Below are 72,089 nucleotides of genomic sequence, written 5' to 3'. Positions count from 1 at the left end.
GTGGGATTCGGCGGCGGAGCGGCGCGGGTGCTCCAGCGGGGGCGCGGCCCGGGTGCGGCCCGGGGCGGGCCGGCCTCGGGCCCCGGCGGGCCTGGCGGTTGGCGCGGTGAAGTGGGGCGCGGCGCGGGCGACGTGGCGCAGCGGGATTGGAGGAGGGAGTCGGCAGAGCTGATGTGTCGCCTCGCCATTGGTCGGGCGACGTGGCGGCTGGGTGGACGCGTCCGACCACCGGGCGGACATGTCTGGTGGCGCGGGGAGGAGTGGATCTAGGGTTCATCCGCGATTTTTGGGGAGGGGATCACATATTTATAGATAGAGGGTGCTAGGAGAGTCCAAATGAGGTGCGGTTTTCGGCCACGCGAACGTGATCGAACGACCGAGATGATGGAGATGTCTTAGGCGGGTTTTGGGCCAAGATGGAGGGGTGTTGGGCTGCAACACACACAAGGCCTTTTCGGTCCCTCGGTTAAACGTTGGAGTATCAAACGAAGTCCAAATGGCACGAAACTTGACAGGCGGTCTACCGGTAGTAAACCAAGGCCGCTTGGCAAGTCTCGGTCCAATCCGGAAATGTTTAACCCCCACACAAGAAAAGAAGGTAGAAATGACCCTCAGAGAAGATAGGAGCGTCGGAATGCAAAACGGACAACGGGGAAAAAGCTCGGATGCAAGAGACGAACACGTATGCAAATGAAATGCACATGATGACATGATATGCAATGCATGACACGCAAGCAATGACAAGGCAACAACAGCGAATAACTGGAAGACACCTGGCACATCGGTCTCGGGGCATTACACAACTTATCCCATCACAAGCTCTCGCGATCAGCGAAGGATATTCCTTCTCCCGGAACAACCCGATCGGACTCGGAATCCCGGTTACAAGACATTTCGACAATGGTAAGACAAGTCCAGCAAGACCTCTCGATGCACCGACCTAGACTGATAGGAGGTGCGCGGTCTCGTTCTCAGGGTACACCGGATGAGTGAAGTGTACAGGTATAAACCAAATACCCCTAGTTGCCTAGGGCCGGGCGGCCCCACATGGTTCTCTAGTTTGGACCGACACTCATGTGGAGCACTAGACCGGGGGTTGATTAAGTCCATGGGGTCCGAAAAGTCCATATGCAAGTTTTTAGTTGTTATTAGGCGAATGGTAAAACCAAGGTTGGGCCTTGCTGGATGAGTTTTATTCAAAGCGAACTGTCAACGGGGTCCCATAACCCCAACCGCGTAAGGAACGCAAAATCAAGGAACATAACACCGGTATGACGGAAACTAGGGTGGCAAGAGTGGAATAAAACACCGAGCAAAAGGCCAAGCCTTCCACCCTTTGCCAAGTATATAGATGCATTAATTAAATAAGAGATATTGTAATATCCCAACATATCCATGTTCCAACATGGAACAACTTGCAAGGCACCTGCAACTAGCAACGCTATAGGAGGGGCTGAGCAAAAGCGGTAACATAGCCAAACAACGGTTTGCTAGGAATGTGGGTTAGAGGCTTGACATGGCAATATGGGAGGCATGATAAACAAGTGGTAGGTAGCGTGACATAGCGATGGAGCGAACAACTAGCAAGCAAAGATAGAAGTGATATCAGGGATAATGATCATCTTGCCTACAAACTTCTCAGGGTTGTCGTAAGGTTGCTCCTCGTAAACGTACTCAATAGGATCCTCGTTCACAAACTCGTCTCCCGGCTCTACCCAAAGCAAGAACACAAGCAACGGAGCAACAATCAATCACGGTGTAATGCACAAGCAACATGATGCAAGACATGGCATGGAATGCAAGATATGATGTGCAATGCATATGGGTACTCTGTAAGGAAAGGATGATCATGGCATCAACTTGGCAAACCAAGCATGCCACTAGAAAGATTGAGTGAGTTCGGTCGAAATCGATATAAAGATCACCGGATATGGGTGCACGGTTTGCAAATGACGAGAAAAACAAGAACAAAGCAAAACACATGGCAGTGAAGTACTTAAAATGCATCATGAAACTATGCTACAGCACTCCAACATAGCAACAAAACCCATGGCAGTGAAGTACAAGTGGAGCTCTACAAATCATGAACACTGAGCTCCTGCTAGAACTCACTAGAACAAGCCTAAAATAGCATGGCAAAAATGCAAATGACAATCAGGTTACAGACTTGGTGAAAATACTAAACATGGCATAACAGCATCAGGTAGCAGTGTTTAGAGCTAGCAAACGACATGCTACAAGAACATATCATGGCAAACAAAGGCATGGAATGCTAGCACTAAAGACAAAGAACAAAACTCCCTTGCTGAACCTTAGCCAAAGATGCACAGAAAAGATGGTAGCATCAATGCAAACATGGAAAGTGATATGAACAATTTCAGACTTAGAAGAAAAACATAGCATGGCAGAAATAGATTCATGATAGCAACTTTGCAGCTCATGCCACTCACCACAAAGCATTTCATGGCATCACAAGGTAACCAACAGTAATAAGATATATTTATGAAGCTAAACATGGCAAGAGCAAGTCCATAGGGTGCATGGGTCACTAGCAAAACACATGGCAAAAATGAACTTCATGTTAACAATCTGTCGGCAACAATATTTAGCAAAAGTAGAACATGGTAATGACAAGCTAAAAGTGCAACTATCCCTAGGTGGTTTTGGTAATTCCTAACAACATATAGCTTATTGAGCTAATGCTATTCCAAGATTAATATTTCAGGAAAAGCTCAATGAATGGCATGGCATGGATGAGGAAAGTGGACCCCTCAAAATACTAAGGACAAAAAGATTGGCTCAAGCTCAAAGCTCAAGACTCTACATTTTATATTTTAGTGATCCAAGATCACATTGAGTCTATAGGAAAACCCAATACTATCAAGGAGGGATGAGGTGTTGCTTGATGAGGTTCTTGCTTCATAGTGCTTAGTGATATGCTCCAAAACCCTCAACTACCTTCCCACATCCACATATGACCTAAACCAAAAGTCAAACTCGGCCCCACCGATTCTTTCTATCCGGCGCCACCGAGTTTAGATGTCATAGCCACTCCCACAAACCCTAGGAAAATCGGTCTCACCGATAGGGATCTCGGTCACACCGAGATGGGGTTGTAATCTCTCTATTTCCCTTCTTAACGTTTCGGTCCTACCGAGATGAGTGATCGGTCCCACCGAGATTGCAATGTAAACTCGTTGTTTCCCTTTTGTAACGTTTCGGTCCCACTGAAATGAGCGATCGGTCCCACCGAGTTTACCTGACCAACTCTCTGGTTAGCTTATTACCAAAATCGGTCCCACCGAGTTTGTGTAATCGGTCACACCGAGATTACGTTATGCCCTAACCCTAACCATATCGGTTCTACCGAGTTGCATCTCAGTCCCACCGAAAATCCTAACGGTCACTAGGTTTGCTAAATCGGTCCGACCGAGTTTCTCAATTCGGTCTCACCGAGATTGGTAAATTGTGTGTAACGGTTAGTTTTTGTGTGGAGGCTATATATATACCCCTCCACCCACTCTTCATTTGTGGAGAGAGCCATCAGAACATACCTACACTTCCAATACACATTTTCTAAGAGAGAACCACCTACTCATGTGTTGAGGCCAAGATATTCCATTCTCACCATATGAATCTTGATCTCTAGCCTTCCCCAAGTTGCTTTCCACTCAAATCTTCTTTCCACCAAATCCATATCCTGTGAGAGAGAGCTGAGTATTGGGGAGACTATCGTTTGAAGCACAAGAGCAAGGGTTCATCATCAACACACCATTTGTTACTTCTTAGAGAGTGGTGTCTCCTAGATTGGCTAGGTGTCACTTGGGAGCCTCCGACAAAGATTGTGGAGTTGAACCAAGGAGTTTGTAAGGGCAAGGAGATCGCCTACTTCGTGAAGATCTACCGCTAGTGAGGCAAGTCCTTCGTGGGCGATGGCCATGATGGGATAGACAAGGTTGCTTCTTCATGGACCCTTCGTGGGTGGAACCCTCCATGGACTCGCGCAACCGTTACCCTTCATGGGTTAAAGTCTCCATCAACGTGGATGTACGATAGCACCACCTATCGGAACCACAACAAAAACATCTGTGTCTCCAATTGCGTTTGAATTATCCAAACCCTTCCCTTTACATTCTTGCAAGTTGCATGCTTTACTTTCCGCTGCTCATAGACTCTTTGCATGCTTGCTTGAATTGTGTTAAGATTGCTTTACTTGTGCTAAGATAGCTAAAATCTGCCAAAGACTAAAATTGGGAAAAGGATAGATTTTTAATTGGTCAAGTAGTCTAATCACCCCCCCTCTAAACATACTTCCGATCCTACAAGTGGTATCAGAGCTTTGGTCTCCATTTGCTTTGATTTCCATAGCTTTTGGTGGTCATAGCATTGGTTTCACAACCTAGGAGAGTATGGCGTCTAGCGAGGGAAATTACCATCGTAGAGGTCCTTACTTTGATGGTACTAATTTTGCTAGTTGGAAGCATAACATGAAAATGCATATTCTTGGACATAACCCCGCCGTTTGGGCTATTGTGTGTGTTGGCTTGCAAGGTAAATTCTTTGATGGGAGAGAACCGAATCGTGAAGCTACCGCGGAAGAGTTGAAGATGCTACAATACAATGCTCAAGCTTGTGATATCCTCTTCAACGGATTGTGCCCCGAAGAATTCAACAAAATCAGCCATCTTGAGAATGCAAAGGAAATTTGGGATACTTTGATTGATATGCATGAAGGTACCGACTCCGTCAAGGAATCCAAGTTGGATGTGCTTCAAAGTCAACTTGACAAGTTCAAAATGAAGGATGGTGAAGGTGTCGCTGAAATGTACTCTAGGCTTGCTCTTATCACAAATGAGATTGCCGGCTTAGGAAGTGAGGAGATGACCGACAAATTCATCGTCAAGAAGATCCTAAGAGCCTTGGATGGAAAATACGATACCATATGCACATTGATCCAAATGATGCCAAATTACAAAGATCTCAAGCCAACGGAAGTCATTGGAAGAATTGTTGCTCATGAGATGTCACTCAAGGATAAGGAGGAGCTCCAGAACAAGTCAAGTGGTGCTTACAAAGCCTCATGTGAAGCCCCCACATCATCAAGTGAGAAACAAACCTTCAATGAAGAATTGATCTTAATGGTGAAGAACTTCAACAAGTTCTACAAGAATAGAAGCAAAGAGAGAAGTTCCAAGTCAAGGTCCTACAATGACAAAAGATCTTCTAGTTGAGAGCGAAACTACAACAATTGTGGAAGACCCGGACACTACTCCAATGAGTGTACGGCTCCCCACAAGAGAAGAGAAGATTCTCCCAAAAGTAAGAAGTAGAAGAGAAGAATCACCATCAAGGGAGAGAAGGAGTAGGGATGATCGATATGAATGAAGACCCTCTCGGAGAAGCAAGGATTCGGAAAGGAAGGACAAGTCATCAAGGAGCTACACAAAATGAAGACATCAAGCTCATGTTGGTGAATGGGTATCCGGCTCCGACTCCGACAATGACTCCGAGAGAAGCTATCACTCTGACTTCGAATATACTCAAGATGAAGGTGTTGCCAGTCTAGCACTTGTGTCAACCAACTCCTACGACATATTTGATTCACCAAACGAAGGAATTAGAAGATGCTTCATGGCCAAAGGTAGAAAGGTATCACACCCCGAGTATGTTGATTTCAGTAGTGACGAAGATGACTTGTTAGGTGATGATGATTTACTTGTTGACAACCATAGTGATGAATACTATGATGAAACGAATGACAATGATAAGGAGAAGATTGAGTCTCTAACTAAATAACTAAACACTCTTAAGTTAGCTCATGGAACTATCTTAGGCGATCATCGAGAACTTTTAAGGACTCATGAGAAATTACGTTTTGAAAAGCTCAACCTTGAGCAAGAGCATGAGTTCTTAAAGGCAATCAATGATGATCTTCGCAAGAAAAGTTCTTCTTACATTGCCAAGCGTTTACTCTTATCCACTTACATGCCTCAAGTCAAGTCTAGTAACAAGAACAAGAAGGATTCTTCTTCTAGTAGTAACAATAATCATGCTAAATCCAATATTGTTGCTTCTAGTAGTTCTCTTGATTCCACTAATGATTCTCTTAGCCAAGTTACACTTGAGCAACAAAATAGCTTATTGAAGGGAATTATAGAGAAAGGTGTTTACAAGAGCCTTGCCGGGAGTAAGAAATTCGAGGAAATTGTACGCAAGTAAGGAAGGCACCGGAAGAATCAAGGTATTGGTTTTGAACGAAAGTTCAATGCCAATGGAGTTGAGTGGGAAGAAAATCAATACCCCAAGACGAAGTTTGTTCCTCAACAAGAGAAGTTTGTTCCTCATAAGTTGAGATCACCGAATGCACCTGTACAGTGATCCCAGAGATCAATGCTCACTGAACACACAGAAGCTGAATAACAAGAGTCTTACATCCATACATACCGTCTTACACAAATTATGACCATTATGGTCAAGTCTTACATTGATAAAGCCTTAAGGGCTGAACATCAAATGAAACACAAGCAGCGGAAATCTTCGTCGATAAGTAGAACCCATGCCATCTGCCTTAACCCTACAGGCATTCTGACTCGGAAACGTCCTAGTTTGCATGTTCGTCTCCAAAGAACTCTTCTTCGAACTCCTGTTCTTCCATGCCTGGCCAATTAAATAACCAGTGGCAAGCTAATGAGTACTTTGAATGTACTCGCAAGCAACCCATGTTTTGGTTCAAGGTACAACAATGCATGATATAGGTAAATTTTTGTGGAAAGCTAGTTTTGAGTGCAATGACATGTTCAACAACTTGTAAGACATGCATTAGGAGAATTCAATTAACCATGAGGATAGGTTACAGATATCAACATAAATAGAGTGGGCATCAACCCAACTCAATCACATCAAGTCCTTTGACTTGACCCAAAGTAGTTCTTCCTGCTTATCCAAACACAGACACTAGTTTGTAAACATGTGGACGTAGTTTAAGCAGCACCGCCCAACTGTCCTTGACCATGGACACGGCTATTCGAATAGTTTTACACTCTGCAGAGGTTGCGCACTTTACCCACAAGATCCGGGGAACTTCTGTGTCATCCACGACCCGCGGTACCTCAAGTACCCAGGGTAAGCACTCGATCACTATCTTTCCCTAGACGACACTAACAAGGAGTCCACTCATTGTTCCGTATCCTCACGATATACATCATACGAGACTCACTCGAGATCGTAACATTTGAGAGGGGACACAACAGTGTATCTGGTGCCCTATGAAAACAGTCATGGCCACCCTACCTGGCATGACCCCGTCCTGAGAGAGCACACCAACAACTCTCCCGTCACTAGTAATGTGGGCTCCAAGCTAGTATCGGCCTAGGTAATCAATGATGCCCTTTCCCATATAAGGGTAGAGTGGTTGCGCATGTAAGGTTGGGACAGTCGACAAATCTTAAATCTAATCCGTTTTCGAAAACAACACACACCCTTGCCTCGGTACACCACTTCGTCATCAAGTGATTACCCATCTCATTATCTCCCTCGGGCATAAGTGGCACCCGACGGGGTTTTCGAAAATTCCTTTTGAAAATACTTTGTCTCCATCACCATGCATATACCCGTCCCTTTTGCGTAGCACTACTTAGCCTCCTATCTACTCCCACCGGCATAACCCTCATAAGAAGGTAGGGTCATGCACAATGCAAGTATCAACAAGGAGGAAATGAAGGCAACCCACCAAAGTGGCTACCATCTCATCATGATTCCGATGCAACAATAATAAAGTGCTATATGAAATGCATAAAAGGGTTTCATAGACATAGTCAAAGGGTTGCTTGCCTGGCTCAACAAAGTCTTCTGGGTCTTCAAAGTCTTCTAGTCCAACTCCTTCATCAGCAACGCAATCTATCATCGCAAAATAATAACGAGAAAATAAGGCAATAATAAAACAGAAAAACCAAAGTGCTTAGAAAAATGTCAACTCATTTTTGTTAAATACTAGGTTGAAAACTAAGAAGGGGAAAATTCCTAGTTTTGGATTTGGAGTAGCAGAATAGGAGAAATGGGTTTTCAAAGGTTTATTTAAATGCTTAAAATCACATTTAAATATTTACAGTGAAGAAAAGGTTGTTGGATTTGAATGAAAGTTGCACCATTAAATAGGTTGCAATACTTTAGGAATTTAGGAATTGGAATTAATTTATTTGGACATATATTTTATCCTGTGGAATATTTGCAAGTTTCCAGAAAAAGAAAAGGAGAAACAGCACTGTGCAACTGGGCCAGAAGGGCCACAGTGCAGCAGTCCTAGATGGGTTTCAGCCCACGCCAGGCTGCCACGTCGAAGGCGTAAAGGCAAAATACGCCTTCAGCCGACGCAGCGAACCGGTACGTGTGCGCGTGCGTTTTAAACCTGACGGGTGGGTCCCACCCGTCAGGGCATGAGGCTGACGGACAGGGCCCACGACCATCATCGTCTACCTCCATCCAGAGGCGACGACGAGCTCGCCGGCGGCGATATAGGGCACGGGACGATGCGTGGGTGGTACCGTTGTGCTCAGGGAGGATCCGCCGTTCGGATGGAGGTGGAGTTGGTCGCCGGGGTGGCCTGGTTCGCCGGCGACGAGGTCTTGCGGCGGAGGAGCTTCGGGTGGTGGTCGTTCCGGTCGACTCTGGCAGCAAACGAGGCGGGGGAGAGAGGGGAAATGATCAATGGGAGGAGGCGGTTTCAGATTGGGGCAGAGGAGGAGCGGGGGAGGCCTGTACCTCGTGAACTCCGGCGAGCCGAAGCGGCGGAGCTCGAGCTCGGGCGGTTATGGAGAGGAACTGGGGGTGCAGGGGGATGTTTTGGTGGTGCAGAGAGCGAGTGGTGAGGAGAGGAGGGCTCGGGAAGGCCTTTAAATAGGCGAACGGCAGGGTGCCGTGGACTCGTGCGCCGGCGGGCTCCTGCTCGTCGCTGCAGGGCTCGGGGGAAGAGGGCGTGGTGTCTGGGGTGTTCCTGGACGTCGACTACGTCGGGAGAGATAGAGAGAGGGAGTGGGGAGAGGTCAGAGGCGCACGCGTGTGAGCCGCGCCATTGGCGCGCTCGGGCGGCCGATGTTTGCTAGCGCGGAGGCGCGGGGAGGAGGAGAGAGGAGGGGGCCGACCGCGTAGCGTGTTGCAGACGCCGAGGCGCATCGGCAGGCGTGCGGGGGAGGCCCGAGGTGGCCGGAGGTGGTTGGAAGGGGGCGGCTACAGTGCGGGAGCGCACTGTAGCGCGCTCCAGAGCGCCCAAATGGCCGGCATGGCCATTCTTTATGCATGGTGAGCGCGTCTTTTGGTGTCTAGCAGGTCTAGGAGTGAGTAAAGAAATGGGGTGGTGCATTGGATGCCATGGATGGCCACTGGAGTGAGGAGGGAGGTGAGGAAGAGGGGTACAGGGGCTGTCCAGAGGGGTAAATGAAGTGGTTTCACCCCTCAATCATTGAGCTGAGGTGCAGCCATTGTTACTGGAGGTAGAGGAGGTCTAGGAGGGGCTGTGGTAAAAAGTTGAGTTCAAGGAGAATAGTTTTAGTGGTCAAAATGGTGATTTTTGAAAAGTGGCAAAAGGTGTTTGATAAAGGTTTTGGCAAGCAAATTATTTCCAATTGCCATGAGACTCCACAAGGTGAAATGACACATATAATTAGGGCCTCTCACCAATTTGGAGCTTATTTGGGCAAAGTTGCCAATGCAACTTTTGTAAACCCTAGAAATGAGCAGAAATAGACTTCTGTAGATCTAGTTGAGCATAACACTTCTCCTTGATGCACTACTTGGTGTAGTGGCCTCATTTGGTCATGTGAACATGCTCACAAAAGTTGGGGTTAAGGGGAGAAAGTTGGTAGTACAAACTTGCTCAAATTAGGTTCTGAACAGAAAGGGTTATGGGGCATTTTGGTGGAGCAAAATGACCTTGATTGAAGTGAGGCTTTGCAAGATCATCACAATATGCATTTGTGACTTGCTGGATTTTTCTTGGATTTTTATGGAAATATTTCCTGTAGAAATATTTCAAATCCTTGAAATGGGTAGAAATGGTTTTGGGAGGTTTTGTCCAATATTTTGAACATGACCATGTGTTGAAACTCTTATATATGGGAAATATATGCCCACTGAGTTCCCCTGATTTTTGTCAAATATTTTTAAAATAATAAAATAATTTTTTCCCTATTAAGGACCATTTCTGGCCTTTAGAAAAAGCTTTTAAATAAAATAGGAAAATAACTTTCAAAATTATATTTTTGGGGTTTATGGGAATCCTATATCTAATAGGTTTCAAATATACCTTTTGAAATATTTTTCATACCCCAAATCAGGTACTTGCAGTGGAAACCTCAATCCAGGGGTTTTTGGAAAACTAATGTTTGAAAATACTATTTGGCCAAATTATTTTTGTAAGAAAATACTATATTGTACTATACATATGGCATGATCATTGGGCGGAAGTTTGGGGCAAGGAGATGAAGTACATAAGGTGGAGTAGTTGACTTTAAAGAGCACTTGAAAAATCACAGAGAGAAAACCAACTCCAAAATAAAAGCCAAATAATGCAAAAGTTTTTGTTGGCCCAACTTTTCTTGCTTTATTAATGCACATGACATGTTACAAAATGCAGGGTGTGACAGACCTACCCCCCTTACAAGAATCTCGTCCCCGAGATTCCTAAACTAGGCTTTAAAGAGATACGGAAACTCGGATCTAAGGTAGTCTTCACGTTCCTAGGTTGCTTCTGCTTCAGTATGGTTGCTCCACTGGACCTTGAAGTACTTGATCATGTGGCTTCGAGTGTGTCGCTCAGCCTCATCCAAAATGCAGATGGGCCTCTCATGGTAAGTCAAATTGGGCTGAAGGTCAATGGCTTGGTGATTGACGTCCTTGTAAAGATCAGGCTTGTCTGGAACTTGGAGACACTTCCGGATTTGTGACACATGGAATACATTGTGCACATTGGATAGTTCAGGTGGCAGTTCCAACAGGTAAGCCACTTCTCCGCGTCGTGCGGTGATCTTGAAGGGGCCAATAAATCTTGGTGTGTGCTTTCCCTTAACGTGGAAACGCTTGGTTCCTTTAAGAGGAGTTACTCGCAGGTATACATGGTCTCCGACTTGGAAGTCTACTTGTCGGCGACGAGTGTCAGCATAGCTCTTCTGTCTCGACTTGGCGGTCTTCAGTTGCTCTCTGACTAGCTGAACTTGCTCTTCTGCTTCACGGAGGATATCGGGCCCAAACACTAGCCCTTCTCTGGTTTCTGACCAATTAAGGGGTGTGCGACACTTGCGTCCATACAACACCTCAAATGGTGTCATCTGGAGGCTTGACTGATAACTGTTGTTGTAGGAGAACTCGGCAAAAGGGAGGAAATCTTCCCACCTAGCTCCATATGCTAAGACACAAGCTCGGAGCATGTCTTCGAGTATCTGATTCACTCGTTCTGTCTGATCTCCGGTCTGTGGGTGGAAAGCAGTGCTGAAGGACAACTTGGTCCCCATGGCCTCTTGGAACTTCTTCCAGAACCTTGAGGTTAACTGGGTTCCTCGATCTGACACAATCTCCTTGGGAACACCATGAAGACTTACGATTCTGTTGATGTATAGAGTCGCTAGCTGGTTGCCATCATAGGTAGTCTTCACAGGAATGAAATGGGCTACTTTAGTCAAATGATCGACTATGACCCAGATGGAGTCATGTCCCTTGTTTGACCTAGGTAGTCCAGTGATGAAATCCATTCCGACTTTATCCCATTTCCACTCGGGAACCTTGAGTGGTTGGAGCAATCCAGCAGGTCGCTGATATTCAGCTTTGACCCTTTGGCATACATCACAATTTGCAACATAGGTGGCAATCTCCCTTTTCATGCCATGCCACCAGAATCTTTCCTTCAGGTCTTGATACATCTTAGTCCCTCCGGGGTGGATGGTATATGGGGTGTCATGAGCTTCTTGCAAGATCAAATTCTTGAGCTCAATCTTATTTGGTACGCAAATGCGATTCCCAAACCACACAATTCCTTGCTCATCCTCTGAAAATCCTGGGGGCTTGCCTGCCTTGATCTTCCTCTTGATGCCTTCAATACTTTCGTGTCCCTTCTGAGCTTCCTTAATATCATCCATCAGGGTAGGCTTGACTTCAAGGTTGGCTAAGAATCCTGGTGCAACCAGTTCCAACCCGAAGCTTTCAAGTTCTTCATACAAGGCGGGTAGCCTTTCCTTAAGCATAGCATTCAAGGAACAAGCCTTCCTGCTTAATGCATCTGCTACCACATTAGCCTTTCCAGGGTGGTATTGAACACTAAGGTCATAATCCTTGATCAACTCTAGCCACCTTCTCTGCCTCATGTTCAATTCCTTCTAAGTGAAAATATACTTCAGACTTTTGTGATCCGTGTATATCTCACACCGCTTCCCTAGGAGGTAATGTCGCCATGTTTTCAGGGCATGAACTACAGCTGCCAACTCAAGGTCATGAGTAGCATAGTTCTCTTCATGAGGCCATAGTTGCCTTGAAATGTAAGCTACGACTCTGCCCTCTTGCATCAGAACACCTCCCAGTCCGGTTCTCGACGCATCACAATATATCACAAATTCCTTGTGTATATCTGGTGTGGCCAGAACTGGGGCGGTGGTCAGTCTCTTCTTCAGCTCCTGGAAGCTCTCTTCACACTTCGTCGTCCATTCAAACTTCTTATCCTTCTTCAAGAGCTGAGTCATGGGTCGGGCAATGCTTGAGAATCCTTCAATGAACTTGCGGAAATATCCCGCGAGTCCGAGGAAGCTTCTGACTTCCTTCACATTGCTTGGGGATTGCCATTTAGTCACCTTCAATCTTAGTGGGATCGACCGACAATCCTTCTTCGGTCAAAACATGACCCAAGAATCCAACTTCACGTAGCCAAAATTCGCACTTGCTGAACTTGGCATACAGTTGGTGCTCTCGAAGCTTGTCTAGGACCATCCTCAAGTGTTGCTCATGCTCTTCTTCCGTCTTCGAGAAGACAAGAATGTCATCAATGAAGACAACGACAAACTTGTCCAAATATTCCATGAAGACCTTATTCATGAGATACATGAAGTAAGCTGGGGCATTTGTCAATCCAAAGGACATGACCATGCACTCATACAGGCCATATCTGGTTACAAATGCCGTCTTCGGAATATCTTGGGGTCTGATTTTCAGCTGGTAGTACCCAGATCTGAGGTCAATCTTGGAGAACACCTTGGCCCCATTGAGTTGATCAAACAGATCTTCAATCTTGAGAAGTGGATACTTGTTCTTGATTGTAACTTCATTGAGGGAGCGGTAGTCAATGCATAAGCGGATGGTACCGTCGTTCTTTGCCACAAACAGAACAGGTGATCCCCAAGGGGAGGCACTAGGGTGGATAAATCCCTTCCTCAACTGCTCTTCTAGTTGCTTCTTCAATTCTGCTAACTCTTCCGATCCCATTCTATAAGGCTTCTTATAGATGGGTCCTGCTCCGGGTATGAGTTCGATGATGAACTCAATGTCTCGGTCAGGAGGCATTCCCGGTAGCTCATCAAGAAAGACATCGGGGTATTCGCATACTACCGGCACTTGCTCCAATCCAACTTCTGACAGAGAGTTGACTTGGTTGGCTTGAGCAGAGGAGGGGTTGGAGGCAAATTTAACTTCGACTCCTTGGTCATTGGTCACAGTGACGGTCCGGTTGGCACAATCTAACAAGCCTTGGTGCTTGATGAGCCAATCCATTCCTAAGATCACATCCAAGCCTTGCGATCTTAAGATGATAAGGTCTGCTTGGAAGTCTACCCCATTAATGACAATCCCAACTCCTTTACATCCTATCTTGGCTCTCATCTCTGCTCCGAGGGTTTGTACCACCATAGGGTTATTCAGGGGTGTAGGGGTCATGCCACTTTTTAATGCAAACTTTTGGGTGACAAATGAATGCGTGGCTCCAGAATCAAACAAGACAGTTGCAGGTGCTGAGTTGACAAGGAACGTACCCAGCACGACGTCCGGGTCTTCCTGGGCTTCTTCTGCAGTGACATGATTCACACGACCCTTGCCGTTGTTGGGAAGGTTACGGGGAGCTTGGTTCCTTGGTGGCATTCCACGGCCTTGTCCTGGGTTCTGCGCATTGGGGCGCGGGGCGTTGGGCTTCTTGTTGGGGCAATACTTGGAGTAGTGTCCTGCCTGACCACATCCGAAGCAAGTGACTTGATTGGGGTTGCTGCTCTTGCCGGCATTGTTATTGGGGTTGTTGTAAGCTGGCCTGGGGTTGGAGTACTGCTGAGGTGGATAGTTGGTGCGGGGTGCAGCAGCTCTTGGCTGCTGATAGGTTGGCTTGACCGGGGCTGGCTGCCACGGGCGAGGCTTCTGGTTGCTAGAGCTACCCTTGCTGATCATCTTGCGCTTACGGGTATCATCCAAAGCATGTCGCTTGTCCTCAAGCATGAGTACCTTGTTCACCAGATCAGGAAAGGTCGGGCAGTCACACACAACAAGCGAGTACTGCAGAGTCTGGTTAAGGCCTTCCATGAAGCGCTCCCTTTTGGCAGCATCAGTGCTGACATCTTCAGGGGCATACCTTGAGAGAACACTAAACTTCTGCATGTACTCCTTGACAGTGCTACTACCTTGCTTCAGGGCTCGGAACTCACGCTTCTTGATGGCTATGATTCCAGAGGGAATGTGGGCCTTGCGGAATTCTGCCTTGAAGTCATTCCAAGTGATGTTTCGCTCAGCATGCATGGCCTTGAATCCATCCCACCAAGCTCTAGCAGTTCCCCGAGATAGTGAGCAGCATATGCCACCTTCTCACAGTCCTCAGTGCATCCAACTAGTTCCAACAGATCCTCAATGGTGCGGACCCAGTCGTCTGCATCCAGGGGTTCAGCAGTCTCGATGAAGGTGGGTGGTGCATGCTTCTTGAACTCCACCAACGTGGAACGTCCATTGCCGTTTCCCACCGCCTGGCGATTGACAGCTTGAGCAATCATCTGGAGGGCTGCAGTGTTGGCTTGGCGTTCCTCTCGGAAGGCTTGGAGAAGCTGAGCCATGTCCATGTTTGGAGGTGGTGGCGGTGGTGGAGCTTGTCCTTGGGTTTGGTCCTGACTGGCTCCTTCTCCGGCTTCTTGCTGCTGGGTAGAGGTACCAGTACGAGTTACAACAGGCATCCTGTTGGAGCGGTCAAGGTCTCATGATTGGGAAAGATGGGGAAAGCAATATAGATGGGACGCCTAGTAAGGGGGTTGGTATGACACTAACTGTTTTCATGCAAGGGCCAAAAGGCCAAACACATTCATTAAAATCCAAATGGGTGATGTAGTCGCTTACAAGTTCCTGAAGGAAAGTACGACGTCCATCAAACACATCAAAAGCAAACACAATACTACATGGTTTCATATGAACCATTACAAGGACTCGACTTCGCATAGGGGTACACGACCTATCCTACCGTAAGGGTTACTAACGGGCATATCCGGGTTGTGAATGATGCCTAAGTGGTGGAATGCTCGGTCGCGTAGTCTGGCTCTTCTGGGTCTTCCTCCTCGTCGTCAGTGACCTGACTTTCCTCTTCACTTGAAGGGGTGGGGGTGGAGGAGCTCAACACGGAGTTGCTTTGCTAGTGGTGCGAAGAGCTTGCGGTATTCCTTTGCACTCATGCGGTGTTGCTGTGGTGGTTCTCCATCCTTTGGGGGTCTTCCGCCTCTGTATGCGATTGCGGGTTGTCCAGGGGGAGCACCTTCCTTCTTGATCCTATCCGTCTTTCCTTGTGCTTGAAGAAGAAGTGCCTTGGTCTCATGAAGTTCCTTTCAGAGTTCCATTGATTCAGAGGCCAAGTGTTGTGCCAAACTATCGGCACAAAGGCTGAAGTAGGTCTGGAATCGGAGTGGAAGTCCTTCTTCTAATGGTGGAGCTGGTGCACTGCTCTCATCCTCACCTTCCTTCCGATAAGGCAAGAAATAGGTTGCCAACTCGTCTGCCATCTCTGGAAGAAGGTCTCAGAGGTGGGTGAGTGCCTTGAGGGTTGCTGTCTCGACGGCAAGAACCAATGTTGCCATTTGGGGTCCCTCGAAGAACCAGCTTGTTGGAGAGTCATTGGCCTTCACGATCACTTCCACATGATACTCCATCTCGGTGTCATTGATCCAATGCTCATGGTAGGCGAAAATGGGGGCTCGGTGAAACTGGCACTCCTTGAGGCTATCCTCGAGAAGCACGGGAAATCCTGTGGTCAGGAAGTCTTCAGGTATGGCAGCCATCTACAAAGGTTGAATGGGAGAGGTCAATAAGGGAAATATATCTTGGGTTGGGTAAGTTTTAGAAAAGAAGAGAAGTTTAGATGGTCTCAAGCTAACTAACGCCCATGCTAACTAAGGCTTCCTACAGTCAGGATGGCTCTGATACCAGCTCTGTGGGGACCCCGACTCATAAGTCGAGATCACCGAATGCACATGTACAGTGATCCCAGAGATCAATGCTCACTGAACACACAGAAGCTGAATAACAAGAGTCTTACATCCATACATACCGTCTTACACAAATTATGACCATTATGGTCAAGTCTTACATTGATAAAGCCTTAAGGGCTGAACATCAAATGAAACACAAGCAGCGGAAATCTTCGTCGATAAGTAGAACCCATGCCATCTGCCTTAACCCTACAGGCATTCTGACTGGGAAACGTCCTAGTTCGCATGTTCGTCTCCAAAGAACTCTTCTTCGAACTCCTGTTCTTCCATGCCTGGCCAATTAAATAACCAGTGGCAAGCCAATGAGTACTTTGAATGTACTTGCAAGCAACCCATGTTTTGGTTCAAGGTACAACAATGCATGACATAGGTAAATTTTTGCGGAAAGCTAGTTTTGAGTGCAATGACATGTTCAACAACTTGTAAGACATGCATCAGGAGAATTCAATTAACCATGAGGATAGGTTACAGATATCAACATAAATAGAGTGGGCATCAACCCAACTCAATCACATCAAGTCCTTTGACTTGACCCAAAGTAGTTCTTCCCACTTATCCAAACACACACACTGGTTTGTAAACATGTGGACGTAGTTTAAGCAGCACCGCCCAACTGTTATTGAACGTGGACACGGCTATTCGAATAGTTTTACACTCTGCAGAGGTTGCACACTTTACCCACAAGATCCGGGGAACTTCCGTGTCATCCACGACCCGCGGTACCTCAAGTACCCGGGGTAAGCACCCGATCACTATCTTTCCCTAGACGACACTAACAAGGAGTCCACTCGTTGTTCCGTATCCTCACGATATACATCATACGAGACTCACTCGAGATCGTAACATCCGAGAGGGGACAGAATGGTGTATCCGGTGCCCTGTGAAAACAGTCATGGCCGCCCTACCTGGCATGACCCCGTCCCGAGAGAGCGCACCAACAACTCTCCCGTCACTAGTAATGTGGGCTCCAAGCTAGTATCGTCCTAGGTAATCAATAATGCCCTTTCCCATATAAGGGTAGAGTGGTTGCACCTGTAAGGTTGGGACAGTCGACAAATCTTAAATCTAATCCGTTTTCGAAAACAACACACACCCTTGCCTCGGTACACCACTTTGTCATCAAGTGGTTACCCATCTCATTATCTCCCTCGGGCATAAGTGGCACCCGACGGGGTTTTCGAAAATTCCTTTTGAAAATACTTTGTCTCCATCACCATGCATATACCCGTCCCTTTTGCGTAGCACTACTTAGCCTCCTATCTACTCCCACTGGGATAACCCTCATAAGAAGGTAGGGTCATGCACAATACAAGTATCAACAAGGAGGAAATGAAGGCAACCCACCAAAGTGGCTACCATCTCATCATGATTCCGATGCAACAATAATAAAGTGCTATATGAAATGCATAAAAAGGGTTTCATAGACATGATTTAAAGGGCTGCTTGCCTGGCTCAACAAAGTCTTCTGGGTCTTCAAAGTCTTCTGGTCCAACTCCTTCGTCAGCAACGCAATCTATCGTCGCAAAATAATAATGAGAAAATAAGGCAATAATAAAACAGAAAAACCAAAGTGCTCAGAAAAATGTCAACTCATTTTTGTTAAATACTAGGTTGAAAACTAAGAAGGGGAAAATTCCTAGTTTTGGATTTGGAGTAGCAGAATAGGAGAAATGGGTTTTCAAAGGTTTATTTAAATGCTTAAAATCATATTTAAATATTTACAGTGAAGAAAAGGTTGTTGGATTTGAATGAAAGTTGCACCATTAAATAGGTTGCAATACTTTACGAATTTAGGAATTGGAATTAATTAATTTGGACATATATTTTATCCTGTGGAATATTTGCAAGTTTCCAGAAAAAAAAAGGAGAAACAGCACTGTGCAACTGGGCCAGAAGGGCCACAGTGCAGCAGTCCCAGATGGGTGTCAGCCCACGCCAGGCTGCCACATCGAAGGCATAAAGGCAAAATACGCCTTCAGCCGACGCAGTGAACCGGTACGCGCGCGCGTGCGTTTTAAACCTGGCGGGTGGGTCCCACCCGTCAGGGCGTGAGGCTGACGGACAGGGCACATGGCCGTCGTCGTCTACCTCCGTCCAGAGGTCACGGCGAGCTCGCCGGCGGCGATATAGGGCACGGGAGGATGCGTGGGTGGTACCATTGTGCTCAGGGAGGATCCGTCGTTCGGATGGAGGTGGAGTTGGTCGTCGGGGTGGCCTGGTTCGCCGGCGAAGAGGTCTTGCGGCGGAGGAGCTTCGGGTGGTGGTCGTTCCGGTCGACTCCGGCTGCAAACGAGGCGTGGGAGAGAGGGGAAATGATCAGTGGGAGGAGACTGTTTCAGATCGGGGCAGAGGAGGAGCGGGGGAGGCCTGTACCTTGCGAACTCCGGCGAGCCAAAGCGGCGGAGCTCGAGCTCGATCTCGAGCTCGGGCGGTTATGGAGAGGAACTGGGGGTGCAGGGGGATGTTTTGGTGGTGCAGAGAGCGAGTGGTGAGGAGAGGAGGGCTCGGGGAGGCCTTTAAATAGGCGAACGGCGGGGTGCCGTGGACTCGTGCACCGGCGGGCTCCTGCTCGTCGCTGCAGGGCTCGAGGGAAGAGGGCGTGGTGTCTGGGGTGTTCCTGGATGTCGACTACGTCGGGAGAGATAGGGAGAGGGAGTGGGGAGAGGTCAGAGGCGCGTGCACTGTAGCGGGCTCCAGAGCACCCAAATGGCCGGCATGGCCATTCTTTATGCATGGTGAGCGCGTCTTTTGGTGTCTAGCAGGTCTAGAAGTGAGTAAAGAAATGGGGTGGTGCATTGGATGCCATGGATGGCCACTGGAGTGAGGAGGGAGGTGAGGAAGAGGGGTACAGGGGCTGTCCAGAGGGGTAAATGAAGTGGTTTCACCCCTCAATCATTGAGCTGAGGTGCAGCCATTGTTACTGGAGGTAGAGGAGGTCAAGGAGGGGCTGTGGTAAAAAGTTGAGTTCAAGGAGAATAGTTTTAGTGGTCAAAATGGTGATTTTTGAAAAGTGGCAGAAGGTGTTTGATAAAGGTTTTGGCAAGCAAATGATTTCCAATTGCCATGAGACTCCACAAGGTGAAATGACACATATAATTAGGGCCTCTCACCAATTTGGAGCTTATTTGGGCAAAGTTGCCAATGCAACTTTTGTAAACCCTAGAAATGAGCAGAAATAGACTTGTGTAGATCTAGTTGAGCATAACACTTCTCCTTGATGCACTACTTGGTGTAGTGGCCTCATTTGGTCATGTGAACATGCTCACAAAAGTTGGGGTTAAGGGGAGAAAGTTGGTAGTACAAACTTGCTCAAATTAGGTTCTGAACAGAAAGGGTTATGGGGCATTTTGGTGGACCAAAATGACCTTGATTGAAGTGAGGCTTTGCAAGATCATCACAATATGCGTTTGTGACTTGCTGGATGTTTCTTGGATTTTTATGGAAATATTTGCTGTAGAAATATTTCCAATCCTTGAAATGGGTAGAAATTGTTTTGGGAGGTTTTGTTCAGTATTTTGAACATGACCATGTGTTGAAACTCTTATATATGGGAAATATATGCCCACTGAGTTTCCCTGATTTTTGTCAAATATTTTTAAAATAATAAAATAATTTTTCCCTATTAAAGACCATTTCTGGCCTTTAGAAAAAGCTTTTAAATAAAATAGGAAAATAACTTTTAAAATTATATTTTTGGGGTTTATGGGAATCCTATATCTAATAGGTTTCAAATATACCTTTTGAAATATTTTTCATACCCCAAATCAGGTACTTGCAGTGGAAACCTCAATCCAGGGGTTTTTGGAAAACTAATTTTTGAAAATACTATTTTGCCAAATTATTTTTGTAAAAAAATACTATATTGTACTATACACATGGCATGATCATTGGGCAGAAGTTTGGGGCAAGGAGATGAAGTACAGAAGGTGGAGTAGTTGACTTTAAAGAGCACTTGAAAAATCACAGAGAGAAAACCAACTCCAAAATAAAAGCCAAATAATGCAAAAGTTTTTGTTGGCCCAACTTTTCTTGCTTTATTAATGCAAATGACATGTTACAAAATGCAGGGTGTGACAATATCCTTGTTTGTTCCTTGTGGGACTAACCCGTGTAGGTATTGAAAGTGCAACTCACTCCAAAGGATAGCTCCAAATGATCTACATTAACATAGAGCATCCACATCTTCAACACCTACATGAAGTCATCATCGACAAAACCCAAGGTTAGTTCATCCCTCTTAGGGGGGATCTCACATCTAGGGGGAGCTTTACTCTAACAATTGAGTTAAAGCAACTCTAATGGTGTGAACACAACAACGCTTTATGTAAAAGTGGTAACCCCACTTGTGCTTAAACGATGAGTATGACCTATGATCAAATGTTCTCATTTCACTCCTAAGTCAATATACTCATATAGAGATGACCTAGTCATCGCCAATTGCTTGATAGATGCTAGAATTGTTTGTGCATGCTTTGCCACATATTTCATTTGTCATTTTATTGTGTGAGCATGTTGGTTGCATAATTTACTCATTCGAGGACATCCACTTGTTGTTTTGATTGATTGATTTCCTTTTCTTTTGGCCAAGTGGATGGACAAGAATGTCTAAGAACCTTCTCTAGCTATCTATGCTTTTCTCGTCACAAACTCTATTCATGCTACATCACAAAAATTAATCAAGTCAGATTCGAACCACTTTGTGTGAGGAGCACTCGGAGTCCCCGATTCGTCATAGACTTAAACTTCCAAAACTTCTTTGTGCGTTTCGGTCTGACCGATTCACCCATTTCGGTCATACCGAGATCACTAAGTCGATCTAGGTTTTCAATCTCGGTGCAACCGATTTGAACTTTTTGGTCACACCGAGTTGCAGCAACTGCTTGCAGTTATGCATCTCGGTGCCACCGAGTTGTTCCACTTGGTCACACCGACAGGGTCGGGCTATATATACCTACGGGCAAAATTTTGGAAATTTTCTCTGAACTCTTTCGCCCGCGCTTAGCCCGCTCTGCCTCCAGGGTCTCCGGATCGTCCTCCTCATCGCCAGTTGCCTCATGCCGCTGGTCTCTACCGCCGTCAACGGGAATCATCCCCACCGTTGCCGCCGTAGCGAGTTCATTGCCGAACTAGGGTATGAACTTGATCACTGTGCTATCCTTATCTGATTCCTAGCACATTGTGTTTGCCATGAATCTTGCCATGATTGAAACTATCTTATCCAGTCAAAACACTCCGTAGTTTAGTCATGAATTGAAAATTTAGGGTTAGGTTTCCGCCGAAACCATCTCGGACCGACCGAGTTGATGAAATCGGTTCCACCGATTTGGCTCAGGCCATTGCACATGTGATTCTCGGTCTGACCGAGAATTGCAAATCAGTGTGACCGAGTTCAGCACTTTGTGAAACCCTAGCAGTCTCGGTGCCACCGAACTGTGACTCGGTCTGACCGAGTTCACTAGTTTAGGTTCCAAAAGCTGCTTCGGTATCACCGAGTTTGCAAATTGGTAGATCCGAAATGCTTTCTGTGGAAAACTAAAACTAAGTTTTTAATTCATTCTTTTGCAAAAAACTCTGTATTTTGTGATGCTCATCCACTCTACCTCATCTATAATCTATTCACAGGGTCAGTTGTCAGAGATTGCAATATATCTGATCAAAGTGACAGCCAGAACAAGTCAGATGAGCAGGTTCACTTGAGTGAGGGCACTAGTCACTCTAGCAGCTCAGATGATGGCAGCAGGAGCACACCAAGCAATCTGCCAAAGGCTGCCACCAGGGACAGAAAGAAGAAAACTTCTGAATCTGAGGATGAAGACTATGTGGCAGTTGAGGATGAGGCCACTTCCAAAAAGAAAGTGGTTAAGAAGGAATATAGCACTGTTGCTGCCACTAAGCCTGGTATGAACACCAAAGTACCTGCAAAGAGAATTCCCATGTCTAAAGCCAGAGCCTCTACTCAATTACCTTTGGAATCTGAACCCAAAGAGGGTGCTACAAAAGGAAAGAAGAGGAAAGAAAGGGTCAAGAAGACCACTGCCAGAGTGCTTGGGAGATCCTCAATCATGAGAGACTCTAAAGAGGAAGAGGAAGAGGATGCTGCACCAGCACCTAAGGCACAGAAACTTATGGGAGATGCCATAAGGTCAGGGGCTGCTTCATCTAAGCCCAAAGAAGCTTCTAAGCCAGCTGCTCCAAAACCCAAAACTGCACCAAAGAGGAGTACCAGGAACATTCCAGCTGCAGAGAAGAACAAGGCCCCAATGCCTGAAGCTGCAATGGAAGAAGAAGATGATTCTGTTGTCTTGAGGAAATTGAAGCCAAAAATTCCAGATCACAATGATGCTCATCTAGTTGTAGAGAACATGAAGATCAGGAAGGACTCAGGTCTAAGGCTATGGAGAGAGTCTGATCCATATGCCACCAGGAGAAGGACTGTTGTGGACTACAGGTTCCATACAAAGGAACAACAGGACTTCTATGAGACCATCTTGCTTGACAAGAAGCCCATAGTGTGTGACATGAGATGGGTCGATTGGACATTCATTAAGGAAAATGAGGATCACTTCCCTGGTGTATATGACAGCTTCAAGGCTTGTGGAGTTGATGAGTTTGTGGCTCAAAAGCTCACAAAATGGAATGATGAGCTCATCATGCAGTTCTACTCCACAACTCACTTCTACCCAGATGGAAGGATTGTCTGGATGTCTGAAGGCATTAGGTACCAGTCAACGGTTGTTGAATGGGCGAAATTGATCAATGCTCCAGAAGAGAGTGAAGATGACTTGGATGTCTATGCCAAGAAGAAGAAGGATCACAACACCATGGCACACATGTACAAAGAGATCCCAGATGCTGCTCTTGAGACACACAAGTTTGGATCAGTACATTACCTTCTGTCAGGCTTGCCAACAATCAACTGGATCCTCAGGCACACTCTCTTGCCAAAGTCAGGTGATCACAAGATGATCAGAGGTCACTCCATCAACTTGTTGCACATTTTTGATGTTCCACAGAAGTTCAAGGTCATGAGCCTAATTGTGGAAACCATAAAGAGGACAGCTGTAGATCAAAAGAGGAGTTGTGGGTATGCCCCATAGATCTAGGAGTTGATTAACTCCAAGATGGGCACTGGCACATATCTGTTGGACAAGGAGCACATGCCCATCTATCCAGACTTTGAGGACAACCAAGTGGTCATGAATGAGGATGAACCATCTTCTGTGCACGTTCAAGCAAAGAGGGAGAAGGCAAAGGCTGAGAAAGCTACCAAGATGCCAACCATGGAAGAGGCATCTCAGTATCTTCTGAAGAGCAAGCAAGATCAGCTCAGCTACTTGATTGCATCCACTCTAAGGATTGAGAAAGGTATGGCCACCCCGACTCAAAACTAGGAGAGCTTGGAAAGGATCATAGAGCAGAAGTTCTATGACATGGATGTGAAGGTAACTAAGATCCAGTCTGTTGTGGAGCAACTTCAGGATGATATGTAGGAGAGGAAGGGCAAGACAACCACTGATGCATTTGCCAGAGTGCCTAGAGCTCAGAGGTCTGCTGCAGTGCCTGTTCCAGACACCAGAGCCACTTCATTTGCACCAGCTACAGCTTCAGTGCCACCAGCTCCAGCACCTACTCCATCAGCTCCATCTACATTAACTGAAGCCTTCGTTCTTGGAGTTATCCATACACCACCACCTGAAGACCAAGCCTAAGAGACGATTTAGTGCTATGCATTTTCTAGGAACTTTTTGGTAACTTGTTGCCAAAGGGGAGAAAAATGTATAGATCATAGGCTTCGAGAGAGAGTGTTGCTTTTTATTCTCTCTTGCTTTGGTGGTTGAACTTTATTTGCTTGATTGAGATACTTTGTGTCTCTGTGATACTTGGATGATCATGTGTGTTTGATCATATGCTACCTTAATGCTTGTTGGATGACATTATCATTTTATCCCTATATGACCATTCACTTTGCTTGGTGATGAGTGCATGCATTTAATTATTATCATTTTGAGCGCTCCACCAAGATGTATGTGACATGCAAGAGTAACCCATGAGCCTAATTCTCTGTGCATTTGCAGTCCAAAGCAAATCATAAACTATGCACAAATTTAGGGGGAGCTCTTGCTTTTCACATACTTCTCAAAGCGACAATGTTTTTCACTCTTATTATCATTCGTCGAAGCTTTGATCTATATGTTGTCATCAATTACAAAAAAGGGGGAGATTGAAAGTGCAACTATCCCTAGGTGGTTTTGGTAATTCCTAACAACATATACTCATTGAGCTAATGCTATTCCAAGATTAATATTTCAGGAAAAGCTCAATGAATGGCATGGATGAGGAAAGTGGACGCCTCAAAATACTAAGGACAAAAAGATTGGTTCAAGCTCAAAGCTCAAGACTCTACATTTTATATTTTAGTGATCCAAGATCACATTGAGTCTATAGGAAAACCCAATACTATCAAGGAGGGATGAGGTGTTGCTTGATGAGGTTCTTGCTTCATAGTGCTTAGTGATATGCTCCAAAACCCTCAACTACCTTCCCACATCCACATATGACCTAAACCAAAAGTCAAACTTGGCCCCACCGATTCTTTCTATCCGGCGCCACCGAGTTCAGATGTCATAGCCACTGCCACAAACCCTAGGCAAATCGGTCTCACCGATAGGGATCTCGGTCACACCGAGATGGGGTTGTAATCTATCTGTTTCCCTTCGTAACGTTTCGGTCCTACCGAGATGAGTGATCGGTCCCACCGAGATTGCAATGTAAACTCTCTGTTTCCCTTTTGTAACGTTTCGGTCCCACCAAAATGAACGATCGGTCCCACCGAGTTTACCTGACCAACTCTCTGGTTAGCTTATTACCAAAATCGGTCCCACCGAGTTTGTGTAATCGGTCACAGCGAGATTACGTTATGCCCTAACCCTAACCATATCGGTCCTACCGAGTTGCATCTCAGTCCCACCGAAAATCCTAACGGTCACTAGGTTTGCTAAATCGGTCTGACCGAGTTTCTCAATTCGGTCTCACCGAGATTGGTAAATTGTGTGTAACGGTTAGTTTTTGTGTGGAGGCTATATATATACCCCTCCACCCACTCTTCATTTGTGGAGAGAGCCATCAGAACATACCTACACTTCCAATACACATTTTCTGAGAGAGAACCACCTACTCATGTGTTAAGGCCAAGATATTCCATTCCCACCATGTGAATCTTTATCTCTAGCCTTCCCCAAGTTGCTTTCCACTCAAATCTTCTTTCCACCAAATCCATATCCTGTGAGAGAGAGTTGAGTGTTGGGGAGTGTCGGTGTCAAAACCGGCGGATCTCGGGTAGGGGGTCCTGAACTGTGCATCTAGGCCGGATGGTAACAGGAGGCAGGGAACACGATGTTTTACCCAGGTTCGGGCCCTCTTGATGGAGGTAAAACCCTATGTCCTGCTTGATTAATATTGATGATATGGGTAGTACAAGAGTAGATCTACCACGAGATCAAGGAGGCTAAACCCTAGAAGCTAGCCTATGGTATGATTGTTGTATATGGAGTTGATTGCCTACGGACTACAACCCTCCGATTTATATAGACACCGGATAGGGTTAGGGTTACATAAAGTCGGTTACAATGGTAGGAGATCTTGAATATCCGCATCGCCAGACTTGCCTTCCATGCCAAGGAAAGTCCCATCCGGACACGGGACGAAGTCTTCAATCTTGTATCTTCATAGTCCAGGAGTCCGGCTGAAGGTATAGTCCGGCTACCCGAACACCCCCTAATCCAGGACTCCCTCAGTAGCCCCTGAACCAGGCTTCAATGACGACGAGTCCGGCGCGCAAATTGTCTTCGGCATTGCAAGGCGGGTTCCTCCTCCAAGTCCTTCATAGAAGATTGTAAACACCAAGAGTAGTGTCTGGCTCTGCAAAATAAGCTTCCACATATTTCCATAGAGAGAATAATATTAACACAAATCAAATCTGCTGACGTATTCCGCAGTGCGTCATCACACTACAGCCAAGTCCTTCACTCGAATCGTTTTCACTTTTCCACCTCAGCGTGTTTTGCGAGGCGGTTTCCTTGGCACGTCTTGTCAAAGCAGAGACCGTGTGCCCCCCTTTTACGGGATTCTCATCAATACGGACGTGGGTAATCCAATCGTGCCCGTTAGCATGTTTTCTCGATTAAAGGCGAGTCCAAATGGTTACGGGGAGGGCTCCTGGTATTCAACCTCTTATAAAGAGACCAGGGCCTTACTCCTTTTCTCCAATCCCAAAACAAGTTCGCCCGTCGCCTCGAGTTCCAACACCCTAGGCTCCAGATCCGGGCGCCTCAGACCTTCGACAATGTCCGGTTCCGACCTTCATGGCCGATGGACGGAGGAGGGCGTGCTAAAGTTGAGAGAGGCTAAGTTCTTGACCGCCGAAATTTCGCACAGGTTGCCTGCTCAACGGCAGGCTATCCTCAGTCCCCAGCCTGGTGAGAGTGTAGTGTTCGTGTCTCACTTCCTTCGGGGGTTAGGCTTCCCGATGGACCCCTTTGTGAGGGGACTGTTGTTTTATTACGGGCTGGAATTCCACGACTTAGCTCTGGAGTCCATCCTCCATATCTCCTCGTTTATCGTTGTATGCGAAGCGTTCCTCCGTGTTACCCCTCACTTCGGATTATGGCTCAAGACTTTCAAAGTTGAGCCGAAGATGATCAAGGGACGGCACGTAGAGTGCGGAGGCGCTGTTATAAGCAAAAATGCTGATGCTCCATGGCCCGAGGGCTCTTTTCAAGAGGAGCTAGGCTTGTGGCAACGAGAGTGGTTTTATATCACCGCTTCCCGGAGCACCAAGTGGGTGGCGCTTCCTGCCTTTCGCTCGGGTCCCCCACCACGGCTCGCGTCATGGGTTAACAAGGGGTTAGATTGGGGTTTGCCCAAAGACGTGCCCCTGTTACAGGGCCGAATTAAGGATCTCTTGGAAGGAGACCTCAGCTTGGTCAAGGTGACGCAGGTCATGCTGATTCGCCGAATATTGCCCGGCAAACGTCGCCCCCTTCGCCTGTGGGAGTTCAATCCAGAGGGACCGCGAGCTCTCCAGAACTTTATGGGCGCAATGCCCGCGGAGATGTATAGACTGTTCTTCGGATCACAGGAGGTGTGTCCGGATTTAACCGAGGACGCAGGCCTAAGATACAATCGCCCGGATACTCAAGTAAGCAACCTTGTGCCCGGACCTTCTATCCGTATAATTGTCATAAACTTGCCCCTAAAAGAGCCGTCCTTTTAAACAGGAGTGGATAGCGAAGGCAAAGCTGATCAGGTGTCTGGCTCCCCTCCCTGAAACCAGGCCGGATCCTGTGCTGGTCAGGATGCTGGAGATAATGCCTTTGGAGGGGGAGGACAAGGAAGCTATGGCCTCCTCGAAGGAGGCTGCTCCAAAGGGAGGAACCGACAATTCCTCTCCTAAGGGGAAGAAGAGAGCCGCCTCTAACGACCCGGAAACCATGGCCTCGAAACGGGGGAGAAAATCCTTGTCAGAGGGTCCGGCGCCGGGGAGTTCCTCGGCCGGACTACGCCCTCAAGGGGATCAGCCCTCCAGCGAGCCGTAAGTGGAGAAAAGATTTTCCTTTTGAGGGATGAGGGAAGTCCTTGATTTATATCTGAGAAGATTAACCAAACCTTTATCTTGTAGCTCAGACCTCAGCCCTTCTCAGCAGAGCTCGTCTTCGGGGGATCTCCTTCCGGAGATGATGGAGAGCGGGACGCCTCCCCCTGCCGTGCCGCCTAGCGAGGCGGGTGACCCTGAGGTGTCGTCGTGGAGGGTTTCTCCAAATCCGGCAGGGGCAGAAGGTGGCTATGCGGCCCCCCGAGGTTCTCCGCGTCCGGCCTTCGAAACAGGTCATGGGACGAGCCCAGCACCGTCTGGTGCTCGGCCGAAGGAGCTAAAGATTCTGCTGGGGCGAGCTTCTATCTCAGAGAAGCACCGCGCATTGATGGGCACGGTGATTGAAAGGATTTCATCCGTAGAGAGCGGATTGTATGAGGCCGTCAAAAGTTTACTGACGGGTTTCGAGGTACATTAGATAATGTATACTTTTGTCAGTTGCGCATGAGTAAGATGCGCCCTATGTAGATAGTAGCCCCTGAGACTCTGCGCGTCGTCAAGAAATGACGGCACGTGGAGGATCATAATCCCAGGTCTAAGATGTCGCCTTTGAATGTAGGCGGCAGGGTGTCCGGAATCGAGCTGAACTGACGATTTTGCCGAACTAAAGCGGCAACTGGACATGGCAGATGCCGACATCACGCTTGTCAATAAGCGGCTTGATGAGGCTCAAGGTATGTAATTCCTCGAGTGGCATCAGGTAAGAACAGTTTTATGCCTGTGTCTTACGATGTGTATGCTTGACGCAGATGGTGCGGCCACCGTGGAGAGTCTTAGGGTAGAACTTGCCCGAGCTAAAGAACAAGCCAGCGAAAGTGATGCGGCCACCAGGAAAGCCCTTGAAGAGCTGAGAGCCGAACAGGCTGCTCATTGCCGAAGCAAGGAAGAGATGGCCGAGATGGCCGAAAAGTTAAAAAGCGCTACAGACCGTTGCAGGCTTCTTGAAAAAGAAGACTAGGCGAAACAGACGGACTTAAAGAAGGCCGTTGCCAATGCCAAGGACACGCGCTCTGCGATGAGAGCTGCGAAGGTGAGCTGCGTCAGGCCGAATAGATTGCGGCTGGAAAGCCCTTTATGCTGCGAAGGAAATTTTGTGATCCGAAGTTTGCTCCGTTGGACTGGATGTGGAGTGTGGAGGATACCTATCTGGACTTGGCAGTGAGTGCTGCTGATGCGACCGAACACTTTTGAGATCAGAAAGATCGTGAAGTGGAAAAGCTTTTCTGGTCGCAGTTTCACAATCCAGAGCGTCCACTGGCAGTGGATGATCGTCTGGCTCATTGGGCCGAACTGAATAGGTTGTCTGGACTCGCCATGAAGTACGTCATGGGTCACCTGTGGCCGGGGAGATCGGAGCCGAAGAGTTATTTCAGCTTGGTGCAGCAATTCCTTGACGCGGTGCCGCGTATAAATGCAATGAAGAGGTAAGCATGCATAGAGGGCGCTAGGATGGCTCTTGCCCATGTTAAGACATACTGGGCAGAGATGGAGACCACCATTGTTGCGTCCCGAGATTCGGACAAAAGCCGAGTACCCTCCGAGCACTATTTTCAAGAAGTTCTTGAAGGCGCTCGTGTAATAGAGACGCAGTGCCCGAAAGATGCTATGTTATGATAGCATATGTAATTATAAAGTAGTATTTTGATAAACTGTAGTGGACTTTTTTATACTTGTGCCTCCAAGTATTGGGAACACCTCCTGTGCGCCCGTTTTAAGATATATATATATATATATATATATATATAGAATCTGAAAGATGGCAGTCGTTGGCTTCAGCCCCCACGCACATAGTGCGGGGGTGCTCGCAGAAGACGCATTTTCACACTTAACCCAACGTCTTGGTCCTATAAAGGAGGTGATAGCGCAGCGGGCCAAGCAACCGGACTATAATGCTTTAACACTTTCACTTAGCCATAGGAGTTTGACAGTGAGACTATTTAGGTAGCCCCTTGGTGGCAACTGCGCTCGTCCGAGTTCGGGGCGCGTATGTGCCTGACCGGGAAGCGGCCCTTCATTAAAGCGAAGGAATCCGATAGATTCCGATAGGTCATCGAGTGGCTGACCAGTCTCACGCTACATCATGACAGTCAGTTTTCGGCTTTCTCTACTGAGGTGCTTGCCTGGGCGAACCGGGGCACAATCGCAGTAGTTCTCCTGGTGCTACCTTAGCCGATAGAGCGGAACGTAAGGTAGCCGAACTAAGGAGCCGGGCAACCCAACATTTGACCAAAGACATGATTCGGAGCTGATGCATATAATGCCAAAACTCGCGACGCCGAACACTCCCTAAGGTGTTCGGTCTTTATGAGTGCGGGCGAAACAACACTCCTTATTAAAAAATCCCCTAGTGTCCAGGTACGTGCAAAAATTCTGACGTGGCCACATGCCAAGACGCCAGCCTCCTCCTTGGTTATATCAGAAAGAAAAAACCAGGGGATGTGTAGCAACAAGAGACAGTAAAAAAGGTTTACGCAGGGTCTTAATCTAAAAAGAATCCTTTAGGACGGGTCCCTACTGCACGTCTACGCATGTGCCTCCGTTGTGTCGTATCCTGGACGGGCGCCGCACGATGTTCATCTGTAAAAGAGAGGAACTGGGTTGAAAACGGGTCGTGCCGAAAAAGTTTAAAATAAGCAAAATATAAAGTAAGATATATAAGATTGAGCTTTATTGTCTCTTATTGTATATGCGTGGAGCCCCTAGTGCGGGGGTATATGGCTTCTAGGCCTGCATCAATGATGATTTTGCACCGAACTCGTCTATCCGCGTTCGTGGTCTTGAATGACCTATTTTGAAGTTTTTTTTTGGCCGGTGAGGCCATTTTGCTGTGGGGCTGTCAAAGCAGCCGCACAGTCCTCCGCTTGGGGAGGCGCACTTTAGTGCTTCCCCTTCAAAGAGATGATGCCTCGTGGACCAGGCATCTTAAGCGTAAGAGATGCATAATGCGGTATTGCGTTAAAGCGAGCGAAAGCTTCGCGTCCCAGTAGTGCTTGATAGCGACTTGAGAACGGGACGATATGGAAGGTCAGCTTTTCGCGGCGGAGGTTATCGGTAGAGCCGAATATGACTTCGAGCCGGAGAAGACCCATACAATGGGTGTCCGGACCAGGTATTACCCCTTGAAAGGAGGTTTTGCTGCGGCGGATTCTTGCTGGGTTTATCCCCCTGTGCTGGATTGTATCCTGGTATATCAGGTTTAGTCCACTGCCGTCGTCCATAAGGACATTTGAAAACTGGAGTCTGCCAATTATTGGATCGAGTATCAAGGCAGTCCAGCCTACATTCTTGATATTCCTAGAATAATCTAGCTGATCGAAGATGATCGGTTTTGACAACCAGTGGCAGGACCCTTTGGGGATGGGTCGTGTGGTGCGTACCTTTACGGGCGCCGCACGTTTTGTTATGTGAAGTGAGTTCACTATTTTTACTTCTTGTGGAAAGTTCTTTTGTTTCCTGGTGCTCTGCTTTTGGGGTTCGTCCTCGTCTTCGCTTGGTGTGTCGAGCCCCTTGTGTTCGGCATTGAGTCTGCCGGATTGTTTGAAAACCCAACAGTCTCTGTGGGTATGGTTAGCAAGCTTCTCGGGAGTACTGTGTATCTGACATATCCTGTCTAGGATTTTATTTAGGTTGGATTGATCGTCCCTGTTATCCTGGGGGGGCGATTTTTCCTGATTTTGTCGTGAGCCTTTGAATCCGGCATTGACTGCCGTGCTCTTCGGACTTTTGTCCTTAGTCCAGCTACGGTCCTTGTTGCATCACGGTTTTCCGTTTCCATCCCTAGTTTCGGATGTACTTGGGTCGCTGGGGCTGCACCTTGCCAACCAGCTGTCCTCCCCTGCACAAAAGCGGGTCATGAGGCTTGTTAGTGCGGCCATTGTTCTTGGCTTTTCTTGGCCGAGGTGTCTGGCGAGCCATTCGTCTTGGACGTTATGCCTGAAAGCTGCTAAGGCTTCGGCGTCCGGACAGTCGACTATCTGATTCTTTTTAGTGAGGAATCTATTCCAGAACTGCCGAGCTGATTCTCCAGGTTGTTGAGTTATGTGACTAAGATCGTCTGCATCCGGAGGGCGGACATAGGTCCCTTGAAAGTTTGCTCGGAAAGCATCCTCGAGCTCTTCCCAGCTTCCAATTGTGTTTTCGGGAAGGCTTTTAAGCCAATGCCGGGCTGGCCCTTTAAGCTTAAGGGGTAGATATTTTATGGCGTGGAGATCATCTCCTCTAGCCATGTGTATGTGGAGGATATAATCCTCGATCCAAACTCCAGGGTATGTTGTTCCATCATATGCCTCTATGTTTACGGGTTTGAATCCCTCTGGGAATTCATAGTCCAGGACCTCATCAGTGAAACATAGGGGGTGTGCGGCGCCCCTGTATTTGGGTGTGCCGGATTCTGATGATGGCTTCATAGCGTTGCTTATGAGAGCTTGCTTTCTTGGCCCATAAATGGACCTGACTGGGCCATGATGCGAATCCTTAAGTGGGTCGCATGCTGATTTAGGTGCGGCGCCACTTGCCGCTTTATGGGGTCGTCTATCCGACCGTGTGGCTTTTTCATTTTTTGAATGCGAGGGCTCTAGGGCCTCTTCGTTGAATTCAGGCAGTAGCTTTCTTTTCGGATAGCTTTTAGTGCGGCGACTATCGCCGTACTTATCTGTGGTATTGATTACTTTGCTCCATCTAATCTGGAGTGCATCTTCCGCTGTTTTTAGCTTCCGCTTCTGCTTTTTTAGGCTGTGTGCAGTTGCAACGAGCCTCTCGTGGAGATTCTTCTGCTCCATAGGTTTATTCGGCGTGAGGTCATCCGGAATGCCGTTTTCGCCGGAGGAGGGATGTTCGGTTTCTCTATCCGTGTTGCCCTGTTCGGACGGTTGCTCTAAGGCCTGCTCGTCGCCTACCGGCTCGTCCTGCTCTATGGCTGGGTTTTTGTTGACGCGGGGCTTGGGTCGGCGTTTACGCCGACGCTTTGATTGCTTTTCGGGGGGTCGATCTCCCATCCTATCCCCTTTTTCCTCGTTGTCGCTTCCTTTAGGGGTATCCACCATGTACACATCGTGAGATGAGGTGGTTGTCCAATGCCCTATGGGCGTTGGTTCGTCAGTATCTCCTGCATCGTCATCCATACTGTCGATGTCTCCGGAGTCGAAGTTGAGCACGTCATTTAAATTGTCGACAGTGGCTACCAAGTGGGTGGTGGGTGGGCTTTGAATTTCTTCATCGGTCGTATCCCATCCTCGCTGACCGTAGTTCGGCCAGGGCTCTCCTGATAAGGAGAGAGACTTGAGAGAGTTCAGGATATCGCCACAAGGCGAGTGCTGAAAGATGTCTGCGGCGGTGAACTCCATTATCGGCGCCCAATCGGATTCGATTGGCAGGGGCGCGGGGGGTTCGGAGTTCGAAAAGGAGTCCGGATCCTCGGAGTCACGGATCATGAAGAGTGCGGGGCTAGCGTTCGGCTCGATCGCCTTTGAGATCGAAGCCCCCAAGGTGACGTCCAACCGCTCATCCTCGATTGGCGCAATAGGCTCCGAGTTAGGGGTCAGAACCGATGTGTGTGCAGCCTCCAGGACACTGTCCGGAGGCAGAGCTAGATCATGCCCCTCGAGATAGTGCAGCGCGCTTGGCCGTGGCTCGAACCCGTCTAAGATCAAGTCTCCGCGGGTGTCAGCCGTGTAGTTTAAGCTTCCAAACCTGACGTGATGGCCAGGGGCGTAGCTTTCGATCTGCTCCAGGTGGCCGAGCGAATTGGCCCGCAGAGCAAAGCCGCCGAAGACGAAGATCTGTCCGGGGAGAAAAGTCTCACGCTGGACCGTATCGTTGTTGATGATCAAAGGAGCCATCGTACCTAAAGGCGAAGACATAGAGGAACTCTCAATGAAAGCACCAATGTCGGTGTCAAAACCGGCAGATCTCAGGTAGGGGGTCCCGAACTGTGCGTCTAGGCCGGATGGTAACAGGAGGCAGGGAACACGATGTTTTACCCAGGTTCGGGCCCTCTTGATGGAGGTAAAACCCTACGTCCTGCTTGATTAATATTGATGATATGGGTAGTACAAGAGTAGATCTACCACGAGATCAAGGAGGCTAAACCCTAGAAGCTAGCCTATGGTATGATTGTTGTATATGGAGTTGATTGCCTACGGACTACAACCCTCCGGTTTATATAGACACCGGATAGGGTTAGGGTTACATAAAGTCGATTACAATGGTAGGAGATCTTGAATAGCCGCATTGCCAGGCTTGCCTTCACGCCAAGGGAAGTCCCATCCGGACACGGGACGAAGTCTTCAATCTTGTATCTTCATAGTCCAGGAGTCCGACTGAAGGTATAGTCCGGCTACCCGAACACCCCCTAATCCAGGACTCCCTCAGGGAGACTATCATTTGAAGCACAAGAGCAAGGAGTTCATCATCAACACACCATTTGTTACTTCTTGGAGAGTGGTGTCTCCTAGATTGGCTAGGTGTCACTTGGGAGCCTCCGACAAAGATTGTGGAGTTGAACCAAGGAGTTTGTAAGGGCAAGGAGATCGCCTACTTCGTGAAGATCTACCGATAGTGAGGCAAGTCCTTCATGGGCGATGGCCATGATGGGATAGACAATGTTGCTTCTTCGTGGACCCTTCGTGGGTGGAGCCCTCCGTGGACTCGCGCAACCGTTACCCTTCGTGGGTTGAAGTCTCCATCAATGTGGATGTACGATAGCACCACCTATTGGAACCACGACAAAAACATCCGTGTCTCCAATTGCGTTTGAATTCTCCAAACCCTTCCCCTTACATTCTTGCAAGTTGCATGCTTTACTTTCCGCTGCTCATAGACTCTTTACATGCTTGCTTGAATTGTGTTAAGATTGCTTGACTTGTGCTAAGATAGCTAAAATCTGCCAAAGACTAAAATTGGGAAAAGGATAGATTTTTAATTGGTCAAGTAGTCTAATCACCCCCCCCCCCCTCTAGAAATACTTTTGATCCTACACAAGCTACACTACTCCATAATTACAACCAGAGGCATGAATGGATAGATCATAACCATGTCCTCAAAACATCCTTACTGAACTACATCAAAATATGCATGGATCTACTTGAGGAAACAAGACAACATAGCAACATAATGTAACAGGAAAAGACAATGGAAAAACTAAGTGTCTGAAATCAGCAACATCATGTAGCCTACTTTGCATGCTTGTGATAGTCACCACAGAGCTCATAAAAATACAAGGCTTGCACCTCTGTAAAGATGGCATGAAGGTGCTCCTAAAACATGTAGACATGATGCTCAAAGGATGCACACATAAAATTCTATGAAAATGACAAATCAGCAAGTTATGATGGATTCCAGCAGACAACATCATATAGCATTTTTGCAACAAAGATTAAGGCGTCAATATGGACAGTAACATGCATGCAAATGACACCAGCATGAAGAGCATCACGAGACGAACATTTCGATATATCATATGCGCAAATCGGAGCTATGGGCACGGAGATATGGCATGACAAACATGTGCACATGAAATTGCAAAACTGGGGACTTAGAAGGAATTTCGACCTCGAGGGGAAAATTCAATGGCGGCGCAGGGGATTGGGCCGAGCTCCGGCGAGGTCCGATGGAGGGGCTCCGGCGTGGGGGCTGGCCGGCGATTGATGGGGAAGGCGGATCCGGCGAGGGCGCGAGCTGCGGAGCCCGGATGACGGTGGATCTGGACGGCGGAGGCGACGGGCTCCGACGGGCGGCGAGCTTGGGCGTGGCGGCGGTGCTCCGGCGGCGGCGCGTGACGGCACGGGTAGCGAAGGGCGGCGGACGGCGACGAAGGCGGCGGCGCGGGGACGCGGGAGGCGGGCGAGCGGGCGTCGGCGGACGCGGGCCGGGAGGGCCGGCAGAGGTGGGGGTCGGCGGAGCGCCACATGTCAGTTCCTGATTCACGGAGGGACGGCGGCGGACGCGTTTGGCGCCGGGCGGACATGTCCGGTGCGCGGAGGAAGGGGAAGGATCTAGGGTTTGCCCGAATTTCGGAGGGGAGGCCTTTTTATAGGTAGATGGAGTTAGGAGTGTCCAAATGAGGTGCGGTTTTCACCCACACGATCGTGATCCAACGACAGAGAGCATGGAGGGGGTTTAGATGGGCTAGTGGACTATTTTGGAGGGGTGTTGGGCTACAATGAGAGAGGGGTTTTTGTGGTTACCCAGTCAACCGTTGGGGCATCAAACGACCTCGAAATGGAACGAAATTTGACAGGCGGCCTACCGGTGATGTACCAAGGCCACTCAAAAAATCTCGGCCCATTTCGAGAACGTTTTTCTCCTGCTCACGAAACGAGATTTGAGAGGTGCAATAGGTGCATGTGTGAGTGTCGGATTCCGAAACGGACAATGGAGAAAATGACCGGATGCATGAGACGAACGCGAATGCAAATGAGATGCACATGATGACATGAAATGAAATGCATGACATGCAAAAAATGCAAAACAAGGACAAAACCCAACCACAGAGGATATAACATATCACATAGCCGGAAATGTCAAGAATTGGAGTTACAATTATGGAATGTTACATCTGGGGCGTTACAGAAGGTTTGTCTAGTTTGCTACAATATGAAGAAGCTGGTGGCATTGAGGGAATTAAAGTTTGCAAGAATGCACCGTCAGTATCACACCTTTTATTTGCTGACAATTCTTTGATACTCATGAGCGTTGATGTTTCAGATGCACCTTCCTTACATCAAGTTCTGGATTTCTGTTGTCAAAACTCAGGTCAGCTGGTTAGTTTGGCAAAGTCATGTGTTTTTTCAGTCCTAATACCAATGCAAACTCAAGATCTAAGGTAAGCCAACAACTTCATACTGATACTGAAGCACTTTCTGATAAATACCTAGGCCTTCTGGCTATGGTAGGAGCAGAACATAGTGATTGCTTCAAATATTGTATTGAGAGGATTAAACAGAGAATGCAAGGTCGGATGGAAAAGCAATTACCTGTTGGGGGTAAAGAGATTATGTTAAAGGTTGTCGCATAGGCTATCCTTGTATTTTTTTATGTTTTATTATCTTAACCAAAGGTATTTGCAAGGAAATCGCATATATTATTGCCAATTTGTGGTGCGGAGATGATGAGGAAACAATTATGCATTGGTATTCTTGGTGAAAATTTTGGTACCCAAAAAGTGAAGGAGGTATGGGGTTTAGAGACATATGTTCTTTTAATCTTGCAATGCTAACTAAGCAATGGTGAAGACTTATTACAACTCCTAAATCACTTTGTACCTGAGCTCGAAAGGCCAAATACTTCCCACATGGAAGTCTCTTGCAAGTCTCTTTAAAAAAGGAATCTTTATTTACTTGGCAGAGCATCATGAAAGGACTTGATGTTTTCAAAAAAGGGCTATATCTAGAGAGTGGGCAATGGGAATGATATAAATATTTGGACGGACCCATGGATCCCTTCTAGTCCGAATAGGATGGTGATTACCCATAGAGATCAAATAGTGCTATCTGTTATGGCAAACACAGGTCTATGGGATGAAGATCTAATTAATGTGATATTTGATCCAGTGGATGCACGTAGCATTATGCAAATCCCACTAAGCCTTCATGCCTTTGATGATTTTATTGCATGGCACCCTGATAGGAGGGGTAAAATTTATGTTAGGACGGCCTACAGAGTTCAATGGTTACGTAAGTTTGGGGCATATGCAAACACCATCGCGCTTCCAGGAGGATCTACTACTCTGGAAATATGAAATACTCTTATGGAAATTATTAATCCCACATAAAGTTTCTATATTTTGCAAGTGCTTATTACATGGAAATCTGCCTCTAAAAGGTATACTTGTGAATACGCATATTGGATTAAGTGGACCATGCCCAATCTGCCATCAGAATTCTAAAGATATTCGACATCTCTTTTTTAAATGCATACAGTCACAAGAGTTTTGGAACCAGCTAGGATTGACTGGCTCCATTCATAGTGCAACCAATGTCGACCCCTCAGTCATCATGGAATACATTCTTTCTATTGAGAATACCCCTTTACCGCTAATGCCTTCACTTGAAGTGAAACAAGTGATAGTGGTGGAATGTTGGTATCTATGGTGGACCCGCCGCCGTATAACTCATAATGAGATTTGCCCCCCCCCCCCCCCTGATAAGATGGCCTATGTACGTTCTAGCTATCATGAGCAATTACCATAAAGCTTCAATGAAAATTATTCAAACAAATGAGCCAAAGTGGTTGAAGCCAGATCCAAAATTCATTAAGCTCAATGTTGATGAGACTTTCGTTGTTGAGGAAGGAGTGGGAGCTATGGCAGCTATCATTAGACATGATAAAGGTACCTTCCTTGCAACTCAATGTAAAATTTCCTTATGCAACCGATGTGATGACTACTGAGGCAATGGCGAAGAGAGATGGACTGAGTTTGGCAAACAATCTGGATTTCAGCGCGTGGAAGCGGATTCCGATTCCCTAAGTGTGATCAACTTTTGCTCTAGACAAAATACTTGGTGGGATGCTATGGCAGCAATTTTTGCGAAATGCGTGGACATTAGTACCTGTCGAGAAGGTCAGATTTAAGCATTGTTTTCGTTCAACTAATCAAACGACGCATGTGCTACCTAATTCTAGTTATTGTAATAAAGTGTCTATTAGTTGGAGCTAACTTTAGTTATTATAGTAAAGTTTCTATTAGTTGGATTGTCGAGCCTCTAGAGTGTCTGGTGAGAAGCTCGTAGATGATGTATCTCTGTTTAGTTTCTTTAGGGGGGAAACTAAATTTTATTGATCAAATACCACTTGAAGTGGGATGCAATAAGGATCGTGGGGTTGAAACCAAACATGGCATCCCTCATCCACAGAGTTGAAAAACTTAGCTAAACTATCTGCTTCTTTATTTGTCGTTCGTCCTTCAAAGGTAAATTTGCAGTTAAAATTGGCTCCTTGCTGCTTGGTCTCCCTTACAATGCTATCATTGTTGCTCCTTGTGCCTTCATGTATCTCCTTGATAATTTGCTTCGCGTCCAACGCAAGCCTTATTTGCCTTTTTTAAAAATAAATAAAAATCTTTATAAACGCCTTGCATTGTACAAGGCCTTACGGGCCAGGAGAGGAGAAGGCCCATCAAAGTTTCAGCTGGCCTGAGATTCTGTACTTAGATGTGGCCAACCATGATTGTAATGACACACCAATGTTCTTGTTATTTTTAAGCTCCCAATTTTCTCTCGAACAAACACTTGAGACGCCAAAGTACCTTTCTACACCCAGGAGAAATGCTCATGGTGTAACAGTAAAAAAAATCCTGAATTTTATTGGTGACATACTTTAACAAATCTTTGTTGTGCATGCAAAAATTCACCACGAAATCACATAGGTGAAAGTCGTGCCAAAACAACAAAATCATAGCTCCAAAATGCTTTTGTAAGTAACATGTTCAAGGCATCATTTTTTTTTACCACGTCTTCCACCAATGTGATTACGCGGTGAATTTTTGCATGCACAACAAACATTTGTGAAAGCATGCCAAAAAATCAGAATATTTTGAATTCTTCTTTCTATTTATTTTTTATTTTACAGTTCAAACCAGGAGCAAAATGCTCCTGATTGTAGAAACTCCACATCCCCGCCTACAATTTCCATTTTGCAACGTGCGGCAGCTTTCAAGGCCCCGTGCATGCACCGGAGCCACGCATCGACCACCGAAAGTTATCCAAAACCAGCGGCAAACCAGGAGGGGAGCCAAGCAAGCAGCCGCGCGACCATGAAGTGCTGGTGCACACATGCGCCCAAGGGAGCAATGGCGACGCCGCTCTCCAGCCCCTTCTCCGTCACCACCCTCCGGGCCCCGCTCTGGCACGGCCGCCTCCACGCACCGCCGCTGCCTCCCCTCCGCGCAAGCTCCGGCGATGACGCCGCCGGGCCGGAGACGCCGGCCCCGGTCGCCACCGCCCCCGCCGCCGACGAGGAGTTCGAGAAGCGCGTGCTGCAGCTGAAGTCCCGCGTCGGGCCCAAGAAGCGGGGCAGCGCCGGGGCGCGCAAGAGGAAGGCCGCCGCCGAGTCCAACGCCGTCACGCTGCCGCCGGTGCCGCTGCGGGAGCCACGGTCGGCGCTTGGCCTGCCCGTGGAGTTCGGCTTCACCGCCTACAGCGAGCGGCTCAACGGCCTGCTGGCCACGGTGGGCCTCACCGCGCTGCTACTGGTGGAGCTCGGCTCCGGCAAGTCGCTGGTCAAGTACCACCAGGCGCCCACGCTGTTCCTGCAGGTGTACACGATCGTCGCGGCGGGCACCGTGTACGTCAAGTACGAGAAGGAGCGGATCAGCGTCTGGCCGGCGCCGGCGCCGCCCAAGGCGCCGACGAGCGGCGAATAAGCTACTGGCTCTTCTTGGTTGATTTTGGTCTCGTCCGTAGGATGCTTCCATTTTGTAATTTATTTACAACCTCCTATAAGTTGCCGAGCAGTGCTGTAAAAACTGAAATTGCCTAACCACGCGAGTTCAAAAAAATATGTTTTCTTACAATCGCCTGACCTTTTTTTTACCCCACTTCCACACTCGTTTTCTTTTACTACGTGAGATGAGATTGAATTTCTTTCGTGGATGGAAGTTCCCCACTGTTGAGAAGAAACTCTGTTGAGGCTGCCGTGTGTAGCTGTTGAGGTTATTTTTGGGGCATTGCTACCGAGATGTGATGATGTGTGCTTGCACTTGTAGATTTTCTCTCTCGGATCGTCTTAAACAGCAGAATTTCCACGAAATGGACAAACAAGGAGCCAAACAAACGCTGCCGTTGGTCCTCGTCCGTGACTGCGTTTGCTACGCGGACCATATTCTGCCCAACGCAGGGGACATGAATGATGGTGTGTGTCTGCGTAGTCTACTCTCATCCACAGCTCAACCACGCCATCCAAAGAGCTGGGCATAATTTCCACGGCCTGGCCCGCGCCAAACAGGCGACCAGCCAATGGCACGTCGTATGGCGAGCAGCGCAACCAATGATACGCATCGTCGCAACACAGTTTTTCCACATGGACAGATCACAGGTGGACTTGACTATAACGCACAAGACGGGCATCCATCATGAGCTGCTGCTTACTTTTCCACTGCACCATTAGAAAAAAGGGCAATGCCGAACACACCGCGGACTTTTATTCGATGCAAATTGCCCGGTGGCGGTGGTGCAGGTCACACCCATTAATAAACAGTAGGTAAAAAGTCTTGTCCAAAGACAGCAACAAGTCCTAATTAAACCACATCCAAACCGGGTGGGTATGCGGTACCGTATCCCATCTGCTTTTCCGGACCAACAACTAGGCAAACTATAGTGAAGACAAGTCGCTTTAATACAGGGCGCCCTACCAATACCGTGCAGCAAGTAGGTAAAGCCCGGATAGATAGATAAAGACACTTCTGCAAGTAGCTTCAGGCCATCTCTCGTTTAGTTTGAAGATTTGGCAAAAACTGTCCTCCATGTTGACATGCTAGCTTCAGCTTATGCCAACCAGGATCGAAAGATGCAGCCAGCCGATGACAATCATCTCATCAGTGTAACATGTGTATCACTGTAGATGTTATTAATGCTGCAGCATATCTCCTGAGAAAGAACGCAACAAACAAACCAATGTAGGAAGAGGGGGGGTGTGGTCAGCGAACACTTCTTGATTTGGCTAACAGAAGCGACGACGGCTGAATCAAAATGCCACTATGTATTAGTCGGTAGAAGATTCAGATGCATTCATCCATCCCTTGCTAGGTCAGTACCTCCTCTTCTTCGATCTACTGTCATTCGGGTTGCCGTCACGGCACCCCTGAGGGCCACGGTACCTGAAGCCGTCTTCCTGCTCGCCCCTTGCTCGGTGCTCCATTCTGTTCCTGAAGCCACGGCCATCAGGCTCCCGTGGACCGCCATCACCATCGGCGAAGTCGATGTCGCCATCGCCGTGGTGGTATGAGAGCATCTCCTCGTCGCCGCCCATGGGGCTCCGTTCCAAGGATCGACGATACCCTCTCCTCTCCCCAAACCTCCTTCTCTCTGTAAGCTCAGCCTCTGCATGTAGCACGGCTAGTTGAGCGGGATGTAAAGGTGGCTCAAAGGTCTCACCTTCCACACCTTGATGCATGCCACACCGCTTCATGTTCCTTTGCATACCTCTCTCGTCATGTCCTACTCGGTCGAATGGAGAACCACGGCGTCGTATGTGGCGTTGATGAGGTAAGTATGGTCTGTCACTTCTGTTTAGTGGTGGTGATCTGTGCATGGTTTCAGGGGACCGTCCCCGGTGGAAATGCACGGGGGCGCCCCTTCTTTGACCAGGTGAATGACTCCTGTCCCTGTGGATAAATGCATGATCACCTAGAGTGTGCTGTGAATGAGGATGGGGCATGAAAAACCTCTGTTCCATCATGTCATCTGGGACATCATCCATCTGCCCGTGATCCAACAGCCTAGGGTCCATAATCTCTCTCCCAGAAAATCTGTCATGCTCCATTTCTCTCATGAGGCAGCCAGGCATCTGATGCAGTGGTGAACGCAGCCGCCTATGCTGAGTTCGGTGCAAGTGCCCGTAGTCATTTTCATGTGGCCTCCTTCTGCCAACAATAGGTTCATCTTCGAAGTCAATTTCAGACTCATCGCTCATTCTTGGACCCCTGAAGTTCCTTGGATAGCCATGATATCCACCACCACGACCACGATAACGTGGGTCTATCCTCCGTTGATTGTTCATGTCTCTGCCACCATGGAACTCTCTATTGTTCTCTCGCTCAGACTGCATGAACCTCTCCCATCTTTCATTCCTGTAAAGAAAAATAAAGAGGACAACCTTCTGTAACAAGAGTCAAGGATAAAACCAACAAATATAAATACGCACAGGGCAAAGCAAGCCATGCTACATGCAACATGACTGCGAAAACAAAAGAATGACAAGGATCATACCTATTAACATAAGCATTTGCCACATCTCGCCAATGCGACCCATTAACCTGTCCATCTTTTTCATTCTGTACAGAAGATGTCATGCAAGAGTCAGGTTTGGATTTTTCGTGTTCTGATCTTTCACCTGTCGATTTTACCTCTGTAGATTCATTATGTAGTTGACTGGTCGAAGCTCTGTCAACAAGTGAATCTTCACCCAAAACTGGATCGTTTGGCTGTAAATTAGAGCCTCTAGCAATCTCTTCCTTTTCTGTCCCATGCTCACTCTTTACAGCAGCAATTTTTGTATTGTCCTCGCTACAATTAGCAGCTTGTTTACCATCAGGAGACTGACTCCTTTCAGATTTTATCACTGGGATTCTACACTTCTCGACAGTGTTATCAGATGTCTTGGGAGATTGCCTCGTAGAATCTATTTTATGGGAACCTGAAGCTCCCAAAATAGGTGATCTTGTAAGATCTGCTGAACTGGCACCTGCGGAAATCTTAACATCTTCCATGGTAATGTCAGTATTAGTCAGTGGGGAATTCTTATCAGATGTCAACAATTGTTTGTCTTTGGCTTTCCCATTAACAGAAACCTCACTTTCATGCTCCTCCTCACCTGAATGGGTGGCAATGACATCTGGCGTATTAACACGCTTCACATCATCAGTGCCCTGAATGTGAACCTTATTTGTCACGGACAAACAGTCATGATGCATATTACTATCACCTTCTTTCCGCGGCTCTGTGATTAAGTTATTAACCTCAGTAATTTGACTATTACCCAATGACTCAACACGAGGGTTATTGGTAGTAGGCAGCTGTGAAACAGCATTATCACCATCCTCTGAAAAGTCCATTGAAGCACTTCCTTGGGACATACCATCAAGTACAGCACGGTGCAGAGAATTGAAAACCAGAGGTTCAGCTGTAGGGTTGGAGGAACTTCGAGATACATCACAAGGCTTCCGGGCCACATTTTTGTGAGCATGAATCTGATTAACTGCTGGTTTACAATCAATAGTAGCTTTAACAGGATTACAGCTTGCAGGTCCCGAAGCAGAAATGGTGGGTTGACTAGCTGGTTCACATAATCCAGCAACAGGGCTGGCAACATTACCTTCCAAATGCAGTGATTTAGCAATTAATGACTCAGACTGACCACTTACTGTTGCAATCACAGGGCTTGGGATGGCAGTTGTCACTTCTTCACGCTTGATAAATTTCTCAGTGCAAGCAACACCACACAACTTGTCAGTTTGTGCAGGAACACTATCAGTCACTACCTCCAATCCATTGCGGACACCACTACCATTTGGAAACTTTCCAGAGTACAAATCAAAGCCAGCTTTACCACACACTTGGTTTAGGTTGCCAGTTTTTTCAAATTCAGCACTACTGCTAGCCTGTCCAACACTTTGTTGGACGAACAGAGGTGCCTTTTCTACATTTTTCTGGATATGTCGCCGTGTAGGTTCTCCAGGCTCTTTCTTCACCAAATTACTGGGCATTATCTCCACATTTCCAGAAACTGAGTGTGGCATGGTGGTGTGAGGATTTACATTACACGCCATAGGTTTCGAAATCTTCTCAGCTGGTGATTTATTGGAGACTGGTGCAGGAACCTCCAGGCTGATCTTATTGGCTCTTTCAACAGGTTCAGACGTAAATATAGCATCAGGAACATTCAGACCCTTAGGCTCATCTGTGTGATTACCAGATAGAGAGAGGCTTAGCTCTGGATCAGGAGCAAGGCCTTTCCAGCTTATTCCAAGCTCTGGTCTGGTTGGTGGTTTAAGTTGCAAATCTAAGGTAACATCAGCTGCCACACTCTTATTAGGAAGTTGATATGCACTTGACGGTTTCAGAGTATTGTCAATATTTAGACTCAGCCGACTGCTTACTGAAGAAAAGGGTGCCACTGGGGGAACCTGTGCTTTCTGATGCTGAATTGTTGTATGATGGGGTATGTTAAAGCCAGCCTGCATTGTAGGCAAACCTTCAAGTTGATCAACTGGGTCCAGTGATACATTAAGATCTAAATTAGATAGTTTTCCCAAGCTAGAGTTAGAAGAAGATTCCATGCCACTTGTTGTTTGCACATCCTTGGGAGGTCTTGCTGAAGGAAATATAGAAAACCCCTGATCTAGTTTCTCTTTCTTGACAGGGGAATTAGAGTTGATTTTGACATTCTGACGAGACGCTAACTGTAAATCCAAAGTCAGAAACTTGTGACTCTGTGATCTGGCAACGGGAGCAGCACTCCCTAGTCTACCACTCTCTCCACGAGAGGGGATCTCGCTTGAGCCATTAAGTAGCACGCCTTTCTTCTCGTTCGTCAACGGAGTAAAAGATCTACTGGGAATATCCGATTTAGATCTATTCAAGACAGGCTCGTTGCTAAAGCCAGCCCCCAGAGCCGAGACGGACATCCCCGTCGGAGTAGATGGGGGCTTCATGGAGAGTGTCATTCCAGATGGAACTGATTTGTCGGATAAGAAAACCGGCCTTTTCTTAATGGGAACACCAGCAGCCGGCTCACCCAATCGCAGCCCAAGCGGATGACCGCAAACCTGCTCACAAAACATCGACGATTTATGTACATACAGAGATGGAAAGCCGCGTAACCAAGCAACCTAGAATTAACATTCAATGAGGAAACTGCAAGTACCTCGTCCTTCTTGGCTACCGACATCTTGCTGTGTGGTAGATAGGCAGACAATAACCTGTTTTCTCTGGTAGAAACTGAAGTCAGTCTCCCCCCAAAAAAGGCAGAAAACAACAGTAGGTACAGAAAGGCACAAGTAATGCATACCAACCGGGGATAGCCAGGCAGATGGTACGGTGGATCATACTACTAAGAAGCTGCTACTAGCATACAGGAGCAAAATCCCTTTGTCTATTTGCAACACCAAGGGTAAATTAATTGTTTAACTTCCAAGACACGACAAGTCTTTTTTCATGAGAACGAGTCAGAGAATTGGCTGAGCAGAAGGCACGGACAAATCTGCAAGTGTTAAATGGTGGACCGACGGCATGGCAAATCTACCAGGTGTTAATGATGGACTCGATGGCATACTTACTGCAAATCTACCAGTATCATCCAAGAAGAAGTGGTAATTCCTTTATGAATACTACCGATTCATAAGACAGGATGAGCACATCTCAAGATAATACTGTTAATCATAACTAAATAAGCAATTTCACACTGGATACAAACTGTCGGCGGAAAAAGAGAGTAAAAGCGCAGCAGAATCCGGAGAACTGGGCTGCCACGCTACCGTGTTGCGCCCAAGAGGACTAACCGAAAACTCGGGCAATTCACACAGGCTTTTGCCGCTTGCGTGAGAGCGAAGCGCCCCCATTATACCACTAGGAGTTCACGAATCTCACCAAGGAGAAGAGAACTACCACAGCAATTAACCCGCAAAAGAAAACAGTCGAAGTAACCGCCGAGTCCCGGCGGAAGATCGATCTAGAAAGACGAATCCAATCTCACTCACAAACAACAAGAAGAACATCTCATACCGCCGAAATAAGACGAGGAAAATATACTAGTACAAGCTTACTTCAAAGTTACCTGCTGATCACTCCGGAAGAGACGCCGCCGCTCAGTGCCGCGGCAACTAGCGGGCTGGAGAAGAAGTAGCAGTAGTAGTGGAAGAAGAGGAGGGTGCGTAGGCGAGGCGAGTGCGGCGGCGGGGCATTAAAAAGAGAGCGCGCAGCGTAGGCCGACGGCGACGGGGCACCCACTCAGCCTCAGGCCTCCGGAGACGAAGAAATGAAATCCCTGGTGGCTCGCTCCTCCGCACCAGTCCCTCTCCGAGACTCCAACCAATCTCATCTGACAGAGCGAGATCCCTTGCTTGCCTCTCCGCGCAACCAAGACGCAACCAACGCCGAATAATAATGATGGGTGGACTATACTAGCATTTCTTTCCGCCTTTGGTTTGTTTTTTATAACCCATATCTGGGGGCGCGGGGCGGGGCGTGGGGCGTGACTTCCGCGAAGTTCCCGGGCAGTCCCCGTCTGGACTCCGGTGACCTATCGTGCGGCCGTGGCGACCAGGATGGGCGATCTGCGCCGTCCGTTGACCGGGCCAGGCCGACCTGGGCCGGGCAGTTCCTGCTGGTGGTTTATTTAGGGGGCCGCATTTTGTTGGTGGCACACGCGATCCATTTCCAAACGGGAGAGGCGGTTTGGGCTGGGTGGCGTAGGGTAGGGTAGGGGCGTAGGGCGACGGAGGCGCCAGGCGACTGGCGATGGGACGGGTGCCCTCGCCTCCTGCCGTCCGTCAGTTGGGCATGGCTGATGCACGGTTCGGACGTGACTCATCAGTCGGGTCTACCTACGGTCATACCCACAAGGAGACGAGCGGTACGAGTACTGTGCTGGCAGGCAACGGCACGTACCGACGCACCACGGGCTCGCAAATGGTGCGGTGAATGCTTTTGACCTGTCGTTGTCGAGGCGGGGGCACCGCATCGGGCGGCGTGAGCTGAGCTGTGGCGCCCTCTCTGGAACATGGAACGTGGCCACCACTGGGCAGCGCTGTGGAGCTTGTCGGGCGGGCCCTCCGTCCGTAGGAGGGAGCACACGGCAGACGGCACACGGCAGAGCGTGCCCGTAGAGGATCGCGTTGAAAAAAGGCCACAGTGGGCGCGTCACGCACTTTGGCCCGGCCTCGCCTGCACCGTAAATTAATGTCTGCTCTCTGCTGCAAAGGAGGAGTAAAGAAATGAGCAGATAACGGCTGGGCCCCACCCCGTTCGGTGGTGCTCCTCCACCGGATCGTCCCAATCTTTCGAGGTGGGATCGATCCCCACCCCACCGAGGCGAGAACAAAGCTGTCCACGACGCCTTCTTCCACATCACAGGGCCGTGACTGGCCACGAGTCACACTCGAAAGCTTGTAAAGAAGATGCATCGCTCGCGGCAGGGACAAATGGTTGCCCGTGGGACAAACTATCCAGGCGAAAGCATCCATCCATGATGCCGTATGCTTGCTGGGTGTGGCATGTGGCTTCTTGACCCTTTCTTTCATCGCGACTTTGCTCTCCAGCTGGCGGCTCAGTTAGCTTATTGGCTTCTGTACTGTCAAGAGAAGAAGAAAAAAAGATCATTGGCCTCTATCTTGTTTTGTTGAGTTGTTATACGGTGCCGTATGGTCCTACTACTACTACTTCCCTTCGTCAAAAAGAAAATGATCCTGCTCCATGCAGGCACCTAATTGTTTGGGCAAAAAAATGCGGGCGTAGCTCAACGGCCTCGCATTTCTTTCTTACTAAAAGAGAAAAATCCTCTTGCTTGACTATCGACGGCCACTGTTAATACTGGACGTCCTCGTCGCCCAGCGCACATACTCTAGTGACAAATCATCTTCCGTTTAGCGTGGCTCTAAAGAAATGTTCTGTTCTTCATGGTGTGAACGCTTGTTTATTCTGTAGCCACTGGATATCCAGTATCCACGCAACCTTTGCCAGAGAGAATAAGGGTTTTGCGCTGCGAGAATGATGTGTTGACAAGCTTGACATTTGTCGACTCTTCGTCGTAGCAGGTACTAACACCAATGTTGATATGAAGAAAAAAGATGAAGATAAAGTTACAATCAAGTTCATGAATTTTCTGATTGAGGATCATACGATTATAACATAGTAACATAGTGAAATTTCATATCTATAAGGTTTTTAAAAAGTAGGTAACACACATAGTAACATAATGAAATATGACTGTTTGATTTGTTTCCTAACTATTCTTCATGCAAGACTTTCCATACTTTCACTTTATTTCCATTTTTCACTATTACACATGCAAAACTTGCCATACAATAAATCGTATTAATGTTTGATCTTTTTTCCGAACTACTATGGGTATCTAATATGCGTATTTTTGTTTTCTAACTATCTAATACGGGTATGTAATATTACTTACTAACAAAATTATGTACATACATGGGTATATAAACTCAGTAAAATATTTTCTGAAATATTACATTCTATTTTTGTTTTCTAACTAATTAATACGAGTATCTAATACCTAGTATCGAATTTTTGTACATGTTTTTGTTTCCTAACCATCGAAATTCTTGTTTCCTTGTTAATACTGGACGTCCTCGTCGTCCAGCGCACATACTACTCCAGTGACAAATCATTTTCCGTTTAGCGTGGCTCTAAAGAAATGTTCATGGTGTGAATGCTCGTTTATTCTGTAGCCACCGGGTATCCACGCGACCTTTGCCAGAGAGAATAAGGGTTTTGCGCTGCGAGGATGATGTGTTGACAAGCTTGACATTTGTCGACTCTTCGTCGTAGCAGGTACTAACACCATTGTTGATATGAAGAGAAAAGATGAAGATAAAGTTACAGTCAAGAACATGAATTTCCTAATTGAGGATCATATGAATATAACATAGTAACATAGTGAAATTTCATATCTATAAGGTTTTTAAAAAGTAGGTAAAACACATATGTAGACACGCACACACATGTATATGAAATCTGGTAGGGAGAAAGTGGACTATGTCAATGCTCTTTACAAGAACTATTCACTCCGTCCCAAAATAAGTGTCTATTTTGAAACAGAGGGAGTAGATGATACCCCGCGCGTTGCTGCTGTAACTTTGTTAAAAAAATGCGTACATAGTTGCTAAAAAATAACTAAATCTAATAAAAAGAAAATATAAGCTTAAAGATCAATAAAAGAAAGTCTCTAAAAATAGAATATAAACTTTTGAATCACTGTCCAAAATATCATTTCAAAAAAAATGTGAAGGGTGACTAAAATGCATGTATGATGTGACAGCATTACATGTATAGATTAATGTAAAAATAATTGTAATTTATAAGTTCGCTTATGTGGCAGATTTTGCATAGCTTAGTGGTGACGTTCGTTTATGTGATAGATTTTGCATGACTTAGTAGGAAAGAAGACTTAAATACATGGCCTTAGTGGGGACGATGAGGTGGACATTTTGTATGTTGAGAGAATTGGGACCAACTTTTTAAGAATGTAAGTTATGGCACTCCCGAAGGAACGGTTCTTCACATGGCTGGTTCCTCGACCACCTGATGGTGCAGTGCTCATTTGCCAAGACAATTTTTGGTTTCTCTTCCTTTGTGGCTTCGGACTTAGGAGCTGAATTACAAATATATATACACCAATGCAAGAGAATGGTTGTGCTCGATGTGCATTGGGTTCTCTTGTGCTAAGGCAATGGAATTGGCTTTGATCTTAATCGTGGGATTTTGCAAGCTTTGGCTAGAGAGGAACGCCAAAGTGTTCGATGGTAAGACATTGACAGTGCGGATAGTTTTATGCTTAGCGGTAGACATGCACAAGCAATGGGTGCTTGCTAGGTGAAGAAAGCAGGCATTAGAGAGGAGTAGCTTAGTTCGACTGTGGTGTATGGCTTTGGTTTCGGTCCGCTTTCTCCTTTGTGTGCCATAGAAAATATTCTTTGCACTCATAACTTGTAACTGACTCTCCTTATCCTTCATGAACATGGCATGCATCATTGGTGTTGCTTGTTCTTGAAAAGAGAAATGGTAGTGAAATATGAAAATCTCGAAGCAGTTATAAAGTAAATTACTTTACGTTGAACTCCCGACCCCGGCTCCTGTTGGAAAACGTAGCAGAATTTTAAAATTTTCTACGCATCACCAAGATCAATCTATGGAGTTATCTAGCAACGAGGGAGAGAGGAGTGCATCTACATACCCTTGTAGATCGCGCGCGGAAGCGTTCAAGAGAACGGGGTTGATGGAGTCATACTCGACGTGATTCAAATCACCGATGACCTAGTGCCAAACAGACGGCACCTCCGCGTTCAACACACGTACGGTTAGGAAGACGTCTCCTCCTTCTTGATCCAGCAAGGGGGAAGGAGAGGTTGATGAAGATCCAGCAGCACGACGGCGTGGTGGTGGATGCAGCAGGATCCCGGCAGGGCTTCGCCAAGCGCAAGCGGGGAGGAGAGGTGTTACGGAGGGAGAGGGAGGCGCCAAGAGCAAGGGGTGCGGCTGCCCTTCCTCCCCCCTTCTTTATATAGGGGCCTTGGGGGGGGACGCCGGCCCTAGGGAGATGGATCTCCAAGGGGGCGGCGGCCAAGGGTGGCTCCCCCCCCCCCCCCCCCCCCCCAAGCCAAGTGGGGGGCGCCCCCACCCCTAGGGTTTCCCAACCCTAGACGCAGAGCAGGCCCAAGGGGGGGGACGCACCAGCCCACTAAGGGCTGGTTCCCCACCCAATTCAGCCCATGGGGCCCTTCGGGATAGGTGGCCCCACCCGGTGGACCCCCGGGACCCTTTCGGTGGTCCCGGTACAATACCGGTAACCCCCGAAACCTTCCCGATGGCCAAAACTGGACTTCCCATATATAAATCTTTACCTCCGGACCATTCCGGAACTCCTCGTGACGTCCGGGATCTCATCCGGGACTCCGAACAACTGTCGGGTTACTACATACTAATATCTCTACAACCCTAGCGTCACCGAACCTTAAGTGTGTAGACCCTACGGGTTCGGGAGACATGCAGACATGACCGAGACGCCTCTCCGGTCAATAACCAACAGCGAGATCTAGATACCCATGTTGGCTCCCACATGCTCCACGATGATCTCATCGGATGAACCACAATGTCGAGGATTCAATCAATCTGTATACAATTCCCTTTGTCAATCGGTACGTTACTTGCCCGAGACTCGATCGTCGGTATCCCAATACCTTGTTCAATCTCGTTACCGGCAAGTCACTTTACTCGTGCCATAATGCATGATCCCGTGATCAACCACTTCGTCACATTGAGCTCATTATGATGATGCATTACCGAGTGGGCCCAGAGATACCTCTCCATCATACGGAGTGACAAATCCCAGTCTCGATTCATGCCAACCCAACAGATACTTTCGGAGATACCTATAATGTACCTTTATAGTCACCCAGTTACGTTGTGACGTTTGACACACCCAAGGCACTCCTACGGTATCCGGGAGTTGCACAATCTCATGGTCTAAGGAAATGATACTTGACATTCGGAAAAGCTACAGCAAACGAACTACACGATCTTTGAGCTATGCTTAGGATTGGGTCTTGTCCATCACATCATTCTCCTAATGATGTGATCCCGTTATCAATGACATCCAATGTCCATAGTCAGGAAACCATGACTATCTTTTGATCAACGAGCTAGTCAACTAGAGGCTCACTAGGGATATGTTGTGGTCTATGTATTCACACATGTATTACGATTTCCGGATAACACAATTATAGCATGAACAATAGACAATTATCATGAACAAAGAAATATAATAATAACCATTTTATTATTGCCTCTAGGGCATATTTCCAACAGTCTCCCACTTGCACTAGAGTCAATATTCTAGTTACATTGTGATGAATCGAACACCCATGCAGTTCTGGTGTTGATCATGTTTTGCTCTAGGGAGAGGTTTAGTCAACGGATCTGCCACATTCAGGTCCATATGTACTTTACAAATCTCTATGTCTCCATTTTGAACACTTTCACGAATGGAGTTGAAGCGACGCTTGATATGCCTGGTCTTCCTGTGAAACCTGGGCTCCTTGGCAAGGGCAATAGCTCCAGTGTTGTCACAGAAGAGAGTCATCGGGCCCGACACATTGGGTATGACTCCTAGGTCGGTAATGAACTCCTTCACCCAGACTGCTTCTTGTGCTGCCTCCGAGGCTGCCATGTACTCCGCTTCACATGTAGATCCCGCCACAACGCTTTGCTTGCAACTGCACCAGCTTACTGCCCCACCATTCAAAATATACATGTATCCGGTTTGTGACTTAGAGTCATCCAGATCTGTGTCGAAGCTAGCATCAACGTAACCCTTTACGACGAGCTCTTCATCACCTCCGTACACGAGAAACATGTCCTTAGTCATTTTCAGGTACTTCAGGATGTTCTTGACTGCTGTCCAGTGTTCCATGCCGGGATTACTTTGGTACCTTCCTACCAAACTTACGGCAAGGTTTACATCAGGTCTGGTACACAGCATAGCATATATGATAGACCCTATGGCCGAGGCATAGGGGACGACACTCATCTTTTCTCTATCTTCTGCCGTGGTCGGGCATTGAGCCGTGCTCAATCTCGTACCTTGCAATACAGGCAAGAACCCCTTCTTTGACTGATCCATTTTGAACTTCTTCAATATCTTGTCAAGGTACGTACTCTGTGAAAGACCAATGAGGCGTCTCGATCTATCTCTATAGATCTTGATGCCTAATATATAAGCAGCTTCTTCAAGGTCCTTCATTGAAAAACACTTGTTCAAGTAGGCCTTTATGCTTTCGAAGAATTCTATATCATTTCCCATCAACAGTATGTCATCCACATACAATATGAGAAATGCTACAGAGCTCCCACTCACTTTCTTGTAAATGCAGGCTTCTCCATAAGTCTGCGTAAACCCAAACGCTTTGATCATCTCATCAAAACAAATGTTCCAACTCCGAGATGCTTGCACCAGCCCATAAATCGAGCGTTGGAGCTTGCACACCTTGTCAGCATTCTTAGGATCGACAAAACCTTCCGGCTGCATCATATACAATTCTTCCTTAAGGAAACCGTTAAGGAATGCCGTTTTGACGTCCATTTGCCATATCTCATAATCATAGAATGCGGCAATTGCTAACATGATTCGGACGGACTTTAGCTTCGCTACGGGTGAGAAAGTCTCATCGTAGTCAACCCCTTGAACTTGTCGATAACCCTTAGCGACAAGCCGAGCTTTATAGATGGTCACATTACCATCCGCGTCTGTCTTCTTCTTAAAGATCCATTTATTTTCTATGGCTCGCCGATCATCGGGCAAGTCAGTCAAAGTCCATACTTCATTTTCATACATGGATCGTATCTCGGATTTAATGGCTTCCAGCCATTTCTCGGAATCCGGGCCCGCCATCGCTTCTTCATAGTTCGAAGGTTCACCGTTGTCTAACAACATGATTTCCAAGACAGGGTTGCCGTACCACTTTGGTGCGGAACGTGTCCTCGTGGACCTACGAAGTTCAGTAGTAACTTGATCTGAAGTTTCATGATCATCATCATTAACTTCCTCTCTAGTCGGTGCAGGCACCTCAGGAACATTTTCTTGAGCTGCGCCACTTACTGGTTCAAGAGGTAATACTTCATCAAGTTCTACTTTCCTCCCACTTATTTCTTTCAAGAGAAACTCTTTCTCTAGAAATGACCCATTCTTGGCAACAAAGATCTTGCCTTCGGATCTGAGGTAGAAGGTATACCCAACAGTTTCTTTAGGGTATCCTATGAAGATGCATTTTTTCGACTTGGGTTCGAGTTTTTCAGGTTGAAGTTTCTTGACATAAGCATCGCATCCCCAAACTTTTAGAAACGACATCTTAGGTTTCTTCCCAAACCATAATTCATACGGTGTCGTCTCAACGGATTTCGACGGAGCCCTATTTAAAGTGAATGCGGCAGTCTCTAAAGCATAGCCCCAAAATGACAGCGGTAAATCGGTAAGAGACATCATAGATCGCACCATATCCAATAGAGTGCGATTACGACATTCGGACACACCATTACGCTGAGGTGTTCCAGGCGGCGTGAGTTGTGAAACTATTCCACATTTTCTTAAGTGTGTGCCAAATTCGTGACTCAAGTATTCTCGCCCACGATCTGATCGCAAGAACTTGATTTTCTTGTCACGTTGATTCTCAACCTCACTCTGAAATTCCTTGAACTTTTCAAAGGTCTCAGACTTGTGTTTCATTAAGTAGACATAACCATATCTACTCAAGTCATCAGTGAGGGTGAGAACATAACAATAGCCACCGCGAGCCTCAACACTCATTGGACCTCACACATCAGTATGTATGATTTCCAATACGTTGGTTGCTCGCTCCATTGTTCCTGAGAACGGAGTCTTGGTCATTTTACCCATGAGGCATGGTTCGCACGTGTCAAATGATTCGTAATCAAGAGACTCTAAAAGTCCATCTGCATGGAGCTTCTTCATGCGTTTGACACCTATGTGACCAAGGCGGCAGTGCCACAAGTATGTGGGACTATCATTATCAACCTTACATCTTTTGGTATTCACACTATGAATATGTGTAGCATTACGCTCGAGATTCATTAAGAATAAACCATTCACCATCGGAGCATGACCATAAAACATATCTCTCATATAAATAGAACAACCATTATTCTCGAATTTAAATGAGTAGCCATCTCGAATTAAACGAGATCCTGATATAATGTTCATGCTCAAAGCTAGCACTAAATAACAATTATTGAGGTTTAAAACTAATCCCGTAGGTAAATGTAGAGGCAGCGTGCCGACGGCGATCACATCGACCTTGGAACCATTCCCGACGCGCATCGTCACCTCGTCCTTCGCCAGTCTCCGCTTATTCCGCAGCTCCTGCTTTGAGTTACAAATGTGAGCAACCGCACCGGTATCAAATACCCATGAGCTACTATGAGTACTGGTAAGGTACACATCAATTACATGTATATCACATATACCTTTAGTGTTGCCGGCCTTCTTGTCCGCTAAGTATTTGGGGGCAGTTCCGCTTCCAGTGACCACTTCCCTTGCAATAAAAACACTTAGTCTCGGGCTTGGGTCCATTCTTTGGCTTCTTCCCGGCAGCTTGCTTACCGGGCGCGGCAACTCCCTTGCCGTCCTTCTTGAAGTTCTTCTTACCCTTGCCTTTCTTGAACTTAGTGGTTTTATTCACCATCAACACTTGATGTTCCTTTTTGATTTCCACCTCTGCTGATTTCAGCATTGAATACACCTCAGGAATGGTCTTTTCCATCCCCTGCATATTGAAGTTCATCACAAAGCTCTTGTAGCTCGGTGGAAGCGACTGAAGGATTCTGTCAATGACCGCGTCATCCGGGAGATTAACTCCCAGCTGAGTCAAGCGGTTATGCAACCCAGACATTCTGAGTATGTGCTCACTGACAGAACTATTTTCCTCCATCTTACAGCTGAAGAACTTGTCGAAGACTTCATATCTCTCGACCCGGGCATGAGCTTGAAAAACCATTTTCAGCTCTTCGAACATCTCATATGCTCCATGTCTCTCAAAACGCTTTTGGAGCCCCGGTTCTAAGCTGTAAAGCATGCCGCACTGAACGAGGGAGTAATCATCAGCACGTGACTGCCAAGCGTTCATAACGTCTTGGTTCTGTGGGACAGGTGCGTCACCTAGCGGTGCTTCTAGGACATAATCTTTCTTGGTAGCTATGAGGATGATCCTCAGGTTCTGGACCCAGTCCGTATAGTTGATGCCATCGTCTTTCAGCTTGGTTTTCTCTAGGAACGCGTTGAAGTTGAGGACAACGTGGGCCATTTGATCTACAAGACATATTGTAAAGATTTTAGACTAAGTTCATGATAATTAAGTTCATCTAATCAATTTACTCAATGAACTCCCACTCAGATAGACATCCCTCCAGTCATCTAAGTGAAACATGATCCGAGTTAACTAGGCCGTGTCCGATCATCACGTGAGACGGACTAGCCAACATCGGTGAACATCTTCATGTTGATCGTATCTTCTATATGACTCATGCTCGACCTTTCGGTCTTCCGTGTTCCGAGGCCATGTCTGTACATGCTAGGCTCATCAAGTCAACCTAAGTGTATTGCGTGTGTAAATCTGGCTTACACCCGTTGTATTCGAACGTTAGAATCTATCACACCCGATTATCATGTGGTGCTTCGAAACAACAAACCTTCGCGACGGTGCACAGTTAGGGGGAACACTTTCTTGAAATTATTGCAAGGGATCATCTTATTTAAGCTACTGTTGTTCTAAGCAAATAAGATGTAAAACATGATAAACATCACATGCAATCAAATAGTGACATGATATGGCCAATATCACTTGCTCCTTTTGATCTCCATCTTCGGGGCTCCATGATCATCGTTGTCACCGACATGACACCATGATCTCCATCATCATGATCTCCATCATCGTGTCTTCTTGAAGTTGTCTCGTCATCTATTACTTCTACTACTATGGCTAACGCTTTAGCAATAAAGTAAAGTAATTACATGGCGTTTATGTTGACACGCAGGTCATAAATAAATAAAGACAACTCCTATGGCTCCTGCCGGTTGTCATACTCATCAACATGCAAGTCGTGATTCCTATTACAAGAACATGATCATCTCATACATCACATATATCATTCATCACATCCTTTGGCCATATCACATCACAAAACACTTGCTGCAAAAACAAGTTAGACGTCCTCTAATTGTTGTTGCAAGTTTTTACGTGGCTGCTATAGGTTTCTAGCAAGAACGTTTCTTACCTGCGCCAAAACCACAACGTGAATTGCCAATTTCTATTTACCCTTCATAAGGACCCTGTTCATCGAATCCGATCCGACTAAAGTGGGAGAGATAGACACCCGCCAGCCATCTTATGCAACTAATGCATGTCAGTCGGTGGAACCAGTCTCACGTAAGCGTACGTGTAAGGTCGGTCCGGGCCGCTTCATCCCACGATGCCACTGAATCAAGATAAGACTAGTAACGGCAAGCAAATTGACAGTATCGACGCCCACAACTGCTTTGTGTTCTACTCGTGCATAGTAACTACGCATAGACCTAGCTCTGATACCACTGCTGGGGAACGTAGCAGAATTTTAAAATTTTCTACGCATCACCAAGATCAATCTATGGAGTCATCTAGCAACGAGGGAGAAATGAGTGCATCTACATACCCTTGTAGATCACGCGCGGAAGCGTTCAAGAGAACGGGGTTGATGGAGTCGTACTCGACGTGATTCAAATCACCGATGACCTAGTGCCGAACGGACGGCACCTCCACGTTCAACACACGTACGGTTAGGAAGACGTCTCCTCCTTCTTGATCCAACAAGGGGGAAGGAGAGGTTGATGAAGATCCAGCAGCATGGGGGCGTGGTGGTGGATGCAGCAGGATCCCGGCAGGGCTTCGCCAAGCGCAAGCGGGGAGGAGAGGTGTTACAGAGGGAGAGGGAGGCGCCAAAAGCAAGGGGTGCGGCTTCCCTCCCTCCCCCCTTCTTTATATAGGGGCCTTGGGGGGCGCTGGCCCTAGGGAGATGGATCTCCAAGGGGGCGGCGGCCAAGGGTGGCTTCCCCCCCAAGCCAAGTGGGGGGCGCCCCCACCCCTAGGGTTTCCCAACCCTAGGCGCAGGGCAGGCCCAAGGGGGGGGGGGGCGCACCAGCCCACTAAGCGCTGGTTCCCCACCCAATTCAGCCCATGGGGCCCTCCGGGATAGGTGGCCCCACCCGGTGGACCCCCGGGACCCTTCCGGTGGTCCTGGTACAATACCGGTAACCCCCGAAACCTTCCCGATGGCCAAAACTGGACTTTCCATATATAAATCTTTACCTCCGGACCATTCCGGAACTCCTCGTAATGTCTGGGATCTCATCCGGGACTCCGAACAATTTTCGGGTTACTACATACTAATATCTCTACAACCCTAGGGTCACTGAACCTTAAGTGTGTAGACCCTACGGGTTCGGGAGACATGCAGACATGACCGAGACGCCTCTCCGGTCAATAACCAGCAGTGGGATCTGGATACCCATGTTGGCTCCCACATGCTCCACGATGATCTCATCGGATGAACCACGATGTTGAGGATTTAATCAATCCGTATACAATTCCCTTTGTCAATCGGTATGTTACTTGTCCGAGACTCGATCGTCGGTATCCCAATACCTCGTTCAATCTCGTTACCGGCAAGTCACTTTACTCGTGCCGTAATGCATGATCCCGTGATCAACCACTTTGTCACATTGAGCTCATTATGATGATGCATTACCGAGTGGGCCCAGAGATACCTCTCCGTCATACGGAGTGACAAATCCCAGTCTCGATTCATGCCAACCCAACAGATACTTTCAGAGATACCTGTAATGTACCTTTATAGTCACCCAGTTACGTTGTGACGTTTGGCACACCCAAGGCACTCCTACGGTATCCGGGAGTTGCACAATCTCATGGTCTAAGGAAATGATACTTGACATTTGGAAAAGCTACAGCAAACGAACTACACGATCTTTGAGCTATGCTTAGGATTGGGTCTTGTCCATCACATCATTCTCCTAATGATGTGATCCCGTTATCAATGACATCCAATGTCCATAGTCAGGAAACCATGACTATCTTTTGATCAACGAGCTAGTCAACTAGAGGCTCACTAGGGACGTGTTGTGGTCTATGTATTCACACATGTATTACGATTTCCGGATGACACAATTATAGCATGAATTTCTTACATCTGAGATAAATTATATTGTCTTGGATCCTCCAACATGTTGAGCTTGCCTTTCTTCCTCATGCTATCCAAATTCATTGCACCAAGTAGAGATAGTACTTGTGCTTCCAAATACCCTTAAACTAGTTTTGCCATGAGAGTCCACCATACCTACCTATGGATTGAGTAAGACCCATCAAGTAAGTTGCCATCGGTGCAAGCAATAAAAATTGCTCTCTAAATATGTATGATTGATTGGTGTGGTAGAAATAAGCTTTATACAATCATGTGATATGGAAGTAATAAAAGCGACAGACTGCATAATAAAGGTCCATATCACAAGTGGCAATATAAAGTGATGTTCTTTCACGTTAGGATTTTGTGCATCCAACCATAAAAGCGCATGACAACCTATGCTTCCCTCTGCGAAGGGCCTATCTTTTACTTTTATCTCCTACACTGCAAAAGAGTCATGGTGATCCTCGCCCTTCCTTTTTACATTTTATCCTTTGGCAAGCACAATATGTTGGAAAGATCCCGGTACATACGGCTAATTGGGTGCGAGTTTTCATGAACTATTACTGTTGACATTACCCTTGAGGTAAAACGTTGGGAGGCAAAAACTATAAGCCCCTATCTTTCTCTGTGTCCGATTAAAACTCCATACCCATAAGTATTGTGTGAGTGTCGGCAATTGTGAAAGATTATATGATAGTTGAGTATGTGGACTTGCTGAAAAGCTCTTATACATTGACTCTTTCCTATGTTATGATAAATTGCAATTGCTTCAATGACTGAGATTATAGTTTGTTAGTTTTCAATGAAGTTTATGATTCATACTTGATATTGAGATTGAATTATTACTCTAGCATAAGACATCATATGACAAGAATTATATAAGTTGATGTTCTAAGAATGATCATGATGCCCTCATGTCCGTATTTTATTTTTATCGACGCCTTCATCTCTAAACATGTGGACATATTTTTCGATTTTGGCTTTTCGCTTGAGGACAAGCGAGGTCTAAGCTTGGGGGAGTTGATACGTCCATTTTGCACCATGCTTTTATATCAATATTTATTGCATTATGGGCTGTTATTACACATTATGTCACAATACTTATGCCTATTCTCTCTTATTTTACAAGGTTTACATAAAGAGGGAGAATGCCGGCAGCTCGGATTCTGGCTGGAAAAGGAGCAAATATTAGAGACCTATTCTGCACAGCTCCAAAAGTCCTGAAACTTCCCGGATGATGTTTTCCAAATATATAAAAAACATTGAGCGCAAGAACTTCACCAGGGGGGCCACACCTTGCCCACGAGGGTGAGGGGCGCGCCCTACCCCCTGGGCGCGCCCCTACCTCGTGGGCCCCCTGGTGGACCTCTGGTGACCATCTTCTGTATATGGACTCTTTCGATGGGAAAAAAAATCATAAGCCATCTTCTCGGACAAAACTCCGCCGCCACGAGGCGGAACCTTGGCGGAGCCAATCTAGGGTTATGGCGGGGCTGTTCTGCCGGGGAAACTTCCCTCCTGGAGGGGGAAATCATCGCCATCGTCATCACCAACGCTCCTCTCATCGGGAGAGGGCAATCTCCATCAACATCTTCATCAGCACCATCTCATCTCTAAACCCTAGTTCATCTCTTGTATGCAATTCTTGTCTCTAAGTCCGAGATTGGTGCCAGTAGGTTGCTAGTAGTGTTAATTACTCCTTGTAGTTGATGCTAGTTGGTTTAATTGGTGGAAGATCATATGTTCAGATCCTATATGCACATTAATACCCCTCTGATTATGAACATGTTTATGCTTTGTGAGTAGTTACTTTTGTTCCTGAGGACATGGGAGAAGTCTTGCTATTAGTAGTCATGTGAATTTGGTATTCGTTCGATATTTTGATGAGATGTATGTTGTCTCTCCTCTAGTGGTGTTATGTGAACGTCGACTACATGACACTTCACCATTGTTTGGGCGTAGAGGAAGGCATTGGGATGTAATAAGTAGATGATGGGTTGCTAGAGAGATAGAAGCTTAAACCCTAGTTTATGCGTTGCTTCATAAGGGGCTGATTTGGATCCATATGTTTCACGCTATGGTTAGGTTTACCTTAATACTTTTGTTGTATTTGCGGATGCTTGCAATAGAGGTTAATCATAAGTGGGATGTTTGTCCAAGTAAGGGCAGCACCCAAGCACCGGTCCACCCACATACCAAATTATCAAAGTACCGAATGCGAATCATATGAGCGTGATGAAAACTAGCTTGACGATATTCCCATGTGTCCTCGGGAGCGCTTTACATCATATAAGAGTTTGTCCGGGCTTGTCCTTTGCTACAAAAAGGATTGGGCCACCTTGCTGCACCTTATTTACTTTTGTTACTTGTTGCTCGTTACAAATTATCTTATCACAAAACTATGTGTTACCACTTATTTCAGTACTTGCAGAGAATACCTTGCGGGAAACCGCTTATCATTTCCTTCTGCTCCTCGTTAGGTTCGACACTCTTACTTATCGAAAGGACTACGATAGATCCCCTATACTTGTGGGTCATCATATAGTGTGCTGAAATTTACTGTCACTTGTTACTATGGAAAGTAATCCTTTGAGGGGCTTGTTCGGGGTATCTTCACCCCGACCAGTAGAGCAAAGAGTTGCTCCTCAACCTACTGAACCTACTGAAAATGTTTACTTTGAAATTCCTTCGGGTATGATAGAGAAACTGCTAGCTAATCCTTTTACTGGAGATGGAACATTACATCGCGATTTGCACCTAATCTATATGGATGAACTTTGTGGATTATTTAATCTTGCAGGTATGTCTGAGGATGTTATCAAGAAGAAGGTCTTCCCTTTATCTTTGAAGGGAAAGGCATTGCCATGGTTTAGACTATGTGATGATATTGGATCATGGAACTACAATCGATTGAAATTGGAATTTCATTAGAAGTTTTATCCTATGCATCTGGTTCATCGTGATCGTAATTACATATATAATTTTTGGCCTCGCGACGGAGAAAGCATCGCTCAAGCTTGGGGGAGGCTTAAGTCAATGTTATATTCATGCCCCAATCATGAGCTATCAAGAGAAATTATTATCTGAAAAATGTATGCTCGGCTTTCTCTCAATAATCGCTCCATGCTCAATACTTCTTGTACTAGTTCTTTTATGATGAAGACTATTGAATTCAAATGGGATTTATTGGAAAGAATTAAATGCAACTCTGAAGATTGGGAACACGACGAAGGTAAGGAGTCAGGTATAACACCTAAGTTTGATTGTGTTAAATCTTTTATGAATACGATGCTTTTCGTGAATTTAGCACTAAATATGGACTTGACTCTAAGATAGTAGCTTCTTTCTGTGAATCACTTGCTACTCATGTTGATCTCCCTAAGGAGAAGTGGTTTAAATATAATCCTCCCATTGAAGTAAAATTAGTTGAACCTATTGAAGTTGAAGAAAAGACTATCACTTATAGTGTTGATCATATTGTTCCTACCGCTTATTTTGAGAAACCACCTTTCCCTACTAGAATAAATGATCATGCTAAAGCTTCAACTGTAGTTCGTAAGAGTAATACTAAAACACCTACACCCTCTGAGCAAATTAAAGTTGAACCTAGTATTGCTATGGTTAAAGATCTCTTGTCCGATAATATTGATGGGCATGTTATTTACTTTTGTGATGAAACTGCTAGAATTGCTAGACCCGATACTAAAAATAAACATAGACCTGTTGTAGGCATGCCTGTTATTTCTGTTAAAATAGGAGATCATTGCTATCATGGCTTATGTGATATGGGTGCTAGTGCGAGTGCAATACCTCATTCTTTATATGAAGAAATTATGCATGATATTTCACCTGTTGAATTAGAAGGTATTGATGTTACAATTAAGCTTGCTAATAGAGATACTATTTCACCAGTTGGGATTGTTAGAGATGTTGAAGTCTTGTGTGGTAAAGTTAAATATCCTGCTGATTTTCTTGTTCTTGGTTCCCCACAAGATGACTTTTGTCCCATTATATTTGGTAGACCCTTCTTGAATACTGTTAATGCTAAGATAGACTGCAAAAGGATATTGTTTCTGTTGGTTTAGGGGATATGTCTCATGATTTTAATTTTGCTAAATTTCGTAGATAACCCCATGATAAAGAATTGCCTAGTAAAGATGAAATTATTGGTCTTGCTTCTATTGCACTGCCTCCTAATGATCCTTTAGAACAATATTTGCTAGACCATGAAAATGATATGTTTATGAATGAAAGAAGGGAAATAGATGAAGTATTTTTTAAACAGGGACCCATTTTGAAACACAACTTGCCTGTTGAAATTCTAGGGGATCCTCCTCCACCCAAGGGTGATCCCGTGTTTGAGCTTAAACCATTACCTGATACTCTATGCTTATCTTGATGAAAAGAAGATATATCCTGTTATTATTAGTGCTAACCTTTCAGAGTAAGAAGAAGAGAGATTATTGAAAACTCTGAAGAAGCACCGTGCTGCTATTGGATATACTCTTGATGATCTTAAGGGCATTAGTCCCGCTCTATGCCAGCACAAAATAATTTTGGAGAAAGACGCTAAACCGGTTGTTGATCACCAACGATAGTTAAATCCTAAGATGAAAGAAGTGGTAAGAAAAGAAATACTAAAGCTTCTGGAAGCAGGTATAATTTATCCTGTTGCTGATAGTCAGTGGGTAAGTCATGTCCATTGTCTCCCTAAGAAGGGAGGTATTACTGTTGTTCCTAATGATAAATATGGATTGATCCCACAAAGAATTGTTACATGTTATAGAATGGTAATTGACTTCCTCAAATTAAATAAAGCTACTAAAAAGGATCATTACCCTTTACCTTTTATTGATCAAATGCTAGAAAGATTATCCAAACATACACATTTTTGCTTTCTAGACGGTTATTGTGGTTTCTCTCAAATACCTGTGTCGAAAGAGGATCAAGAAAAGACCACTTTTACTTGCCCTTTTGGTACCTTTGCTTATAGACATATGCCTTTTGGTTTATGTAATGCACCTGCTACCTTTCAAAGATGTATGACTGCGATATTATCTGACTTTTGTGAAAAGATTGTTGAGGTATTCATGGATGATTTTTCTGTATATGGAACTTCTTCTGATGATTGCTTAGGAAACCTTGATCGAGTTTTGCAGAGATGTGAAGAAACTAATCTCGTCTTGAACTTGGATAAGTGCCACTTTATGGTTAATGAAGGTATTGCCTTGGGGCATAAAATTTCTGAAAGAGGTATTGAAGTTGATAAAGCTAAAGTTGATGCTATTGAAAAGATGCCGTGTCCAAAGGACATTAAAGGTATAAGAAGTTTCCTTGGTCATGCCGGTTTTTATAGGAGGTTCATTAAAGACATCTCAAAAATTTCTAGGCCTCTGACTAATCTCTTACAAAAAGATGTTCCTTTTGTCTTTGATGATGATTGTGTAGAAGCATTTGAAATACTTAAGAAAGCCTTGATTTCTGCACCTATTGTTCAGCCTCCTGGTTGGAACTTACCCTTTAAAATTATGTGTGATGCTAGTGATTATGCTGTAGGTGATGTTCTAGGACAAAGAGTTGATAAGAAATTAAATGTTATCCAATATGCTAGTAAAACTCTAGACAGTGGCAGAGAAATTATGCTACTACTGAAAAAGAATTTGTAGCAGTTGTATTTGCTTGTGATAAGTTCAGACCTTATATTGTTGATTCTAAAGTAGCTGTTCACACTAATCATGCTACTATTAAATATCTTATGGAAAAGAAAGATGCTAAATCTAGACTTATTAGATGGGTTCTCCTACTACAAGAATTTGATTTGCATATTATTGATAGAAAGGGAGCTGAGAAACCCGTTGCAGACAACTTGTCTAGGTTAGAAAATGTTCTTGATGACCCATTACCGATAGATGATAGCTTTCCTGATGAACAACCAGCTGTCATAAATGCTTCTCGTACTGCTCCATGGTATGTTGATTATGCTAATTACATTGTTGCTAAATTTATACCACCTAGTTTCACATACCAACAAAAGAAAAAGTTTTTCTATGACTTAAGATATTACTTCTGGGATGACCCACACCTTTTTAAAGGAGTAGATGGTGTTATTAGACGTTGTGTACCTGAGCATGAACAGGGATAGATCCTACACAAGTGTCACTCTAAGGCTTATGGAGGACACCATGCTGGAGATAGAACTGCACATAAGGTATTGCAATCGGTTTTTATTAGCCTACTCTCTTCAAGGATGCCCGTAAGTTTGTCTTGTCTTGTGATGAATGTCAAAGAATTGGTAATATGAGTAGACGTCAAGAAATGCCTATGAATTATTCACTTGTTATTGAACCATTTGATGTTTGGGGCTTTATTATATGGGACCGTTTCCTTCCTCTAATGAGTATACACATAGTTTAGTTGTTGTTGATTACGTTACTAAGTGGGTAGAAACTATTCCAGCTAGTAGTGTTGATCATAACACCTCTACTAAGATGCTTAAAGAAGTTATTTTTCTGAGGTTTGGAGTCCCTAGATACTTAATGACTGATGGTGGTTCACATTTTATTCATGGTGCTTTTTGTAAGATGCTTGCTAAGTATGATGTTAATCATAGAATTGCATCTCCTTATCACCCACAGTCTAGTGGTCAAGTAGAACTGAGCAATAGAGAGCTTAAATTAATTTTGCAAAAGACTGTTAATAGATCTAGAAATAATTGGTCCAAGAAACTTGATGATGCATTATGGGCCTATAGAACTGCATATAATAATCCTATGGGTATGTCTCCGTATAAGATGGTTTATGGTAAAGCATGCCACTTACCTCTCGAACTAGAACATAAGGCATATTGGGCCATTAAAGAGCTCAATTATGAATTCAAACTTGTTGGTGAGAAGAGACTATTTGACATTAGCTCACTTGATGAGTGGAGAACCCAGGTATATTAGAATGCCAAACTGTTTAAAGAAAAAGTTAAAAGATGGCATGACAAAAGGATACAAAAACGTGAGTTTAATTTAGGTGATTATGTATTGTTATACAACTCTCCTTTAAGATTTTTTGCAGGAAAACTCCTCTCTAAATGGGAAGGTCCTTACGTTATCGAGGAGGTCTATCGTTCCGGTGCCATAAAAATCAACAACTTCGAAGGCACAAATCCGAGGGTGGTGAATGGTCAAAGAATCAAACATTATATCTCAGGTAATCCTATAAATGTTGAAACTTATGTCATTGAAACCATAACCCCGGAGGAGTATATAAGGGACACCTTCCAAAACATTTCAGCCTCCGAAAAGGAATAGGTATGTGGTACGGTAAGTAAACCGACTCCAAAACAGTTCTAACATCAATTTTTCTCCGTTTTGGAATATTTAAGAAAATAATAAAATAAAAAGCAGGCCGGGAAGCACATGAGGCGTCCACGAGGGTGGAGGGCGCCCCTGCCTCATGGGCACCTCATGTGCCCTCCGGACTCCGTTTTCTTGCACGATACTTCTTTCGGTCAGTAAAAATTCATTATATAATCTCCCGAAGGTTTTGACCATCATACCACACAATTATCGATTGTTTTTGTTTCAAGCTATTTTCTGCCAGAGTTGTCAAGACCAGGCATCATGTTGTACCCTTCCTCCAACAATGAGGACAACGATGCTTGGCTAATGAAGATAGAGCTGAAGAGAGAAGAACCCGGGGAGATCAACAAGGATGATGGGATCAAGAAGGCCACGGAGGATCAAGCTCCGGCAGCAGAAGAACAAGACATCCTTCAACCTCATTACAATCTTCTTACCCCTACTGAAATTAAAGCTTTCAAGATGATTGAAATAGTTTGGGTGCAAAACAAGTATCTAACTCGTGGAAATATTCTGTTGCAAGAGCATATCACCGCACTCAAGGGCATTATTCCTAAGTTGGAGCACCTCCTACGCTCGATGTTGGACGACAAGCCTACATCATCAACAACTCCATCATCACTACCACCAAAGGAGACTTGAGTATTGGGTATGGGCACTCCCCTTGGCAACTGCCAAGCTTGGGGGAGTGCCCCGGTATCGTATCACCATCACAATTTTATCTTTACCGTTTTTCTTAGTTCAATCCTTTTGGTAATATCTTGATCTAGTAGAATAAAGTTTTAGTATGAATTAGTTTTGAGTTTTGCTTTATGATCCTTCTGTGTAATCGAGTCCGTGAGCTATATATAATAAAGATTAGTTTTGAGTCAAGGGCTTGGTTATCTTGCTATGATCTTGAGGGAATAAACTAGAAAGAATAAAAAGAAATAAAGAGATCATATTGATATTATGGAAAGTAATAACTTCACATATAAAGAGTATGATGAATAAAAGTTGTTGAGAGTTGACAAACATAGTTTTGGTCATTGTTGCAATTAATAGGAAGTAATAAAGAAAGAGAGGTTTTCACATATAAATATACTATCTTGTGCATCTTTTATGATTGTGAGCACTCATTAAAATATGACATGCTAAAAGGTTGATGTTGGACAAGGAAGACAACGTAATGGGTTATGTTTTCTTACATCCAAGATAAATTATATTGTCATGGATCATCCAACATGTTGAGCTTGCATTTCCCCCTCATCCTAGCCAAATTCTTTGCACCAAGTAGAGATACTAGTTGTGCTTCCAAATATCCTTAAACCCAATTTTTCCATGAGAGTCCACCATATCTACCTATGGATTGGGTAAGATCCTTCAAGTTGTCATTGTTGCAAGCAATAAAAATTTCTCTCTAAATATGTATGATTTATTAGTGTGGAGAAAATAAGCTTTATACGTTCTTGTGATGTAGAAGAAATAAAAGCGACAAACTGCATAATAAAGGTCCATATCACAAGTGGCAATATAAAGTGACGTTCTTTTGCATTAAGATTTCGTGCATCCAACCATGAAAACACATGACAACCTCTGCTTCCCTCTGCAAAGGGTCTATCTTTTATTTTTGTCATATGTCTTATGCAAGAGTCATGGTGATCTTCACCTTTCCTTTTTACATTTTATCCTTTGGCAAGCATTGTTTGTTGGAAAGATCTTGATATATATAGCTAATTGGATGTAGGTTTTCATAAACTACTATTGTTGACATTACCCTTGAGGTAAAAGGTTGGGAGGCAAAACTATAAGCCCCTATCTTTCTCTATGTCCGATTAAAACTTCATACCCATAAGTATTGCGTGAGTGTTAGCAATTGTGAAAGACTATATGATAGTTGAGTATGTGGACTTCCTGAAAAGCTCTTATATTCACTCTTTCCGATGTTATGATAAATTGCAATTGCTTCAATGACTGAGATTATAGTTTGTTAGTTTTTAATGAAGTTTCTGATTCATACTTTACATTGTGAATAAGATTGTTACTTTAGCATAAGAAATCATATGACAATATATAAATGTTGTTGTTCTAAGAATGATCATGTTGCCCTCATGTTCGTATTTTATTTTATCGACACCTCTATCTCTAAACATGTGGACATATTTTTCGTTATCGGCTTCTGCTTGAGGACAAGCGAGGTCTAAGCTTGGGGGAGTTGATACGTCCATTTTGCATCATGCTTTTATATCAACATTTATTGCATTATGGGTTGTTATTACACATTTATGTCACAATACTTATGCCTATTCTCTCTTATTTTACAAGGTTTGCACGAAGAGGGAGAATGCGAGCAGCTGGAATTTTGGGCTAGAAAAGGAGCAAATATTAGAGACCTATTCTGCACAACTCCAAAAGTCCTGAAACTCTACGGAAGTCAGTTTTGGAATATATAAAAAATATTGGGCGAAAAAAGTACCAGAGGGGGGCCACCTGTTGGTGTCAAAACCGGCGGATCTCGGGTAGGGGGTCCCGAACTGTGCGTCTAGGGTCGATGGTAACAGGAGACAGGGGACACGATGTTTACCCGGGTTCGGGCCCTCTCTATGGAGGTAATACCCTACTTCCTGCTTGATTCATCTTGATGAATATGAGTATTACAAGAGTTGATCTACCAAGAGATCGTAATGGCTAAACCCTACAAGTCTAGCCTATGAATATGGTAATGAGTATATGTAGTGTCCTTTCCGGACTATCCCCTTCGGTATATATAGACACCGAGGGAATCTAGGGTTTACATGGAGTCAGTTACATAAGAAGGAATCTTTGGTCGCCAAGCTTGCCTTCCATGCCAAGTAGAGCCCAATCCGGAGACGGTGCAATCTTCGGTCTTCATGTCTTCACAGCCCATCAGTCCGGCCCATGGATAACAGGCCGGACGCCCGAGGACCCCTTAGTCCAGGACTCCCTCAGTAGCCCCTGAACCTGGCTTAAATGACGAGGAGTCCGGCGCGCAGATTTGTCTTCGGCATTGCAAGGCGGGTTCCCTCCTTCCGAACTCCGGAATAGTCTTCGGATGAAGTAAGTATATCCGGACATGTGCATATAATGGCACAGAATGTAATCCCCCACAAGCCCAACTTGTTGATAACTGTTTATGACATCATATCATGCCTGCTCAATTACGATTTCCAACCGTCGGCTAGCGAGCCGCCCTACGTCTCGGGGTGCGGTTTCATTGGCACGTCTCGTCAAGGCAGAGATCGTGTCCCTTTACTTACGGGATTTTCATTAATGCAAGCGTGGGTAAACCAACCATTCCCTGGGTATAACTCCTTGGTGATAGGTAAGTTTAGGGACCCCGGGGGAGACGCCCAATATTTGGGGCCTTTATATAGGGACCCAGTCTCGTTTTCTTCCCTTGCGCTTGCTTCTTCCTCAACCCCAGCCACCCCAAGTTCCAACCCTCAGGTTCCAATCGTCACCAGCCCTAATCATGTCCGGATCCAACCATCAGGGTCGGTGGATGGCTTCTTCTTTCACAAAGGACATTGCGAAGCTCCGCGTAGCGAGGTATCTGACCTCAGAAATCTTTCATCGGCTTCCGGCACAAGAGCAAGTCATACCGAGCCCCAGATCTGGCGAGAGGGTAGTATTTGTATCCCACTTTCTTCACGGGCTAGGGTTCGCGCTTAACCCCTTCGTCCGGGGGCTCATGTTCTACTATGGGCTAGATTTTCACGATCTAGCCCCGGACTCTATTCTCCTCATCTTGACATTTATTGTCACGTGTGAAGCCTTACTCCGGACTCCTCCACACTTTGGTTTGTGGCTCAAGACCTTTGACATGAGGCCGCAGGTGGCAGAGGAGGAGCAGGCAGAGTGCGGCAGTGTCACATTAGGCAAGTTGGCCGACACGGTTTGGCCTGAAGGATCTTTCGCCAAATCTTCCGACATATGGCAGTAGGGGTGGTTTTATATGAATGAGCGGGTCCCCAAGTGGGCAGCTACACCTGCGTTCCGGCCCGGCCCTCCAGTTCAGCTCGCTTCGTGGGTCAATAAGGGATTGGACTGGGGATCCGTCAATGAAGTGCAGACTCCGCAAAGTCGCATCCGGAGCCTTACCGAGAAGGGCATCGATCTTGTGAACGTCGTTCAAATAATGCTAGTCCACCAGATCCTGCCATGTCAACGGTGGCCTCTTCGTATGTGGGAGTTTAACTCAGAAGGGCGTCGGACTCTACAGCACTTCTTCGACACTATGCATGAAGGAATGTGGAAATTATATTTCGGGGAACGAGAGCAATGGCCGGACACCACCGAATACGTTGGTCTTGACTGCAATCATCCGGACACTTTGGTAAGTACTCGATATCCGAGCACCTTCAGTTCAAGCATCTCTTAACAAGATACTGAATAATCCGTCCCTGTATAGGACTGGATAAAGAAAGCGGTACTAATCTGGTGTCTGGGGCCTCTTCCCAAAGGCCCTGCGACTGACCTGCTGACGAGAATGCTGATTCCGACACCGTATCAGGTGGCTGCGTTCATGGAAACCGAAATCCCTTTACCCAAGGGCAAGAGTGCAGAGGGGCCCCTCCAGGGCAAGAAGAGGGTCGCCTCCGAAGATCAGGAGGGGAAGCCTTCCAAGAGAGGAAAAACGCCGTCGTCGAGCGGCTTGGGCCGGGCCAGCAAGGTTGTCATAGAGTTCGATGACAAGGACGAACCTCGAGGCAGACAGTAAGCGAGGCTGGGGTACTTTGACCACACCTCATTCTTTTCCTATCAGTGAAGTAATCATCCAATCTATGTTCGTCCACGCAGGTTAACGCCTGGTGCTTCTCAATCGTCCTCCTCCTCGGGAGATCTTCTTCTAGAGATGATGGAGAGTGACATGCCTCTTCCGGCCACATCGTTCAACAGGGGAGATGATACCGAGGTATCGTCCCGATGGGCTCCTCCTGAACACCAAGTAGTATAGGAAGCGAAGAAGGTGTTACCCGAAGGCAGTGCCTCTATCACTCGGGGCTCCAGGATCAAAACTGGCGTCCCCGAACCATTCGGTTTACAGCCGGAGACGATTTTAGAGGCAAGTGAGCAGGTTCCTTCTCAGGAATGTCATACTCCGGTGACGGTTTCTGAAGACCCAGAAGCGTCAGACATGCTGACGGGCTTGCTATGACGAGCATCCATTTCAGAAGAGCATCGTAACTTGATGGCTACGGTGGTAAAAGGGTTCTATCCGCGAAGAGTGGATTGAACAAGGCCTTCATGAGCCTTCTAAGAGGTTTTGAGGTTTGTGATGTAGTTTTGTCAATTGAATTATATTGATAGAATGCACCTGTTGTATATGCAGTAGCCCCTGAGACTCGGATTGTCTTCTGAAGGAAGCGATCAGAGGATCAAAGAGATATGCTTAGGTATTAACCTTGGTTTAATTTGAAATACAAGCTGC

The 72,089-nt window shown here is 46.0% G+C and overlaps 2 protein-coding genes across 5 annotated transcripts; one reads left to right on the top strand and one right to left on the bottom strand.

Moving 5' to 3' along the window:
- Positions 1-39,754: 39,754 nt before the first annotated feature.
- On the top strand, positions 39,755-40,627 carry LOC123085505 (uncharacterized). The gene has a single exon (XM_044507150.1). The coding sequence runs from the start codon at positions 39,782-39,784 to the stop codon at positions 40,475-40,477; it is 696 nt and encodes a 231-aa protein (XP_044363085.1). The 5' UTR covers positions 39,755-39,781; the 3' UTR covers positions 40,478-40,627.
- A 605-nt stretch (positions 40,628-41,232) lies between these two features.
- On the bottom strand, positions 41,233-47,014 carry LOC123085504 (uncharacterized). 4 transcript variants are annotated; one of them, XM_044507149.1, is made up of 5 exons: positions 46,606-47,014; positions 45,697-45,760; positions 43,178-45,598; positions 43,041-43,105; positions 41,233-42,901 (listed from the first exon to the last, which is right to left on the bottom strand). In XM_044507149.1, the coding sequence occupies exons 2-5, from the start codon at positions 45,718-45,720 to the stop codon at positions 41,860-41,862; spliced, it is 3,552 nt and encodes a 1,183-aa protein (XP_044363084.1). In that variant the 5' UTR covers positions 45,721-45,760; positions 46,606-47,014; the 3' UTR covers positions 41,233-41,859. The 4 variants fall into 4 exon arrangements, with proteins under 4 accessions (XP_044363084.1, XP_044363083.1, XP_044363082.1 ...); XM_044507148.1 differs by having other exon boundaries at positions 43,041-45,598; positions 45,697-45,751; positions 46,606-47,008; XM_044507147.1 differs by having other exon boundaries at positions 43,041-45,598; positions 46,606-47,007.
- Between the last annotated feature and the right edge of the window lie 25,075 nt (positions 47,015-72,089).

Source organism: Triticum aestivum, chromosome 4A (genome assembly GCF_018294505.1).
Source record: "Triticum aestivum cultivar Chinese Spring chromosome 4A, IWGSC CS RefSeq v2.1, whole genome shotgun sequence".
In the NCBI taxonomy this organism is placed as follows: Eukaryota; Viridiplantae; Streptophyta; class Magnoliopsida; order Poales; family Poaceae; genus Triticum; species Triticum aestivum.
The sequence above is the reverse complement of the archived record's forward strand: the minus strand, read 5'-3'. Positions and strand labels throughout refer to the sequence as shown.

Excerpts from the sequence above, each read along its gene's own strand:
- LOC123085504 (XM_044507148.1), bottom strand. The coding sequence starts at position 45,720 with ATGTCGGTAGCCAAGAAGGACGAG. Across the intron at positions 45,599-45,696 it reads CGGTAGCCAAGAAGGACGAG|GTTTGCGGTCATCCGCTTGG; the intron begins GTACTTGCAGTT and ends TTTTGTGAGCAG. Across the intron at positions 42,902-43,040 it reads GCAAATGCTTATGTTAATAG|GAATGAAAGATGGGAGAGGT; the intron begins GTATGATCCTTG and ends TTTTCTTTACAG.
- LOC123085505 (XM_044507150.1), top strand. The coding sequence starts at position 39,782 with ATGCACCGGAGCCACGCATCGACCACCGAAAGTTATCCAAAACCAGCG.